The sequence below is a fragment of the Acipenser ruthenus genome, chromosome 9 (assembly GCF_902713425.1).
Source record: "Acipenser ruthenus chromosome 9, fAciRut3.2 maternal haplotype, whole genome shotgun sequence".
NCBI classification, from domain to species: Eukaryota; Metazoa; Chordata; class Actinopteri; order Acipenseriformes; family Acipenseridae; genus Acipenser; species Acipenser ruthenus.
This window is the reverse complement of record NC_081197.1, coordinates 20,249,102-20,321,190: the sequence shown is the minus strand read 5'-3', so window position 1 is coordinate 20,321,190 and position 72,089 is coordinate 20,249,102.

Sequence of the window (72,089 nt, the reverse complement as noted above, 5' to 3'; positions counted from 1 at the left end):
GTCCGCAGTGTGTAAAAAAGTGGTCGGCTTACGGCACACGCTTCGGAGGACAGTGTCTGTTCGTCTTCGCCCTCCCGAGTCAGCGCAGGGGTGGTAGTGGTGAGCTGAGCTTAAAAAATAATTGACCATTCTAAATTTGGAGAAAATAATAAAAATAATTGGCAACGACCTAAATTTATAAAAAAAAAAAAAATGCTTTGAACTTTGAAATTATGTATTTTGCTTTTTGTTTTATTAAATAGTGGTTAAAGTTTACTAAATGCATGTCACTAATTTGTTACCCTGTGACTGTAGTTTTCCACATGTAGACCAATTTATGAAGCGATGAAAAATAATTTTAAGTCTTGCCCAGGCCAAAAATTGCGTTTCAAAGAATGCATGATGGAACTAAGAGAAGGAGGACCTTGTGGTGTCCCAAGTGGAACTCTTGGTTCAAAGCTGTCATACAAAAAGTTTGCACAAGAACAGACTGAATTACGAGCCGAGTAACGTGTAGAAACAAGTATTCATAATGAGTATGGACATATTTCTGAGTACAAGTAAACAAGTAATTTTGCTAATACTCGTTATTCGGAGGAAAAAATATGTTAAAAAGTGCATTGAATCAACTCCTGGCTGCAACAGGGCAGTGATGACGGTCAATCTCAAGTCTAGATATACAGAACCAATCCAGGGGGGAAGGAGGGGGTACCATCGCAGTCCGACAGTCGAATAAAGTGGCATGCTGTGTTGCATGATTGAGGTTTAGCAAGAAGGAATGTTTGGCTCAGAATTAAACTCTTTTCAGAGAGATGTTACTTTTAACTTGAAAAAGAAATGTCCTAACTGATATAATGTATTAAACTCTACTCATGACCCATGTACGCTTATGTAATAAAACATGATGCTTGAAATGTTCACATGTTTTTGTGAAACAATACTACAGACAACAGAGAGGTCACTTTTGTTAGAGTTCATGATATTTTACTTTTGTTTGAGAAAAATGATCTTGTTAGATAGAACATGTTTCATTCACACAGTGCACAGGGGGAGTAAAGAATTTAAAAGGCAATGGAGAGTCAACAGGCTCAGCTAATTGTTCTAGGTGTTCTGTGTATGTTTAAAACTTTCCATGGGCCATTCAAGTTCCTTTCTGATAATGTGTTAACAATAAAACATGATAGTGTATCTCATGGGCAATAATGTTAATGGTAAATATTATACATTACCAGTGACCATGAAATTAAAATACTGTTGTTCGGTGTCGGAAAATTGTGTTTTTATTTGTTATACTGGATTACAATACTACTCAGTTTCATTGCTAAATCATATTAGAAAACTCTACATATTTTGTGTGTATTTTTTGTAGTTGAAAAAATATAACCTCTAGTACTAACAAGCTAATTCCTACATCCATCATCCAGTTTGGATATACTTTCCCAAAACACAGATTATTGTAAAAAAAAGTTTTTCATATTAGGTTTATTTGGGTATTTTAGCCTTTTTTCAAGGTTATTCATTGTGTCCATGTGCACATATTCGTGAAACTAAATTTATTTTAAAAAAGCAATTAGCATATACGTTTTGAATCCCTTTGCAGACTCCATGGGCTGTGTTCGATTCCCCTAGTGGTAATTGGGTAGCCGCTATCAGCCATGTTCGATTTTGCGTTATACAACTGGCATTCCATCATTAAACTACACCAAATTCCATACACAGACAGTCAGGTCCTTTGCAAACCTGCCAGACTTGTCTCTGTTTACTTACACAGCTTGATTGATAGGCTCTTTGCTTTGAAGAAAGTGGCTTTGAGTGGTGTGCAGATGTCACTTTCTCACAGACCCACATTCCTGTTTTTTTGTTTGTTTGTTTTTCTGGCCCAACACAAACTTTCTATTTGTAGGACAACACAAATATCTAATACATGTAAGTAATGGATTTTGTGATATTCTAAACTTTGGAAATATGTTTATTTGGAAGAGTATGCATGTATAAACTGTACCATCCCATGTACAGTAAACTCTGTATTTTACTGAATCTATTTATTCTTTCTATTTGTTTTAAATTCTATATAATCTGTGAAAATAATAGTAACAGTATTTGATTTATACTGTGAATTTTATTTTGCTGGTGCAGTGGTGACATATACATGTAAAACAGAATGTAATGTAAGTAGGAGAAGACGCTGTGAATCATTCATATTTCTTTGTACTTCTAAATCTGTATTTTGTACGGACATATAATGTAATAATCAAATGTAGAAAGTAGGGGTTGACGTTGTTTATTTGCATGTTTGATTCCTTTATACAGTTAGATCTGTAAATGTGTTTGCTGAATGGCTATTTTTGTATATAAGCTAATTTATATACTGTATATCTGTGTATTGTTATGCAACCTGTTTAAATGTTCATTGCACTATTTTGCATTGCAAAAGGAAACAGTGCTAGTCATGTATAGTTTTGGAAATACTGAATTCACATTTTGTGTTTGTTGTTCCCATGAAGGATTTCAAAATCCAATATGAACTCCCTTCAGTCAACTGGTTATTCATTGCAGCCAGTGTTAAGGTTTTTGTAATGTTAGTTTAAACAGGGGTGGGAGCAGAGCAAAGTAGCCAAGATGGAAAATGTATGGTGCCGAGTGCAGCAAGGTGAACATTTTTTGCAGTTTATATTTTAACAGTAGTTGCACGTAGCCTACACACTACAAATACAAAGCAAACATGCTTATACAACCTACAGAGACAAACACTGTGCACAATAATTGCACAAACCGTTTCATTTTACAAAACAAAGTGCAAACAGAAACTAAAAAAAAAAAAAGCTGTATTGCTTGTTTCTTAGCTTACTGTTACCTCTAAGTCGCTGTGCATAAGGGCGTCTGTCAAGCAAATACAAAAAAAACAAAAACAAACACATGCTATGCTCCTGCAGCCTTCAAACCAAAACTAAAAGCTTATTACTGTGCTGAGAATACCTTGTTTCCAGCTAAACATGGCTGCTCGTTTTCACTGCATTTTCTCAGGTACAGCTAACCAAAGATATTCTATTTATTTCTATTCTATTAAATAGAATATCTTTGAGCTAACCTTGGAAGTATTTGCACTACGTCAAAGGTCAAACGGCATTCAAACTTTGAAACTCGAGTCGCTATTGAAACAATCTTTAAAAATGTATCTATAAATATGTTGGCTGCAAAAAAACGTTTTTAAACATTCTTGAGTGACAAATTCAGCGACATTTTCAAGTTTTGTAAACCTTTTAAAATTATGTTGACATACTATTGAAAAGGAACGTGCAATTTCCATATTTTGCTGCCTTTAAATCCATAAATCGTATAAACGGCAAACCTTAAATGTCAAAGTTTTTGTATTTTTCTTTACATTCTAATACTACATAGAAATAATTATGAAGTTTTAAAACCACAGATACCCTCATATTATTAGTAAATTGTAACATCATCTATGCCACTGACTCACTAGGTCAATGTACAAACTACTATTAGTATAACAAACACCAAACATGAAGTCGGTATTTGTTTGACCCCGTTGCCATAGTAATCAAATGCATCGCTCTGATAAAAGTATGATTTTATAGTGTAACATTGTAAGGGAAATACCATGCATATTTTTCACGGTAAATTGCAAGAAGCTGAAAACGACTTTTAGTTTTTGCTTATGAGATCAGCTCTCGGCTCACCAACGCCTGCCATTGCTACAGTACACATTCCAAACACAAACTAATTTTTCATAGTTCCCAAAATATTTTTAATAAGATGGAAAATCGTCTACAGACGGAACACTCCCATCCCTGTTTAAAGTCTTTTGGTTGTGTAATGTCACAGTTTTTTTTAGTAGTCTGACTAAATTGAGTTCAGGTTTTGCGTGTAGCTTTCTCTATTCTATTTGAATAGAGTGCATCCCAGTTCCAGGTTCTGTATATGGTATATTTGTGTAAGCGGAGACAAAGTGAATGTGTTATTTTGCTGTGTCTCAATCACATTATTGATGTAGTTTAATAATCTGTTCATATTAAAGTGAGAATAACCTTTATAATTTCCTTTTTATATTCCTTTAAAGTTAGAATATCTGGGTGAATAAAAGCATTTGTTTTTAACTAGTGCCTATGAGCCAAATCCTGATCATGTTAATCTGTTGTATTATGCTTTAGTAAATAAGGCTTCCATCCTTACTTTTTATACATTTTTTTATTAATGGATTTGATTTGTTCATTCAATAACTGGATCAGTGTTCCCAACTGTATCACACAGGTCTAGAAACACACACACAATCTGGCTAGTATTTTGTTTTGTCACAAGATTTATTTGGGATGGTAGTTAGGGAACCAATTTTATTTTGTCATTTATTTGGACAAGAAAATAATCCACAGAACAGCAGGTCTGACTGTGACAGGATGAACGTAGTGTGGTGTAAAATAACAGACCCCAGTCCAGTTTTCCAATTAAGCGCCTGGTTTTATTTCCTTCACACAGGTAACCGAAACGCACTCAAAAATAATAGGGACAATAAACAATAGGGAAGCCGGGGTACACAACAATGTGTAACCCGACAAAAATAAAAGAGAAACGGGGGGTTGCAGTCCCAAATAAACAAACAACAAAACAGTCCGTCTTCCTCTTGTAATCCGGGAACGGGAAACACGTGAGGTAATAAAACCAGCACTTCCGGGTTGTCGCTCCTCCGGCGTAATCCCGGAGCGTCCCGTTAGTGCTCTAAAACACAAAAAATAGATTCCCTTCCTCTGTTTCCCTGTTTCCCTGAAGGAACTGAACCCTGGGTCACGTCCCCTTTTGTACGCTCCGTCCCGTCCCCATTGGTCAGCGAGGGCAACCGCCGTCAACCAATACGTGATTGCCACCGCGCTTCCCGACCTGGTCAATGACGTTGCGCACCGCGGCTCCACCACCTTTCCAGGTGGCCGACTTCCACCTCCCCTAGGGTTGTCTGCTCCTCCTCCATAGCGTCCTCACCGGTCGGGAGGGAGATCTAAAACAAGAGTTCATTCTCTCTTTGTCACAGTAACACATCAAGCAGTTAGACAAAATTCAATTTCCTCTATCATATGGTAAAATTGCCATCAGCCCCTTAGTAGTGTAGACTGCATAAGTTTACAACACAGTTGTAAAGCTTTTAAAAGGGCTGCTGTGGCACGGTTGCTCCACTGTTTGCAGGTGCACACATTTGGCCAGCTATTTAAAACAGTAGGCAATCTCTACACGGTACACACAGGCACAGGCCTGGTTTTTGTTATCTTTTCACCAGTGCAGAAATTGCCTTCATTCTTTTGACAATGTTAAAAAACTAACAAGAGATCAATTGAAATTTCTCACTAGTATACTAACATTGAAAAGTTTTTTTTTCTCTCCTTTTCAAAAACAATGTAAACAGAATGAAAATGGGGCCAATGTGGCCAGTAGACACAAAGGTGGCTCCACAGGTGTACACTCCCTGAGAAATCATATTTACTACTGCTGTCGCCAGTGAGATGATGCTGTGTATGCATTGCCCTGAAATGGTCATGTAGGCATTTTGGCAGTGCAGTGGATTAATTTCTTTGTTCTTTCTGCATAAAAAAAACACATTCACAAATACACTCATCTCTGGCTAAGAGAACACCCCTTTGGAAGCAAGCAAAGTGTTCTTTATAACGAAGTTGACCACCAGACACAATACGAATTAATAAATAAATATATTAAATTAATAGAATTAGTAAGAGAAAAGCAATAGGCAAGTGTATAATAATAAAATAGCTAAACTAAATTGTCAGTTAAAGTAAATTAACACAGCACCCCAACACACGTTAATAAATGCAGCAGCAACTCAGATTAATCATGAAAACACGTGCATGATTGTTGTGATTGTCTGACTTGAGATTTTTTTCAAGAGCTCGAACAATTTCCAGCTTTGTGTAGCAAGAGAAACAGCGCTGCGTTTCGTCGTTTGTTTACATGCCATTTTGTAGCGATGAGGTGCACTTATGGAAATCAGAATACAAAACGAGCCAATGATAAATGATGGTGGTTCTGTAAAGATTGAATAAACCAATCAACGTTTCTCAAGTCTCTCAATGAATTTAAGTTTGATGATGATGAGATATTAGGTTACAAAACAGGACTGTATCAGTTGTGAACGAATCGCTGTCGGTGCCAAAAAGACGGTCTTTTAAGCAAAGTTCCTGTTCCTTTAGGTGGATCATTTACAATGGTAAAAATCCATTTCACCACAAGGTAGTTCTCTTAGCCAAAGTGTTCTTTTAGGAGGTGTTCCTATACGCAGTGATTACTGTAGTTTGAACAATTCAACTTTTACGAAACCTATGCTTTAAGTTATGCTTTAACAGTAGTTAAATTCTGATATTCAATATGCAGTGAAATTTGGAAGGTTTAAATCAGGGATGCACAGCAAGTAGAAGAAAAAACTGTTCATGATTTCCACCATCAATAAACTGTTCTTTGCGCAGTTTGTGGTGAGTGGGTCATCTGTCAGCCATTTCCAGCTTTGTTATAGGGAGTGTGGGTTATCTGCTGACAGACAGGCAGGGAGACATTCAGGTTGCAGTTGACACACCTCTCATGAGTGCGCAAGATTTATTAATGAAACCCCACAGGACGCTGCTAGGAACGGTGGCACATGGGGGACATACAACAAAATGCAAAAGGACAAATAAAACACTGAAAAAACAAACTATTAAACAAAATGTCACCATCAATGTCACCACCCCTTCTAATACAGGAGGCAGTGCTTAATTTGAGCCGGATCCTGCCGGAACAGGATCCGACACCTCTCAGATTTGACTTTTTTCGTTCCAGCACCTAATTTGCCCAGATCCAGTACCTCTCGCAGCATGATTTATTATTTTTTCCACTGTTTGCACTGTAAACATTCTAATAAAAGCGATCAGAGTTAAAGTTGCCTCTGCCTCCTCATTATTTCTGCAGCCCCCCAGAAAAATCATCACGTAAAAGCGCATCCTATCCTGCCACACCGATTCCAGACCTGCTTTCTTATTTGTACATAGAGGTTATGGGGCAGGCTGGCAAGTTAAGTAGGGCAGCAGTGTGGAGTAGTGGTTAGGGCTCTGGACTCTTGACCATAGGGTTGTGGGTTCAATCCCCAGTGGGGGACACTGCTGTTGTACCCTTGAGCAAGGTACTTTACCTAGATTGCTCCAGTAAAAACCCACCTGTATAAAAGGGTAATTGTATGTAAAAAAAAAAATGTGTAAAAAAATTAAAAAAAAAAAAAAAAAAAAAAAAAAAAATGTAATTGTAATTGTATGTAAAAACAATGTGATATCTTGTAACGACTGTAAGTCGCCCTGGATAAGGGCGTCTGCTAAGAAATAAAAAAAAATGCGTATGGCGGGTGTTGTGCAGTGACATCTAAATGCTTTGAATTAATCAGCACCTTGGAGAGTGCTGTCCATTTCAGCACCGTAGTTAGTAGGCGGCTACTTGGCTGTTTACTCTGTCTGCTGCGCTGCTACATTGTGTTTGTCACTTTTTTCTCATGCGTTCCGGTACCTCAGAGCCCCCCGGAACACCCCCCTCTTGCACTCACTATGTGTTCCAGGACCTCCCGATTTACAAATTAAGCACTGACAGGAGGTCCTGTTTACACAACTCGCTTCCTATACTTAAAATCCCCAAACTAATCCTTGTCCTATTCCTTCACACAATATGTATAACTTGGACCGATACTCTCTATTTCTGGATCAATTTCCCAAGAATGGTGTGGTGCAGGTTGGAACACATACATTCCAAAATAGGTTGTATTTATTAAGAAATTTGGATTCAGTACGACATTCAATTTTATCAGTATCATTATAGAAGAAATAGTTAGCTATTGTGGTAGAAACAATACTTGCCATCTGAATCATGTAGAACTTTAGTATAGCCAGGATGGACACGGTCAAGCATGTAGACATATGTGGTCCGAATTATTATTAGGTAAAGATATCCCACGTACTTCAGTACTTGCAGTCAACTCCTCACAGCTGCAGATATACCCAAAACCCAGCGACTGACAGTAACTGAGATCAGGTGCCTGCCATGTGGAGTTATTATTTTGCCTTACCAGAAGCATGGATGTCCTTATGCTTTTTTTTCTGAACTGACCCCTCCAATTGTAGCGCATATTTTGGAAGATATAATATTTAACATTAATACTTCAATATCCTAGGCAACACCCCCACAATGTTGGTAATATACAAACATTACTTAATATACAGGAGGGCGCCTCCATTATGTGATTAATATTTAAATATGAATATAGGGTTTTAGTCTTTAACAAATGTCATATTTCTTATAAAATTATATTCACCATTCCATTATTTTATATCCTCAAATATATCAAAAGAATTATGAACATAATAGAAAATAAATATGCTTTTCAGTTTCAATATTAGGTTAACCAGTCAAATAACTCAGTGTTTCCCAACTGGTGTGCCGTCAGGCAAGAACAGGTGTGCCGTGGAATTTTTTGAAAAACTACATGTGAGAAAAAAAATAAACTAAAAAAACCTTCCCTTGTATTTGAATTAGTGTCAGAACCGGATTGCATTCTGTAGTGCTGCTCTCCGGGTGTACATGACTGACACAACATTATGCTCCTATAAACTTGCCATTACGGGAGTCACGTTCTGGTCAGTGTGGTTTTTAAATCTTACAAATCTCAGAAGTTACAGCAGTGACCCAAAAATTGACAAATATTTGAAGAAAGGGGACTTTTGTGCTGCCACATCTACTTGTAGTGATGAAACTGAACATGAAACTAAGAAAGTGAAAGTGGTGAACCAACACTTCTGTGAGAGCTATCTGCAATAAGGATTTTCGTTTACAGGGGAACCATCTTGCCCTCTTCCACAATGTCTTGTGTGTGGGGAGAAACTCTCAAACCATGTCATGGTGCCAAGTAAGTTAAAACCACACCTTACAAGCAAACATTCATCCCTTGCCAAGAAGGACATACATTTTTGCAAGCATTTGAGATATCAGAATGAAAAGCAAGCGTGGTTGATGATAAAATGTGAAACTGTTTCTGACAAAGCGCTGAAAGCAAGCTAAGTGGTCGCTGAGCTTGTAGCAAAGACAAAAAAGCCACATACAATCACAGAGACATTAATTTAACCAGCATGCAATGAAATCATGAGAGTAATTTTAGGTGCACACACAGTCAAGGAAATTGAAAAGGTTCCCCTTTCAGATAAAGCAATAAGTCAGCGCATTGACAACATGTCAGGTAATATTGAGATGGTGCTCTGAGGAGAAAAATTGAAATCAAGTGGAAAATGTGCATTGCAGCTTGATGAATCGACAGGTATCAGTGGCCATGCTCAACTCTTGGCTAATGTAAGGTATGTTGATGGAGATAAAACAATAAAGTTAATAATGTTAGAGGAATGGCAAGGGTGGTAAACAGCTTAAACAAAGGCAATTAGAGTGCGAGTTAATTTGCAGACAATATGGTGGTGTGCCTCAAAAAAATAATTAAAGGTATCAAGGTGTGCCACGGCAGAGCAAAGGTTGGGAACCATTGAAATAACTAAGTCAATAAACATTAAAAGTTCAAATATATACATTATATAGGTTTAAGAGGAGTTTACATTGGTTATCCAATCTATTCCTGGTAAAACAGGAAGTTAATCCCTGACCAAAATCAGTCCTTTCATTGGTTTACAGAGTTTGAATGCCACTTCCTTTTACAGAAGCAATTTTTGTCATCAACACAAGCAGCCTCTCTCCTCCATGGATAGAGATAATAAAAAACAGTAACCTTTATAGAACAAAACTTCATTTTGATATAACTTGAGTTATATTGATCATAGAAGGATACAAATTTCTGATTTAATTGTCCTTACTAAATTACCGTTACATGATAAACAGGTTATACAGTAATTAAAGTAAAAACATTTAAGAATTATTTTCACTTTAAACTTCATTAAAACACAATAAATATTTCAATTTTATTGAGAAAACATACTTGGGTCCGCAAGATTGGGTATTAAAATGATATTAAAACAATTTAATCACTTAAGTTGTTACTCATTCGTCAAACTGCATTTGAAATCATAGTTTCAGTCATTTCACGGGGGACAGTCATGACACCTCTATGCACCAGGTGTCACCCTTTTTAAACCTTGGTTTTCAGACAGACGTTCTTAATTACAATATAAGAATCATCTTTGTTTGTTTCAGCAGGTAATCTAAACCATTCCCTAATTTAAATCATTATGACCCTGTTACTAATATCTAGTTCTTTGAAGTAGATCAATCAAGAATGTTTTGGGTGGAAGGAAGGTTGGGGGAAGTCAAACTTAATTAGCATCACAGCATCTCAGGTATCATAGTAAAAATAATTGAAATGTCATTTTAACAAGTATATTCAATAATAACTACACATTTCTTCCACACAATACTCCTAGGCTTTGTACTCATTCAGTAATGGAGAGTTAAAGAAGTGAAATGCATTTGATTGACAGCACATTACTGTTGGTTATTACCACAGTATAATTTGTCTTCCTTACTTTGCTTATTTGTATTGTTCATTTCCTGCATCCATCTCCAGCATTGTAAAGATATAAAATCATTTTTCTTGAAGATACATTCCTTTCTACAGACAGTTTAGGGTATAGGCAAAATACTTGGATCCCTTGTCAGGCTAATATTTGCACATTGTGGTTTATATTACTTTATTTGTTTTACAAATTCAGACCATATATTGCACACCAGGTTTCATTACTAGTTTTTTGTTAAAATACAATACCCACAATATGCATTAACTGAACAGTTATGATTTCCTCCTGCACTAATTGTTCACTAATTCCATATCTGAAATAACCAATTTAGTAAATATAAAATGTATTCAAACTATCCCAGTTATCAAACAATTTTTCAATATCTCTAAATCCACAAACTCCTGTAGTTTATGTCCACTCTTAAACAGTTTGTCTGTTTGGGGGCTCCCGAGTGGCGCATCCAGTAAAGGCACTCCGCGTGGCGTGCAGGATGCGCCCTATAGTGTGGCGATTGCAGGTTCGAATCCAGGCTATGTCATTGCTGACTGTGACCGGGGGTTCCCAGGAGGCGGTGCGCAATTGGCCGAGGGAGGGTAGGGAGGGCTTAGCCTCAGTTTCCCGAGTTGCCGGGGGGGTTGCAACAGTGAACCGGGATTAATAATCACACAATTGGCGATTCCAAATTGGGGAGAAAACTGGGGTAAAAATCATTGGCAACGACTAAATTAATAAAGAAAAAACTGTTTGTCGGTGTAAGTCCAGAAACTTGTGGGCCATGAGATTCTCAAAGGCCAGGGCCGCAATCATAGTATTTCAGTTTCGAGATTTCTTTGGAGACCATTGTGACATATTTGGCAGGACCGGGATATGTAGGTATTTCTTTATGGGTATGTGTGGCAGAGGACCCCTGCACATGAAAATGTGTTTGTTTGTGTGTTTTTGTAATTGTTTAATTAAATAATTATTTGCTTGCTGTCTGCTGTTGGTGCTGCAGGTGTCGCTGCTGCTGTTTCCTTCTCATTTTTTTTTTTTTACTACAGTCCTGCTCTGAGTCTCTAGGGGGCGCTATCCCACTACTGACACTTGCATGGGTATGCCTATCAGTGAGTGGAGAGACTTGCCGGATTGGTGTGTTTGTCACACCCACAGGCGCGCAGGATTTATTAACACTTAAGAGAAAGAAAGTAAACAAACAGGTCATGTGATGTTACCAACGATGGTAACACACAGAGGACACATACAGCAACCTGTACAAAGGTAAAATAAAACACAGTACAAAAACTAAAAATAAAAGGTGCCGTAAAAACAGCTAGCGCTACTCCCCTAAACAGGAGGTTCCGCTGGAATACACCTCTCTATACTGCAGGCTTTTGTTGCCTGAAACCAAGCTCTGTTCCTACCCCACCCCAGTATACACACGACCGCCGGCGGGTACAGTTTTTCTTGCGTGAATGCTGGAACCCTGACCCTGGGTTCCCCTGCCACAGTATGCTTAAATTGCTTTTCCACAGTTTTAGAAAAATGTAACAGCATTTAGAGTCAATAATATTGTGTATTGTGCTTGCATTTTCTGTTTTTCGCGATGTCCTTTGTGAAGTTTACGGTCACTGATGACAAGAACTGGAGTTATTTAACATTGTTGGGTTTCCGAGTGGCGCATCTGGTAAAGGCACTCCACCCTATAGCTTGGAGATCACCAGTTCAAATCCAAGCTATGCCACTGCCGACCGTGGACGGGAGTTCCCTGGGGGTAGCGCACAATTGGCCATGCTGGTTGGGCGGGGTGGGGGTTAGTTCAGTTGGGGAGTCCTTGGCTCACCGCACACCAGCGAACTGCATGGTCCTCCGACGCTGTAAATTCTGAATATGGCTGCATGGCAGGCTTGTAGAGCGAAAAAAAATCTGAGTGTGTTTTTCTTACAGTTTGGCAAGCTGGCGTGGAGAGGATTTTTCTGGACTGGAAAGGGAGCGTGGTAAGTATCAGTATTTTTGTAACTTTTCTAATGCCTGTTAGACAAAGGGACAGCAGAGGGGAGGTACCCCGCATTAAGCTCGACTGCACATGCTCCACCCCTAGGTCTTGGTGGAGAAGGGACAGTTCAGGGAATCTCCCTCTTGCAAACCCATTCTTTTGTTTTCAAGGTATAAATAGTTTTTGTGTAAAACTGACCATTTTATATAGGAGCTGTAGTAATATAAATATAGGATTGTATGTCCCCACTACATCAGGGCACAGAAGGTTGCAGTAGTGTATCGGCAGTTGTCAGACGAGCACACAAATAAGTCTTGGGTAGGACTTCTCAAATGAGTATAGAAGACTGTTTTGGGTACGGCAGAGAGTAAATGACAATTGTTTGAACAGGCTATTAGCATGGAGGAATTTATTGAGACATGTTGTTAAATGTGTTCCAAAGGACAGTGTCTATGAGGGATTACACAATACAATGCTGACCTGTGTGGTTGGGTGAAATTACATTTTGAAGGGGATTGTCCAAAAACTACAAAGGCTAAACTGGCGGTGATATTGTTGGGTTTGCAGACAAGCAATTCAGTATATCAAACGAAAGCTGAACTGGTCCAGGGCAACGCTCGAAAACATAAGGCGGTAGTTAAAAAACTGGAAGAGACAATAAAGGAGTTGTCTGAAGGGCTAAATACAAGCAGGTCCGACGCTGCACTCAGCACTGACGTACAGCTTAGTCACAGGAAAGAAAACGCAGCACAGAAAGAGCAAATTATAGAGGTACAGAGGACAAGCAAGAACATGTCTGAACAACTGTAGAACATTCAGGGCGCATATGATTGCTTGGTCAGAAAGTGGGGAAAGAATACAACCAGGAGTTGTGAAGTAAGAGATGACCAGGGTATGATATCTCAGCTGAAAAAAAAAGCTAGAGGCATGTGGCTGCAGTGGGGCTAGATAAACCATTTGTATTGGATTCAGATTCAGAGGCAGATAGAATAAGTGAAAAAAAAGCGGCACCGCAATTATTTATTTATGCAAACCAGTAATAGTCCAACTTAATTCTGTTAAAGATAGAAAAACTACATTACAAGGGGAACCTTTCAGGGTGTAATGGAGGGAATGAGATATTGTCGAGACACACAATTTATTTAAATTTTAAATACTGGTAAAGTTGATGATTTTAAAACCAAAGATATAGTCAAACATGGACCTAAAGAAGATGTTCTTGTGGGTATCAAATTTAATTTGAGAACGATCCTAGCATACCAACAGCAAAAAAAGGGAAGGTAGCTACCGCACTGCTGGGCATGTGAGTAAGTCACAAAGTGCAGATAAAAAAAGTAAACTTTATGTCAAAACAGTGCGCACAAGCTTAAATAACAAAAGAATCTCTGACGCAGCATTAAATGCTGACACTCAATTGGCATTTAAAAAAAGGTGGCGTAAGAAATGTGCAAACATTTCAATTTGGATTGAGTTGGAAAAAAAGTTTAAGGGCAGGAGAAATATTTGTCTGTGTTGAGAGTAGCAGTAACTACTGAAGCGTCTTGTGGTTTTGATAACAAACTGACTGAACAAGAGAATGCTGAAATTAAAAGACAGATAGCTCAGCTGAAGGAAAAATGTACTGTTGATAACAAAGAACAAATGTATCACACACAGTGCAAGGCAAAAATAGCAGAGCCTGCACTTTTCAAATCAGAGGAGGAATGGGATTACAATCTGCCCATGTCCGAGTGTGGTGCTTGTGTGGTGCTTTGGCGGGATGAGTGGACCTGACCGGTTGTCAGTGCTGCAATAGGAGATTGTGACAAGCTGGCTTTAGTGGTGATGTCAGACCAGAAATGGACACACAGCACTGCGAGTGAAATAGTGAATGAAAGCGCTGCTGCACGGTTTATTAATTACAGATAAAATAAAATGTTTGAACAAACACAAAAACACTTTGTAAAATAAAACGGCACAGTAGCCAAAACGAACAGACAATAAACAGACAGACAAATGAGTGAAACCAGACACAAACAAGTACTGTGCTGGTTCTCCAGCACGTGGTAGCAATTGTTATTTTAAATATCTCCTTCTCTCACCCGTTCTCCGCTCACGAACACACAACCCGAGTGAATGAGACGCGCATATATATATATACAATTGTGCTGGGATTCAATTACCAATTAATTATTCACTTGAATCCCAGCACGTGAACTAATCTGTGAAACCCCGTGCTCACATATTATTAAGTACTTTAAATGCATGTGAAGTGCAATCCCCGTGCCTAAATACAATTATACATTTTAAATAACTCGTGCTACACACACCCATTTATATCCCGTGCAGCAATATCTATACACCAACATTAACACACCACACGCAACATATAACACACAAATGCACACAGGGGTGGAGCACATTGCCACAGAAATCAACAATGATATTGATGCTTCTGTCTCCATCCTACACATACCACAACCTTGCAGCTGTCCTTTGTCAACTGATAGAGCTGCTACGCTTTCTGCTTTTCAAGGCTCTAATGCTGTTGCTTTTATTTCTAAACCTGTTTCTCTCACTTTTGGTTCTCTCTTTCTCTTGATTATGTGCTTACTGGACTCTATTTCTATAATATTACTTGTATTGTATTACTTGTATTGTAACGCTTGAAATGTTTTTGCTTACGATTGTAAGTCGCCCTGGATAAGGGCGTCTGCTAAGAAATAAATAATAATAATAATAATAATAGGTCCTGACTTTTTGAGCCTATACGGTATTGTAGTTGACATGCTGTGGGTAATTACAAGCCAGGGTAGTACTTTTATTTTTGTGTGCACTATTGAGAAACATCGGCATCCTGAACTTTTTCCCCCTGTCTAATGTATGTCACTCAGGCCATGCGTCAAACTGTGTTTAATGGCTATTAGAGCAACACCCCATTCCTATATGAAACAGTGACATGTAGAATGTGCACGTAGTAGACAAGGCTAGTCCCTCAATATACTTGATTAACAAGGTTAGCCGCATAATGCAGGTGGTACCACATTAATCAGCTAAAATGGATTGCTTCTGTACAGCAATTTGGAGTATGAACTGTATGAAAAAGGGATAATACATTACTATTTTTTGTTTTAAACTCTTAGTTTTTCTTTTTTGCTTTCTGGGCATCTTGCCAAAAGAGAGATATAGCAAGTTTGTTATTGTAAGCAATAAGAAAAAGAAAATGTCAAGGTTGAGAATGAGCCTGCTGGTTGCAGGTGAGTTTGTTGATCAAGAAAAAAAAAGAGAAGCCTGTGTTTGTTTCGGTACAATACTAACTGAACTTACTAACTTATTTGTTTCCTTTTTGTTTTAGATGCATCCTATCTGTGCTAGGTAAGAGGTACCAGCACAGCACTCCACAGTAGAGGTTTTGTGAATTTCATAAACCTGTATAAAGGTGAAACAAACCACTGACGAGAAGATGTCTGACTTTTTTTTCCTGTCAACAGAAAAAGGAACGCTACAGGGTTGCAAACTGATATTCTATAATAGAAAGTTCACAACCAAGGGGGGCATCTACTGAAAAAAATAAAACATGATAGGATTAAAAATGAAACAAAGAGGGGCTCCCGAGTGGCGCATCCGGTACAGGCGCTCCACGTGGAGTGCAGTATGCGCCCTATAGCCTGGAAGTTGCCGGTTAGAGTCCAGGCTATTCCATTGCTGACCGTGGACGGGAGCTCCCAGGGGGCAGAGTACAATTGGCCAAGTGTGCTGAGTTTATAAATGTGAATACTGTTCTTTCCCTTTCAAGGTGGGACTGTAACATTTTTATATACTTTTAATAATCCTGTTAATTGCCTAACTTTTTCTTGCTGAGAACTGAACTTTTCTGTGGCTGCAATGTTTTTTGCCAACAAACTCAAGAGTTAAGTAAGGAGTTGACTATCTGCCAAGTCAAGATAGACCAGAACATATTCAAGGTCTATATTGGAGACAGGCAAGATAATAGCTGAACACATGTGAAAAATGATTTCTTTACATTTTTCTTTATTTCTTTATTATTGTTGCAATTGTTTCGGGTGTGAACAAGTGAATCCTAACTCAGTAAAAAAAGAAAGGTAAAATTAGTCCTGTCTGCCTGGCAGAGGGCCTAAGGGTCTAAGAAGGGGATGATGTTAATAAAGTATGAATACTACACTTGTTTTACAGGAGATGATGCCATCATTGGGAGGTGGTCGTGGGAGTACTGCTTATCGTGGAAGTGAGGACTGGCCATGCAGGCAGGTGCCAGAAACATCACAATAGGACTCATTGCCTACACGCACGGAGAGGCAATGTCAAGTGTCATCCCCCAGGAACCTGTGAAAGAGACATTTCATGCCAATGTTCTCAAGGATACACCAGTGATGGGATATTGGTTTGCAGCGATGACGACAAATGCAGTGCAGGACACAGACATGATTGTGGTGCAAACACAATGGGCTTGATTCTGATGAAACGCAGACACAGTGGTTAAATTCAAACGTGTCTGCCCTGTAGGGCGTGGCTTCTCCAAAAGTGCGATTCTGATCAAAATATAAAAACCCAGCGCAAGCACGTTTAGTGGCGCAGTGACAGCACCCAGCCAATCGATGCTGAGTAGGTTTGGGGAATCTTCTATTCAATCAGGTTCAGGCAACAACCTTTTAAGAGACAGAATGCGCTTGTGTAACCGCAAGGCTCCTTTTTGAATGTAGAAGTGGTGCTCATGTTGAGTGGCAGTAGAGCAAGAAAAAACAGCGCAAGTCAGAACACAGTAGGTCACTCGCCGAGAAAATACGTAAACCATGCTTCACGACACAGGAGATTGCTGTATTAACAGAAGCGGTAGCAGGAGTGTGCTGACAAATTAGTACTAATAACACTGTATTTATTTCCATTTCATATTTAGTGCCATACTTACAATAAACTGCGGCAATAATAAGTAACCATTTTCCTTATGGTGATATAGTTTAAAACTCTGCTCTATATCTTATCCATGTTCAAAAGTCATTCATGCTTGTCATCCACTTTTGATAGAAAAAAATAATTTTAAGTACAAATATATGTGTTATTTTTTGACATGTGGATTGCTATATATATTTTTTGTTAAACAAACCATGGACTGCATATGTGCTTACAATCTTTGTTACAAGGAAAGCAGATAGATATTGTCAATTAAATGAATTTCAAGGGCCAGCAAAAATAGACTTGTTAGGAATTTGTAAATACACCAAATACTGTACATTGAGAAGGTCCTGTACATTGATACTAATGCATGTTATACTAAATCAGATTCTATTACATAAACAGTAGAGGTACTGTATGTTAAAATAAATAACGTTTTATTTAAAATAGTAATACTTTCAAAACAGTTGGAAAAACATAAAGCCCATGCAACATCAGGGAATTTTTATACAACCTTTCAAGTAATTTGCTGTATGGGAATTATTTGGGTAATTTCACCAGTTATTTGAAGGGAAAAAAACATGTTTGTGTCATCCAGAAATTATATAATTGATAGAATTGCCTTGCACTTTGCCAGAATTTGCGTAAAAGTTCTAAATTAGCAAGTGGAAAAATAGCTCTGTCTGTGTCACAAGTGACCAAATTGAGTACTGCACTTTTTAATTGATTGATTGATCTGCACTGTTTGTTATAATTTTGCTGTGATTAAATAATGCATTTTCAGTACAGTACACATGAAGATTTAAAATATTTTTATCAGGCGCTGCAAGAGACAACAATACAGATCGGGGGCCTCAGGCACAGGGCAGAGCTTAGAACTCCGCAAGAAGAGAGAGGAGGTTACGGGGGTGTGAATATGTTACTTGACAGTCAAAATGAGTGCCCCAAAAAACGACTTGATCAAAAGTTTGTGGGTACAGTTCAAAATTTAAACCAGACTGGACAAATTCATGGCCATTCATTGTCCCGGTAGCAGGCAAGCCTTATTTTTTTAAATGTACATTGGGTGTTCTTTTGGCCATCAAGTAGAAAAATATGTCACTCGTCATCTGGAAAGTGAAATACAAATAGCAAGGCAGTGTCTTCACAGCCACACATTCCTTTTGTACCTGCGTTGAATCCCCTCACTGATAAAGTAAGTTGAATATGTTTAGTAATTATGATTACTGTTGTCATTAAAGTATTATTATAAAGTATTAACCCTATTCAGGGCATCTGGGTTCCCCAGCAGTAATTTATTTGCTGATTTTTTAAAAAAAAAATTGGGTAGTACAGTAATTTATCTTTTAAATTTTATGAATTCTTTTTTTATTGGGTTCAAGATTTTCTGTTTTCTGTTCAGTTTTCTGTACAGTTAAATATTAATTAATTAGTTTAGCTGATGCCTTTTTCCAAGACAAAATGATTATTAAAATACAGTATGTTACAAATAAAAAGTTACACAGATAGAAACTTGTAATCCTTGTAATCCTTATATCACCTCACAAATCAACTCACTATTTCACATTGTCTATTAATTTCACATTTTTATATTTAATTTTGATCAAATATTTTTTTTGTTTGTTTTTACATATTACACCTTGTTTATGTACACAATATAAATGTTTTTTTCCCCCCAGGTGACAACTCAAGTTACAACTCTGCTTGCACAGCACAATGTTCCTCTTGTGACTGCAGACCACCTGAGCCCCCTGTTTTAAGATATCTTCCCTGACAGCCAGATTGCACAAAATTATGCATCTGCAAGAACCAAGTCAACATGTATCCTGAATGGTGCCATTGCTCCCTATTTCCAAGAGTGTCTTGTGAGGCAAATGAAGATTGAAGCCTTTTCTCTTTCTGTTGATGACTCTTATGACACAGGCTTAGAAAAAATGAATCCACTGACAGTGAGGGTTTTTGATATTCAGAAACAACACAGTTACTTGACTTATGCCTCACTACTGGCATTCATGCAGCCACTGCACAATACATCTTTTCAAAAATTGATGAGAGAATGACATTACATGAGATACCATGGGATAACTGTGTTGGGTGTTCTGTAGACAATGCCAGTGTAAACATGGGTAAAAATAATTCAATTAAGACACGGGTTCAAAGTAAGAATGCATGTGTGCATTTCATGGGATGTCCATGTCACATCATCCACAATACTGCTGCTGCTGGTGCTTCACAGCTTTCTAAAGTGTCAGGATTTGATATTGAAGATTTATGTATTGATTGCTACTATTACTTCGATAAAAACACAAAACGAAAGTCATTTTTGGAGGAGTTCTGTAGTTTCTGTGATTGTGAGTACAGACAGATTCTAAAGCATGTTCATACTAGATGGCTTGGCCTGAAAGTAGCTATTAACAGATTGTTGCAGCAGTATGCAGCTCTCAAAAGCTACTTTTTGTCTGTTTATGACAGCTGTACAAGGTTCAAGAGGCTAAGCTCTGCTTTCATTGATCCTTTGACAGAAGTGTCTCTGTTGTTCTACCAGGCTGACCTCACAGTGTTTAACACCACTAACACGTTTCTGCAGAGGGAAGATCCTTTATTTACATGGTAGATGATGTGCTTTCTACTTGTGTGAGAAACCTGCTAGGAAAGTTTACTCAAGTGCAAGTGATCAAAAATGCTGCCTCAATTACAGATGTAGACTTTGCTAATTCTGACAATCAGCTTCCAGACACATCTGTTTGTAGGTTTGGTCCCAAAACAGGTTGTACAGAAGCTGGAAAAGCAAGGGGATATTAGTCCTTTTGCAAAACAGAAGTTATTTTGTGCAGCATTCTATACTAGTGTAGCCAAGTGTGCTTGTGAGAAACTACCATTGAATGATGAAGTGTTAACAATGGCAGCATTTGTGAACTTTGATATTAGGGAAAACTGCACTTTTGACCAGGTTGAATACTGTGGTGGCAGATACCAGCACATGTTCAGTCTCTTTCCACCTGAGATACAGAAACTACAAGAGGAGTTTGTTGATTACCAGAACCTCAGACTGCTGATTTCTAAATGCTGTGCACTGTTAGAAATAAACGTGACACCTGTTAATCTCCAGGAAAAGTGGCTGTATATTTCTGACAGCAGCGAATAAAAATGACAAATGACATGCATTTTACATCCTGTCTTGAAATATTCCAGAAACGATTTAATCATTCAGAAGTTTTACAATCTGTTGTAAATGTAAGTAATTGGATGACTAAGGCAGTGTGCTAGTCAATCAAGAGAAACAGAGAACCTTCTCAGCCCCACACAGCAGGTGGTGTCACTTGTCTTGGTGATGAGGTGATTGGTTACTCTCAAGAGTCTGTGGGAAATTAACGCAGCTCCTTAGCTGCCATCTACACAGCTGGCTACTGCTCAGCAGCCGACATTGGATACCGTCAAGTCTATGGCTTCTTTAACCTGAGTGCTCCCAACAGGAGGTGACTGAAAAATGGGCATAAAATGCACATTTTAATGTTTGAATCTGACATTGACGAACAAATTCTGTTAAATTTTGGGGGATTTTTCACTTTAGCTTAAGTAATTTACTTTGTGTCACTATTTTGTTTGCAGATGCTAGTTGTCATTTTTAAGGTCGCTGCTAGTTATGATAGACAGGTTAAAAAAAAGAAAAGAAATGCTTCTAATGGTAAATGACAGTGCAAAACTACTTTGGCATCATGCAATGTTTTTATCTTGCCTTTGTCTCCTATTCTGTCTAACTTTCTGTGAAAAATAACTGTCAATGCCCCAACCTTTACGCTTTATTGTATATATTCTTTCAAAATATGATTGCAATTGCTTTGCTATTTTTATTAACCTATCTCATGGTCATTAATCAGTTTTGACTAGTTCTTTTTATTTCACATCAGTTATGCTTCGGGTCTTCCTTTCAAAAGATCTGCTGAATTCATAACATTGGCTCCCAAAGTTCATCATTTTGATTGGTTCATCTGTCCTCTCACCAGGTCAGGTTCAGAGTTGCAAGAGCAGGTTTATGAATATGCAAGACAAGCCCCATGTAATGACAATAAATAAATAAATACATAATTTTGCTGGGGTAATAAAACCTTAAGCAAGAACTCTGCACGCTAAGAAACACAACAGCCTTTAGACGGGCTGCAGATTTCACTCCCTAGGTTATCAAGTGTTCTGTGTGACAATGTCTTATGCACATTTTGAGTACAAACATAAATATTGATATGGCTGGAGGTACAACCCCTGTATATCTTGCATCTTCGCTCTTACCAGGCAGGAGACTGTAAAGAGGATGTTATGATAAAAAATTGCAATCACGTTAAAAATATATTTCAAGAATACATACAACAAAGCAGAAAGATAGGGAAAGTGTTGTGTTTTAAACCCCACAGCCTGTTCAGTAACATTAAGATTTATAAAGAAGAACAGTACACACAGTTACAGAGGACATGTTATAAAATATATTCTTCAATTTGTTTTTTCTCTTGAAATAATTAACTTAAATGGCTGTAAGCAGTAGGTTGATAAATCATTAGTGCATTGGTAAATGCATAGACGTACAATTAATTTGCATGTCTTATAGATAAATAGCTATTTGCTTATTACAATTAAAACTGAGCAAGGATGTATTACTATAGAGGATGAAGAAACTGCCACATTGAGCTGCCTCTCTCTCCTCTGTCCTAATTCTCCTCGACCTCTCTGCTGCCTTTGACACTGTTGATCACTCTATTCTACTATCATCTCTTGCTGACCTGGGGATCTCTGGCACTGCTCTGGCCTGGTTCTCCTCCTACCTCTCCAACCGCACTTACCAGGTAACCTGGCGTGGAGCAACCTCCACACCTCACCCTCTCTTAACTGGAGTCCCCCAAGGGTCAGTCTTGGGTCCTCTCCTGTTCTCTCTCCACACCCGCTCCCTGGGCCCCCTCATCGCATCCTATGGTTTCTCATACCATTTCTATGCTGATGATGTTCAGATTTTCCTCTCCTTCCCCACCTCTGACTCCACCATCTCCTCCCGTATCTCTACCTGTCTGTCTGCTATTTCCTCCTGGATGCACTCGCATCACCTCAAACTCAACCTCTCTAAATCTGACCTCCTTTTCTTTCCCTCCTCCTCCCCCTCCTCTGATCTCTCTATCTCTGTTCCTCTGGAATCTACCACACTCTCTCCCTCTTCCTCAGCTAAGAACCTTGGAGTCACCCTGGACCCCTGCCTCTCTTATTCCCAGCACATCTCCACTCTGGCACGCACTTGCAGATTCTTCCTGAGCAACATCCGAAGAATCCGACCCTTCCTCACCAACTATGCTACCCAGCTCCTGGTCCAGGCCCTGGTACTCTCCCGCCTAGACTACTGCAACTCCCTCCTGGCTGGCCTCCCTGCGTCCGCCACCCGTCCGCTCCAGCTCATCCAGAACTCTGCTGCTCGCCTGGTGTTCTCTCTACCTCGCTTCGCCCACGCTACTCCACTACTCCGCTCGCTCCACTGGCTCCCGATCACCGCTCGCATCCAGTTCAAGACTCTTGTACTAGCCTACAGATGCCTTGATCAGACTGCACCCAGCTACCTCCAGACCCTCATCTCTCCCTACACCCCCACTCGACCTCTCCGCTCCGCCTGCACTAGAAGACTGGCTCTACCTCCGCTACGCTCCCCTGCCTCCCGAGCCTGCTCCTTCTCCACCCTTGCTCCGCAGTGGTGGAACGACCTTCCTACAGATGTCAGGACTGCCCAGTCCCTGACCACATTCCGGCGCCTCCTTAAGACTCACCTCTTCAAACAGCACCTGTAGAACTCCTCTGTTGTATCCTGGGACACTATCACCCTTCATTTAAATATGCTTTATTTTGCTCTTATCTGCCCCTATTTTACTGCATTTAATCCTGTACCTCAGAATATTGTAATCTGCCAAGTGTTTAATCTGTAGTATTTTGTACTTAATCATATCCTGATGTAACTATCACTATTTAATCATATCCTGATGTAACTTTCACTATTATCTGCTGTATTATTGAACTGTGGTTTGTCACACTTGAGAATTATTGTATTTCTTGTTCTTATTGTATGACTTATATTGTAACACTTGAATGTATTTGTATTTGCTTGCGATTGTAAGTCGCCCTGGATAAGGGCGTCTGCTAAGAAATAAATAATAATAATAATAATTGAAGACCAGATTTACTATTTATTTAGCTTCTTAAAATAATGCACTGCTTCACATTGCAAGACAGTAGCTTAAAGAGAAAGCAGCGGGGTTCTGAAAAATATAGCATTACGTGTTGCTACAACTGTTTAAATAACGTACCTGGGGTTTGAGATCTGGCCTCTAAATCACTGCAGGAAGGGCGTTAAAAAAAATAAAAACATAACAAGTGCTCTGTCTGGATCGTTATTGCTGTGTTACCTGTTTGACAATGTGGGCAATAATCCTTACATTATCAGTACACTAGAGCAGACATTTTGAAAGGAGCTTTGAAACAGACCTTTTAAAGTTATGTGTAAAAAGTTGTCAGGATGTTCACAATGAAAAGACAAATGACAGGTACGCTACTTAAACAGTTGTAGCAACAGATGGTGACGTGTAACGCCCTATTTTTCAGAACCCCGCTACTAACTCTTTAAAACCATGGAAGAGGTGGATTACCTCAGACATTTATATATTAGGGCAGCAGTGTGGAGTAGTGGTTAGGGCTCTGGACTCTTGACTGGAGGGTTGTTGGTTCAATCCCAGATGGGGGACACTGCTGCTGTACCCTTGAGCAAGGTACTTTACCTAGATTGCTCCAGTAAAAACCCAACTGTATAAATGGGTAATTGTATGTAAAAATAATGTGTAAAAAATAATGTAATTGTATGTAAAAATAATGTGATATCTTATAACAATTGTAAGTCGCCCTGGATAAGGGTGTCTGCTAATAAATAAATAAATAATAATATATCCCCATCGAACCGCATGGAACTGTTTGGAATCACACCAGTTTATTGGTTTTAACTTCAACTCTAATTTGAGTGTTTTTACTTGATCAGCCCCCTGAGATTGTATGCTAGGAATTGTATCATTTAGACAACATATTGTTAAATTCGATATTAAACACATTTACACTAATAAAGAAGGACATGCAGAATAAACTGTTTCAAAGCAAATAAGCATTTGTTACTGCACATTTCTAAAAAGGTTTGCATCTCCCATTGTTTTTTTTTTTTTCAACAGCATCAGTTAGAAAAGAAACTGCCGGAGCACTCTATACAGGACCAAACTTTCTACTAAATCTGGAGTGTCACCAAAACTGTACTATATAATGTAAAGGCATGTGACAGAGAGCGAAGGAATTTGAACTGTAAATCCCGACCAGAAAGGGCACTGTGTAAGGTTGGTGGTATGCTTCCTCCTAGATGGGCAGCCTCGGCAGAAAGCGGAAGGTGACCATATTAGTGGGACCATGTAGCTGCACGTACACGAAAGGACTCCCTTGCAATCAGCTACGGGGCAGACAGCGATTGGAGAAACCATAGTGCTGGGTTGATTGCAGGGAGGAGTTTTGTGGTACAAAGGGGAAGCAGCTACATCAGTACCAGGCCTTGCGCTGAAAACGTAAACACGGCCGGAGCGTTGTTTTGTTGTTGTCACATGTTATCTGTTTGCGTGTTACAGAGGAGGAGTGAGGAACCCAGGAGCTGCCGCCACAGAGCCAGCACTAAACCCTGAGCACTATCTTCACTGCACAGCACAGCACGGACACAAGCACCACTTTCCCCGGGATCTAAGGAGCATAGTTTCGTGCACAGAGGATTGTGGTTTAGGAGTGTGTTTTGTTTGGGACTGCTACCCACCGTGTTCACTTCCTCTATACCATTGTTGGTATGATTTCCTTGTTCAAGGTCTCAGCCTGGAACAAAAGGGCGAACTGCGGCATGGATTCCAGGGAACTTTCGCAGCACGACCAGAAAATGTGACAAATAATAAAATGGTTTAAACTTCTCTCCTGCGCTCTTTGGGTGTTGCTTCTGTGCTCTTTCTTTCACTGCAGCTTGTCTCTCCATCTCAGCAGCAGCAGCCCGTTACTTACGCCGCTGGTGCACCAGCCACCAATCCCAAGCAGACAGGGCTTCCCACTCTCGATCCCCTCGATCAATTGGTGTGCGGATCACTTGGAAAACATTGATTTGTGTTTGTTTGAATTAAAATTTCTTAACATAATAGGCTCTCTGTATTTCTTTTTTGTTTTATGAATGAGTACGTAATCGCCTTGGTGCCCTTGGGTTGGATTTATGTTTTGCCTTTTTCCCCCTAGAACTGCCTTGGTGCCCCTGAATCTTCACGCCCAACGAAGGCAACATTGCCTTGTCCTTCATAACCTTAACTTCATGCCTTGTATAATATATACAATATATATATAGCAGGGAGAGGGTCTGATTACTCCCTGCATAAAACATGTGCATATGCAAATTTTGTTTAATTGTTTAATTATTTTGTTAATTGTTTTATTAGTGATTATCCCCTGCACCTGGTGATCATTGTAAATTAGAGCCAGGTGCAGGGTATTTAAAGAAAGCAGCCAGTCTGTTTGGGGCTGCTGGTGTGTATAGGAGCCCGCTTGATAGGGTGCTCAAGCTTAAGGTAGTGAAAAACCCTTTTTGTTTTGGTGTTAAACTGGTGTGGTTTGTGTTGTTTAAGTGTCTTTGTTTAATTGGCAGGTAAACAGCTTAGCTGTCCTGCAAGATAGTTTAGGTTCCTGTTCTGTGTTTTAGTTAATGCTCAAAAAACAGCTAGGTGTTCATTTTGGTTTTTGTTAATATTAAAAAACAGCCGAAGAGCGCTTTAAAAAAACCTCCATTTCTGTGTCCTGGGTCTATTTTTAAAGGGGCAAAGAACCTGAAGGGTGAAGTTTTGTTACTATATATATATAAATATATATATATATATATATAGAGAGAGAGAGAGAGAGAGAGAGAGAGAGAGAGAGAGAACTGGAGAGGGCTATACTGGAAAATCATCGATTACATCGGAGTTCACTCCCAAAGCCTTGAACACGTCGCGCAGAACCATGGCAATCACCTGCATACATGGTGACACCAAGGCTTACCTTACAGCACACGTGGAAATCACCACCCAAGAAGGAAGGTTCGCAGGAACAGTGGAACAACTACCATATTATTATTATCATTATTATTATTATTATTATTATTATTATTATTATTATTATTTATTTCTTAGCAGACGCCCTTATCCAGGGCGACTTACAATTGTTACAAGATATCGCATTATTTTTACATACAATTACATTCTTTTTTAAACATTATTTTTACATACAATTACCCATTTATACAGTTAGGTTTTTACTGGAGCAATCTAGGTAAAGTACCTTGCTCAAGGGTACAGCAGCAGTATCACCTACCAGGGATTGAACCCACAACCCTCCGGTCAAGAGTCCAGAGCCCTAACCACTACTCCACACTGCTGCCCCCATATACATTATTATTATTTATTTCACTGATTGGACGTGATTTCCCCTTCTTCCAGAAATTGTGAACAAGTCCCAAAGATACCAGGGAGTGTTATTATTCACCCCCCAGAACCTAGATAAAAAAATAATTAAAAAAAGGTGTTCCTGGGTGAAGAGGAAGTAGGAGAGATGCCGGCTCTTGAAGGAGATGAACTCCTGAGATTAGCTTGCTGGAGGAAGAAATCCTAAATATGGAGTTAAATAGACAAACCGAGGTCGACGGAAGAATTCCAAACCCTCCCCTGATTCAATACAGGGGGCGTTTTGGAGCAGCACAATTAGAGGATTTTACACTTCAACACGCCAGAAGTAAAGTACAAGTAGTAGATGGACGCCTACTCAACACAGACAGACGGCTTACCTAACCCCATTCCGCCCTCAAACAGGACTTGTTGTATCAAGTAAGCAAATCAGAGACAGAAGTAATCGAACAACTTGTACCCCAGCCTTTCCGAAGAACGGCGCTAAACCTCGCACACAGCAACTTGCTAGGTGGATAAAACAAAAGAGAGATTGTTCAAACGTTTTTTTTTTGGCCTGGAGTACATGCTGATGTAGAGAACTATTGTCGGTCATGCCCTGAATGTCAGCAACATGGTCCTCTTCCTTCCTTCAGGAACCCATTGATTCTGCTGCCCATCATCGATACACCTTACGAACATATCAGCAAAAGGGTACCAGTACGTATTAGTAGTGATTGACTATGGCACCCAATATCCAGAAGCCTTGCCTCTAAGCACCATCGCCATAAAAGTGATTGCTAAGGAGCTACTCCAGATGTTTTCATGGGTGGGCATACCCAGAGAGATTCTGACCGACCAGGGCACGCCATTCATATCACATATGAGAGACCTGTCGGCTGCTGCAGGTCCAACTTATTATTATTATTATTTATTTCTTAGCAGACGCCCTTCTCCAGGGCGACTTACAATTGTTACAAGATATCACTTTATTTTTACATACAATTACCCATTTATACAGTTGGGTTTTTACTGGAGCAATCTAGGTAAAGTACCTTGCTCAAGGGTACAGCAGCAGTGTCCCCCACTGGGGATTGAACCCACGACCCTCCGGTCAAGAGTCCAGAGCCCTAACCACTACTCCACACTGCCAACAACTGAAGACTTCAGTTTACCATCCACAGACAGATCAATTAGTGGAGAGATTTAATAAAACATTAAAAAGCATGCTTAAGAAAACAATGGAAAAGGACCAACTGCTGCCATTTTTGCTGTTCGCCTTTCGGGAGGTACCACAGGCATCGACAGGATTTTCACCTTTCAAGCTGTTATATTCTTATGTACCCAGGGGACTGTTAGATATAATAAAGGAACCATGGGAAAAGCAGCCGTGCCTCCACCAGACCGTCACTGAACATGTGGAAACAATGCGCGAGCACATAAACACAGTGATGCCCATTGTACAAGAACACCTGCAACAAGGCCAAGAAGCACAAAGAAGGGCGTACAACCGCCCTGTTCCCCCTAGAGAATTCCTGCCTGGCGATAGAGTATTAGTATTAGTACCTACCTCTGAGTGCAAGTTTTTGGCAACCTGGAGGGGTCCTTACGAGGTGATCGAAAAACAGGTCCAGTTAATTATAAAGTGCGCCAGCCTGGGAGGCGAAAACCAGAGCAGATCTACCATGCCAACCTCCTGAAAAAGTGGATAGATAGAGGTGTGTTATGGAGCCACATCTACCCCATGCCTGAAGAAGAAAACCCCCAAGATGCAAAAACCATTGGAAACCTTGCTCCAGAATAGAAACAGGAAATGACAGAATTCCTGGAACAGAACAAGGACGTATACTCAGCTCTGCCAGGGAGGACGCGTCTCATCGAACATGACATCGTGACCCAACCTGGGCAACAGGTACACATGAAACCATACCGAGTGTCAGAAGCTCAAAGAGTAGCTATCAGAGAAGAAGTAAAAAAAAAAGATAGAATTAGGAATAATAGAAGAATCACATAGTGCCTGGTCTAGTCCGATAGTATTGGTAACAAAGCCTGATGGAAGCATCCACTTTTGTAATGATTTTAGAAAACTCAATGATGTGTCTAACTCCCGCCACCTTTCAACGTCTGATGGATCAGATTCTGCGACCTCACCAGGAGTACGCTGCTGCATATCTCGACGACGTTATTATTCATAGCCACACCTGGGAAGAACACATGACAAGACTGTGGGCCATAACAGAGGCACTGAGACAGGCAGGATTAACTGCCAGCCCGAAGAAATGTACCATGAGAGGGAGAGGGCACATTAAACCACAAGAAAAAAAGATAGCGGCTATAAAATAATGGCCAAGGCCTAGAAATAAGAAACAAGTTTGTGCTTTCTTAGGTATTACAAGTTACTACTGCCGGTTCATCCAGGACTTCGCCACTACTGCTGCCCCTCTGAGCAAGCTGACCCGAAACAGCCAGCCCGACACAGTCATCTGGAGACCTGAAACAGAACATGCCATCACAAGCCTGAAGATGGCACTGTGCTCCATCCCAGTGCTTAACTCACCAGCCTTCAGTAAACCCATGTTCGTACAAACAGATGCGTCAGAAACAGGACTGGGAGCTGCGCTATTGCAAGAGATCGAAGGTGAGGAACACCCAATACTGTTTTTGAGCCACAAATTTCTGCATAGAGAGACAAAGTATGCAACTATTGAAAAGGAATGCCTTGTCATTAAGTGGGCTCTAGACTCCCTAAAATATTATTTACTAGGAAGAAAGTTTACATTAGTGACTGATCACACGCTGCTTATCTGGATGAGGCAGCATAGTGACACTAATGCACAAATAACCCAGTGGTTCTTAAGTCTACAGCCCTACAACTTTCAAATCGAGCACCACTCAGGGACCAAACATGGGAACGCTGATGCCCTATCACGGATCCGCTCCTTCTTCTCATCTGCCGCTCAGCCCGAGGGGGCTCAGTTGAGGGGGGAGGTATGTAATATGGCACGGGGTAGGGTAATTGATGGCTGCTATGTATCTTTACCTTTCTTGTAATTTGTTATTCAGCACTAACAAGCTCAACAAGAGACAGGTGCCATGGATCACTGAGTGTAGTGGTGGAGAAAAGGACTTGGAGGACGACAGGCATACAGAGAGCCAGCCAGCGAGAAGCCAGCCGGCAAACAAAGGATTCTTGGCTACGACTTTGGATCTAAATTGGACCTCGAGTAGTGGATTGGAATTTTGGACTGGATGGGTACCCAAACCCGGTAAACAACCCTTTTCTGAACCTGAATCATGAGACTGCCTATTATTGTTTGTTTGTGTTTATTTTCATTTCGTTTTATTATATTTGTTTTGTTTTATTGTTTTTGTTTAAGAAGAAATGCAATCTGCTGCCTTATTGGAAGGGTAAAAGTCGTTCAAACCATATTACAATCTCTCCGTGTCTGGTGTTTTGCATCTTACCACCTGTCTATTACAATCTATAATTACCCCAACCCGCACCAGATTACTATATATATATAATTTGTTAGTTTTCTTTATGTTTGTCCTGCCCTGGATGCATCAGCCGCAATGGGGCGAATCAACAGACGAAAACATAAGGCTATGGCAATAGCTACAATTTTGGCCAGAAGGTGACGTGATCGTGAAAACCGCATATGACTGGAGACATGCATGTATTCTCTCTCTAGTAAATATATATGTAAGGTATAAACCAGCACGGGCCCTGCGGTTCCCATGATATTTTCCACGCCTGGGGTGGTGATAAGGCCGAGGTGTAACCCATGGGCCTTTAACCACCCCAGAAGTGGTATATACCATCGGAAGCGCAAAGCCCGAAGTGGTTTATAACGCTTATAACATGGCTACCTGTCATTTGGGGGAAGAAAAATAATTAAAATTTAAATTAAGACAAAAACAGAAACTTTTATTGTGTATACATCCAAAGTGTAATATAGTCCCAAATGTAATTTAATGTATTGTTCTCTTATTAAAAATAAATTGCATATGTCTGTTTATTGTGAATTTCTGCATCGAAAGTGGCATCTCACTAGAAACTAGAGGACTGAGCACAAGCTGAGTTTCAAATGACACTGAGGAAGGCAGGAGCAGATGAGAGGGTTGAAGCCAGATTTTGAGGTGAGTTTGTGTCTTCGTTATATGCAAGGCACACATATTCAAGTCCATTTTCATCCTTTTGGATCTCAAAAGATGTTTTTATTAGTTGTTGGACACCCTCACGTTCAAGTCATGCCAGATTAAGTTGAAGATCGAACCAGACTTTATGCACCAATCCAACCGCGGTGTCAGGGGTGTAGCGGATGTTTACTTAAATGGTACAGGTAGTGGACAAAAAAATGGAAACATCTGGGTAAATGAGGGACACCAAGTATATTGAAAGCAAGGGCTTCCACACAGGTGTGGCTCATGCGTTAATTAAGCAAATAACATCCCAGCATGCTTGAGGTCATGTATAAAAATGCAGGACAGGCTTGGTTGCCTATAATTATGGCTAGCATGGCTGCAAGAGGAGACCTCAGTGACTTTGAAAGAGGTGTGATTGTTGGGGCACGTTTGGCAAGAGCTTCAGTGACCAAGACAGCTCAACTTGCTGATGTTTCACGAGCAACGGTGTCTAAGGTGATATCGGCATGGAACTCCAAGGGAAAGACATCATCAGCAAAGGGCAACAATGGGCGGAAGCACATACTCCAGGATCGTGATATCCGTGCATTAAATCGAAGTGCAAGGCAAAACAGGCGAGCAACTGCAGATCAATTGACTGCAAATTTTAACCTGGGGCGAAAGCAGCCAGTTTAATCAAAACGGTCCACTGAGAACTCCACAGAGCAGGATACCATAGTGGCCCAACACCCTATTAAGTGACTACATTGGTGTTTTCATTTTTGTCCACTACCTGTATATAAGGACCTTTTTATTTTATTGTGTTACATGTTCCCATGTGTTGCTACAACTGTTTAATTAAGCTGTGTATAGGGTTTAAAATATTTTGACCACTTTTTTCACTTTTAAATTGCAGTGCTTTCTGACTGTTTCTATTATAGCTCCAAGATGACCTCTCATGTATTTCTCAGAACTACATTTCCCATTATCCTCCTGCTCACTGGTAAATCCATCTCAGTTACATATGTGAGCAGGAGAATGATGGGAAATGTAGTTTGAGTGGTCCATGCAAGTCCATGTGAAGCCATCTTGGAGGCAGTAGAATGCAATTTAAAAGTTTAAAAAAGTGGTCAAAATGTAAAAAAATAAAAATAAAAATAACAATACCCACACTTTAAACAGTTGTAGCAACACATGGGAACATGTAACACAATAAAATAAAAAGGTCCTTATATACCCTTAATTTAGTTATCTAGGGAATGAATCCCAACTAATAATTTTGTTTTAATTATTTATCATGTGTGCAGAAAATATCTATTGATTTCAATATATGACAATCAGCATTCATAGGAATGGAATTACTGTAATCTAACCTTAATAGATTCACTTCTACTAATTCACTTACAAATCCTTATGACAAACAATACACAGCAATACAGACCACATCTATCACATTTTCTTAACATGACAGATTTATACAAAAGATTTACTTCCTGTGTTAGACACAGTGCACATACCAATATTTGTCACTTCTTTACCTAGTCATGAAACATCAGTGAGCCATTCTTATATAACGGTGAGAGTTACATTCTTAAAAATTTCAGTTAACTTTAAAAACAATATTTCATTGATTATAGACTTCTTAGTCAACAACAATATACTAGTTATTTATTTCAAGTTTCCTAATTTTAGTATGGCATATTTGAACCCAGAGAACTGAATCACTAACATTGTAGTTGCACTAATTATTGGAATTATTTTCCTATTCTAGAGATATTAAAATCACCAAAATTATAGCTGCAGGTTTCTTCTTATTGTAGTTTACAGTTTTAAACAATTATTAGGCTTACTAATTTAATAGGAGAATATTACCTCAACTAGTTAATATGAACATTCTTGAAAACTGCATTTTAGAAGCACTTATCAAGCTTAATTTGATAAACTATAAAATAATTACAGATTTTTTTTTTCTTTTGCTCACTGCTTTCTAAATGTGTAGCATGAAAGTGTAGGTTTATTGAGTATGTACTTTCAAGTGTGTTACATATGAAAAAGGTAGACATTGAATTCATCAAATTTACACCTCCTCCCCCCTAACAATATAATATAGTTAAGGTTATTTTTCTACCAGACATTATTTTAAAGGGATGTAATTTTAGTAAAAGCATTTGGAATAACTAATAGCCATTAGTATCACAAGTTCCTCTGTATAACAATAGTTACAACTTATTCAGCACACTATTTACTGTGCTCTGTCACAGGTAAAAGTTACTTATTACATATACACAAATACAATACTTTGTTATTTTCATTTTAGACTGGGTCTGATTCACCCCACTGGGTCTGATTCAGCCCACTTTAAAGTAGACTTGCATACATTGACCCACCAACCTCGGTGCATTCGGTGTCAGAAAAATAAATAAATAAATAAATAAATAAATAAATAAATAAATAAATGCGTTGGGTGGCAGAAAAGAAAAAAAAATGAGGAGGTTGTCTGGTCCAGTGGTTAAAGAAAAGGGCTTGTAACCAGGAGGTCCCCGGTTCAAATCCCACCTCAGCCACTGACTCATTGTGTGACCCTGAGCAAGTCACTTAACCTCCTTGTGCTCCGTCTTTCGGGTGAGCCGTATTTGTAAGTGACTCTGCAGCTGATGCATAGTTCACACACCCTAGTCTCTGTAAGTTGCCTTGGATAAATAAACAAATAATAATAATAAAATAAATAAATCTCTCTCTTTTTCTTTCTTTCTCGGTATACTGTCTTCAGGCAGTGCTCCACACCGCTGCAAGCTACGCGCTGCCTTGGTTATGTGACTGCACGCGGTCCAGACTAGACACCTGGCCCAGTAACCTCGGTGCCTCGGCGCCCTTGGTGCTTGATGCTTGGCACCCTTTGTGCCTCGGTGCTTCGGTGCCTCCGGTGCCACAGAGCCTCGGTGCTTCAGCCCCCTTGGTGCCCCAGAGCCTCGACTCCTCTGTGCTTCTGCGTCTTCAGTACTCAAACATCCATACACTCGGTGCCCTTGGTGCTTCAGAGCCTCAGAGCCTCGGAACCTCGGTGCCCCAGAGTATCGACGCCCTGGTTGTAAAAGGGCTTGTAACCAGGAGGTCACTGGTTCAGATCCTGGCTCACTCACTGACTCATTGTGTGACCCTGAGCAAGTCACTTAAAGGTGATAGGCAAAGGAATTTTCACAGTTGTTACTTTACATAGTGATATTTGTGGGTAAAGTTACCTTTCTTAAAAACAAATAAAAAACTGTCTGTTTTTATACTTGAGAATCGGAAACACCCGAAGTTCAGAAGAAAGCCTCCAATTCACCCTCAGGCGTGAGGACAAGACTTGTGACGTCAACTTTGCCATTGTGATTTAGAAACCTCAATGTCTTCTGAAGAAATTGATAGTTTGAGTATTTCTTGCCTAAACAAAATGTATGCCCCTTACGAGGCGGAACCTAGAATACTAAACAAAAACCTGTTAACATGGAGTGTGAGATGGAGTCTGTGTCTGAGGACGAGAGAGAAGCTTGTTCTTCTGGTGGTAGGCCGACTATTACAGATTGATGGTAAGCATATTTTTTAAGTATTGCTTTTGATGAGAGAAAGTTTTGTGCATGTGGTAAATGTATTAAAATTCACCGAAGCAGAGTTGTGTGAAATCAATAGTAGACCCAAAATATAATGATTTTAACATTAACGCTAACTCAGATTGAATCACCAACAAACAAACAAACAAACAAACAAAACAAAAAACGGTAGCCTGCTATAGTATAGTAGAAAGGTTAGGGTCCGATCGAGGAAATCCTGTGCAGTGCATCACACGGCACCAGGGGTTCTGTGATAACTGCTTGAGTTCGTATGTACTTGAAGCTTGTGCCTATGGTTATGTGCTACATGAAGGCTGCTTGGGTGACGAGGAGCCCCCACTTATTTGCATAATATTAATATGCAACTCATATTTCAATATTCACATATGCACCAACTACATAAGAACACGATCCAAAAGCAGGATATTAAAATTAAATACTGTACTATATTATATAATAAGGTTTGTACTTACTCCATCACCATTTTCTTCTCTCGTATAATCCTCATATAGCTCTATTTTCTTTCCATGTAATGCAGTTATCTTGTACTATTAAACCAAGCACTTTTTTTGTGGATGAAACGCAAGTGGATTGTTTTTTCCAGACAAAAATAAATATGTAAGGTAACTAATGCATAAATTAAAAAATAAAGGTAACCAGTTTTGATCTAATTTCCTCACAAGGTGTACTTCACGCTTCACACTCAGATTTGACCCTCTTAAAACAAGAGTGGGTCAGCTCAACAAAGCCTGATTGGCTAGTACTAGAATGTCAATGATTATACAAAGAAACTGAGCGGTGGGGATGTCTGTCAATCAACCCATTATAACTTTTTTTTTTTTTTTTTAAATGAGGTTGGAGTGTCAACTAAACTGATTGGACTGCGAATGTCAGTGATGGATCATGAAAGCAATTGGAAGTAATTTAGAAATAGAAATGTATGCATTAAACCGACTCAAGAAACTAAAATGTTAGTGATAAATATACAATATTTGGATGTATAAACATATTAGTCCATTTTTTTAAGCAATAAGATAAGCAACATTGTCAATAACTGTTTGGGAATGCGAATTTAAAAATGTATTTTTGATCCTATAAAATAAGAGAAAAAACTGTGTTCAATTTTAATTCATTTTTTTCCTCAGATTTCTCAGATACCTTGCTTATCGCAGGTTTGTACAGTGGGAGTTTGGCATCATGGGCAGACATAATCGTGTGATTTTGCCTGCATGTGTGATGACGAAGATTAGGAACACTTTCACATCTGAGACTCATGTAGGGTTTAAATATTCTGTATATTAACTCGGAAGGAGAGAGCATATCACTCCAGGGCTGGCATTTTGCATTGGCGACCTATTAGTTTTATAATAGGTGTTGTGTTCCTGTTAACATATAAGACTTTAATTCAAGAATGGCCAAATCTGGTCCTGTAGAGCCTCAACCTCTCAATCTTGCAGCTTGTTTTGTAGGTATCAAGTCAATTAACTCATAAAGAGGCTCGGTTTGAGGGAGGGTAAAATAAAAACCAGGAGACCCTGAGGCTCTCCAGGTCCAGGGTTTGCCACCCCTACTTTAAATGGTCTTGCTCATCTTTTGAAACTTTATGTCCCTAGTCACCCGCTATGATCACTGGCTGCTGGGTTACTTTTAGTTATATGACACCCAAAAATTATAGAACAACTTACCCATCACAATTAGAGAAGCTCCTTCTGTCAATGCCTGGTGGCATTTTCATCCCAATGAGCTGATATTCTCTTTCTGCCATATTGTTCCTAATGGTTTTATTTTAACTAGATCAAGATCACATTTTTATAATATAGCTTAGGCCTGTATATTTTGTTTTTATTCTGTTATTTTTTAATGCTTAACTGTTGTTCAGTAATATGTATTGTTTTTATCCTTGTAAGGCGCTTTGTAGTGACCTGTTGTGAAAGGCTCTATATAAAAAATAAAATTGAGCATTACTGCCCGTCGATGATGACTTTAACTTATTATAAATGACCATAAAAGATTAAAAAATATATTTGGTATATTTAATATTTTGAATTAAAATATTTAAAAAAAACTAAGCAAATATAATTAAAAACCAATACACAAGCATTTGTTTCTTTAACAAATGTATTAAATTCAAACGAATCGATTGTATTGTTGAGCAACCAGCTCACTCTTCTCAGCTAGATCAAACTGTGCTGTTAATGGTTCGAGAACGGCAGTACTGACTTCCAGTGAGGCCTGTGCATATGTGGGATATATGGCACTCAGACGCAGCATTTCTTCCCAGAGTGTGGCAACATAGTCTGCAAGAGTGAAAATGTATCACTGATACAAAAGTCTAAACGTTCATAACTGGTAAACAAACCAGGGTAACAATGGAGAGCAGCACTCCCCACATGGTTTAATTTACTATTTACTATTATTTACTATTACTATTCTATTTATTATGAACTGGTTTAAGACTTCCATTTACTATTTTGTATTGGACCATGTAGGAGTAGAGTACATTTTACTTAGAGAAACACTGTCTACTACGTCACGCCTTGTTGCAATTTTGCAACACAGGAGTATGTCTTCAATAAATTATACTTATGAACTCAAAAAAAGTCAGCTATTACTTATTTTTTTCTTCTACAGAGCAGAGTGCACAGTTTACTGTAAATTACTATAATTACTTGTGTACACCTTGCTTCCTACTGCTTTAGTTAGATTTAAAATATATTTCCACATTTATTTTAATTAAATTCCTAAGTGCTACATGGAATTAAAATAATTGGTATATAATACCATATTTGATGGGGTCTTTCACTTGTTTCACAACTCCTTGTCCTCCTTTGTACTTCGGATAGGAAATTGACCACTGCTGGTTCCCTTGTTTTGTCACACGTTGCACTCGTCCACTATTCTCATTAAACTGTAATGCAGCCAGATAACATCTGAAAATAAAAAATCCAAATTGATAAAAAGCTGTTAACTGAAATGCTTCTCAACTCAATTTCCCCCCACTCCCACAAGAACAAGTCACAAAAACTAGAATTAACTATGAACTGCTGTTTTGTCTCTTGATATATATCCACAATTAAATATATGCTTAGGATTATTAAAATTGCAATTGCAGTATTTCATCCTAGTAAAAGTTTGGCATTGTGAAGTATACTTGGCCTGCATCTGTGGGTAAAAAGAAATGTGTTGACTTGGGTGCAAAGAAGCAGATCATTTTGTGGAATGACTCCAGAGCGGGTGTCTGGTCATTTGGTGACAATTTGGCTATGTCATTACACAACCTTGTATCCCAAACTATGTCATGCACTGCTTTGTGAGCTCTTCTACCTAGGAAAATGGGAAAAGGGTGGAAATGTGAAAATTTTCAACATTTGATAAACTATTTCAAATGATGTTATCCAAACGTTTTCTGATCCAATTCCTGTCATCCAGTTCCCCATGCTGAAACTGGAGAAACAGGTCACTCTCATGGAAATGGATGTCTGACACATGGATAGCCACTGACCTAATTTTTCAATGACCATGTTAGAATTGCCATCACTTGTTGTCGTACACCAATACAGATGGCTGATAATGGATGGGATCCAGTCTTTAACAGTCTGGTACTCCTTTCGGCCAGATATAGCCAGAAGCTTCTTTGTAATACCTTAACCACCACAAAAATATAAATACATAATTATACAAACTTATATAATGTGTGTGCTCAATTCAGTTTAACCTTAATTTAAACTACAACCTTTGGAAATATGCCAGCAGTCAAAAAAGTGGTTGATAGTAGGTCACTTGGTTCTCATAAACTTTCTAACGCTGACATGTCGGTCTGTCACTAGTTTTTTTACTTCTAGATGGTATTGATTAAGCTTTGCCATGCATCTTTTCAGTCCTTCAAGTTCCATAGCATTGGTGCTTGATGTTTCATTTGACTGAAATAAATGAAACAGTCTGTTTAATTAATTAGAATTTGCATCTGTTGCAGCACGATGCCTTGTTTTAAATGCTAAATGAGCACCCCATTTTCAGTTACCTTTTACATTCTAAGGTTTGAACTTTGCCTTATTTCCAATGATTAAAATAAGTAGCAAAAAATTATAAAATTATTGAGGTGCTAAACAATATCTTATTTCATATTAATATTAGCTGAAATTAAAAGTAGCACTGTATACGTTCTTGTAAATGTTATTAAATATCTGTACCTGAACTAGCTGCAGTTCTAGAACCTTATTCTTTTGCCTATCCATCAGAGTGTAGGTCCCATAACTTACACTGTGACCAGGGGAATCACAGCGACCATCTCCTCCCAAATGCAATGGTTCTCTATTTGCTCTTATCTCATCTACCAATTTACTACGCAGCTTTGTCCAGGTATTATTAACTGCTGGAACCAAATAGCTGTGCTGCACAAGGTTATACATCCTCAAAGAAATACTAGGAACCTAAGATGTAGTAATAGAATCAGAATATAAAAAAAACAATTACTGTCTATCTATTACAGATACAGTATATAACAAATACTGCATCACTATTAAAGCGAGCTTCCTCTATTAAAGCTGTTTTTTTAGTGTATCATTACACGTACAATAACCATCATTAAAATCCCTTACTACGGACATAATAAAGGATGTTGATATCTTCTAGAAACATTAATTTCAAATAATGTTTAATTTATTAGTCTACCTTAGCATGGTGCAAGAAGTTCAGTGCTTTTGCTGGGCTACGACCTGAGAACAAACAAGCCGCAGCAATTCTAAGATTGCCCTCAGGCTTGCTGCCCAAGAACGATTGTGACCACCAGCAGTATTTTTCTTTGCATTGTTCACATAATCTTTCCATAAGTACTGCAGTCCCTCTTCTTGCCCTAAGCAAAACTCTGCAGGAAGACCCACAAAAGCACATGAGGAAAGAAGCGACATCAAACATGATGCAGACACAATGAACATTCTTTTATCGGCATGAAAGTCATCTCTGCAATAAAATTATAACCTGATATCAGTTTTTTTTTATTTTGCAATCCACAATTATAATAAAACAGCAATATTTAAATGTGAAATGTGTGTGTTTTTTTAGGAAAAGGAATTAACTATGATTAACAAAAAGGTAGACTGACCTTTGATCCATGTATTCAATCTCATTATCCGTAGTCTCATCATCACCAGGAACATACTCTGTGTCGTTATTCCTCCTCAATCTCAAGTTCCTTTTAACTGGAAAGCATCATATTTGTCAGTAGTTGACAAGAAACACCTGCATCACCAGTAACTGGCTTTGCAGTAACACTTCTGTTTGTAACTGATGAGGTAATATTAGCCTGACAATGTTTTACCCTGGTATCCGGTTTGAACTGTAGGGAACACTGCATTCCAACATCTGAAACCTGAAATTATATGCAGTCTTTCAGGTGATTTTGTTGAAATGCTATTGAATATTGAGTTGCCAGCTACTGTTTGGCATGCTTTTGATGATTTAGCAAAGCTGTAAATGTTTACTATACCAACCTCATATTGCAATTCTGTTTGAACTCCAAAACTACAATTTCTGGAGACCTCTGTCAAAGCGACCAATGACTCAGCTGCATCAAGCTCATTGATGCTATGGTGCTTGTCTGGCTCATTAGCCACCTGATCCTCGGACGTGTGATTGTCTACCACATAATTGTGCAGAGTGTTCAGAAACTTTATGCCAGGGTACACAAAAAAAATTGTATTACACAGTTGGTCAAATCCATGAGAACATTGTATTTATTTTTTATTTTGTTTTTAACCTAATTATTCTAATAATAACTTATTCTATTTGTTCATGAATATGAGCAGTGTGAACTTCTCTAAAACTCTATTTGCCCTTCGGGCAGGCTAGTATTGTAGACATTTGGTTGTCGTCCCCCCCAACCCCCCAAAAAAATTCAAGTTGCCCATAATTGACCACCCCATTCCAAACATAAAATAAGTACTCACAGAATAATGCCAAACCTTATTATTTTATAAAATGCAATTCTAATTACTAAAATCTTGTATTGTATTATATATTTTCTCTGTCTCTGTATATAAGGATCCTCATGTGAAATTCAGCTACTGTTTTTTTTTTTTTAGGGCTCAATTAACTGTCGCCAAACAGAATATCTTGCTTTTCTTCCTTTAATCAGAATTCGGGATAGAGCATTATGACTTGTTCAATTATTATTATTATTTTTATTGCATTCAAATTTGTTAGTGTTGCAAATTCAATTAAATACTGTATTGTTTTGTCTGGATCTGTTGCGACGCTGCAGCTTTCCTGCCTGAAGCACCTTTTTCACATCATGTTTGTGTACTCAAGCACTCAAGCATTACCAATGAAAAACACTGACCCCTGTGACTTAGTTTACTGCATGTAAACTAGCATAATGTTTCCTTGTTTACTGCTGTTGATTCTGTGGGTTTAGACTACTGACTTGCCTCATTAAAAAACAACAGAGAAACTGCAAGTCTGACATAGAACAAGGTAAGTTGTTGTTAGATTTCTGTACCCATTTGTCCTGTTTTTTTTCAAAAACCTCTGTACGTGAACGTTTGGTGTTTCTGAACAGTATTTACATGTAACAAAATTTTAAAAAATTTCATCTAATCTTTTTATGTTCATAAAATTATATGATTACTTCCGCGACTCGGTTTTTTAAATTCCATTGTGAATATGTTTACATTCCATGACGGGCTCAACGACGTCCAGCCTGGGTTTTGCCAAGGCTATGTGGTAAAATAAAATTATATCAGCCGTCGTTGGAAGTACTTACCGGTTAAAGTATCCAGGGGGGCAGCGGTGACACGGACTTGTCTAGGCTACGAGAGAGAGGTGAAGACACGCAGGGGTCAAAGACAGGCCAAAGGGAAGTAAAACAGCTGGGCTGTACTAGAGCGATTGTGATTTACTTATACAAACACAAACACTTGTACCACTTGGTAAACTGTAATGAAAATGTATTTAAGAAGTGAACTCCAAGTTGTGTCGCTTTACGACTGCCAAACTCCTCCGTTTTCTTTATATTTGAGGACCGGTCTCCCCCCCGAACTATTCCGAAGTGAAAGATTTCTGTTGACGGTTACCGCAAAGCTCGGAAAAAACTCAATATCTCTGTTTGTTTATAATGACTTAATTTTTGCACAGACCTTATTAGTAACATATGTCAGTAACATTTCTGAATTGTTTGCCTATCACCTTTAATCTCCATGTGCTCCATCTTTTGGGTGAGATGTTGTTGTAAGTGACTCTGCAGCTGATGCATAGTTCACACACCCTAGTCTCTGTAATTCGCCTTGGGTAAAGGTGTCTTCTAAATAAACAAATAATAATAAAATATAGAATGGCTTTCTAGTATTAAGTTTCATTAAACTCAATTCCCAATTAAATACACAGCTCCAAAATATCATTACTGGGGACAGTGCCTCAGTTTCCCACAGACACTTCAAATCCAGGCCAGTAGTTCAGGGGGTGGTGTCTGGCCTGAGTTTTAATGAGTGATAGGAATACATTATTGATGGTTTTCAACTCACTGTCAGCAGAGATGTTAAAACTTCTACTGTTAAAATATCTGTTTAGTCTAGCTCAACTGTAAAACTGGAGACTGTTATAAAGCTGGAGACTGAATACAGGTTGGCCCCCAGTTGAATTCTTGTACTGGCATAAAATTCCCTTAATGTTGAGATTTTTTGGACTTATTTCCATAAAATGAATGTCCATATTTTTTTCTTTAGCCAGTCTTCAAGTACATTAACAGCTCATGTTGTAGTTTTTTTTAGTGTTTTTTCCATCTTTTTTTCTTCTATTTCATTTAGATGTTCCTCATCTACAGTTATGTGACTACTCTTGACAGATGCTGGTGCACTTATTTATTTATTTATTTTTTTTCAGGTGGACTGCTGTCTTCAAAAAGTTGGTGTTGTACATTATCTGTAGTTTCATTCCCCAACTATATTAAAGGAAATAGGTGGAATGTCACTCATTTTTGGCAGTGGTTTCATAACTAATAACAAATACAATGGCAGTTTGTCATGGAATTTAGAATGTAGTGGTGCATAGTGATTTATTCAGTGTGAAGTGGCTCATTAGTATGCAAGCTATGGTATACGCTTTATATACACACGGTCATGTTGTGGCAGTAGCCACACTATATGAAGCAGTAAACGCTTCATCCGCTTTTTTTCGAAAGACGGCTGAATTGGAAAGTCAAATATATCTGTGTTTACGCGCCACACTATTTTCTCCCAATAAAACCGTGATGTAGTCAGGCTTGTTGTTTGACTTCGTTACTGTGATGTACTCAGGCTTATTGTTTTACTTAGTTTGAGGCACGAAAGCATCCCATTATATTTATTTTTAGCAATTCTATATATTGTTTTTGACGTGAACTTCTGTATCGGAAATGTAAACTAATCAATGAGGTATCGCTGCCCAGAAAGACTTCGATAATATTTAATAAGCAATGAATAGAGGTTAGACCAAGTAAAACAAAACACAAATACTGGGCAGCGTGTCTTTTTTATTTATTTTACTCTTCTGTTTGGTTAAAGCTCTCTTTATCCTGCAGTGTAGGCTGCAAATAAATCTTTGGCTGCGTTCACATTACTCCTAAAAAGTCTGCGTTGCAGTCGGGAGTCATATGTTTTTTGTACGGACTGTCCTGTGAGGTTTGTGTTGAGTTGTATTAAACACTGGAGTCCCCCAATATTCTACATGGGTGGGGGTACAGTATTCCATAGCTATTGAGAAGACATAGAATTTTGTATCCCCTCACAATGTAATCAAAACACCAGTTTAATGGATCGTGTCATATGTTTTTTGTACAGACTGTCCTGTGAGGTAGGTGTTCAGTTGTATTAAACACTGGGGTCCCCCAATATTCTACATGGGTGGGGGTACAGTATTCCATAGCTATTGAGTACAGTCTGTACAGTCTCCAGCACAGGCAGAGGCCCACATGGAACTTGTCACCGGCCACCTTGAACGGTTGGGCCTTACGATGAATCATGCGAAGAGCCAGCTCACACCCTCTGACAGCCTCCTATATAGAAGTGTGCTTGGATTCCAGGTCCATGCTGTCAGCTCTGTCGGAGAGCAGTGCAGAGAATAGCCGTCTGTTTAGAGCTTTTACAGCTCAACAGAGCACTAATTGTAGTGATGTTCCAGAGACTTCTGGGCTTGATGGCAGCAGCTTCCCAGACCCTTCCATTGGGTCTCCTGTACATGCACCCTCTGCAGGCTTGGTTCAACAGCAGGGTTTTCAGCCAGCGTTGAACCGCAACCGCCTATTGTCAGTGCCTTGTCTCTGTCTGAAGGCACTCTCTTGGTGGAATCTACCCAGAGTGACAAACTGCAGTGGACCTCCTATCAAGAGGAGTTCCCAGCGTGTCAGAGTGGAGGCTTCACCCCGAGGTGGTAAGCCTCATTTGGGAGAGGTTCAGGAGATCTTTGCCTCCCAGGAATCAACCCACTGTCCCCTCTGGTTCCCCATAATAGGAGGCAGGGACCCACTGGCAGTAGATGCCTTGGCATACCAGTTGCCGATGCAACTGTTATATGCCTTCCCACCGCTCGCCCTGCTCCTGCTGTGTCTGGAGAAAATCAGGCAGGACCGGGCCAAGGTGCTCCTAGTAGCCCCTTATTGGCCCAGGAGATTGGTTTTCAACCCTGATACAGCTCGGGAGCGGCTAGCCGTGGAGACTGCCCAAGTGCCGTGACCTACTTAGTCAGGCACGGGGGACCTTATGACTTATCGACCCATCAAGCCTTTAGCTCTGGGTCTGGTCCCTGATCAGCTGCATTTAAGCCATCTGGGCCTGTCCAATAGGGTTATTGACACCTTACAAAATGCCAGAGCAGCGTCCACAAGTGGAGTGGAGTGTCTTTTAGACGTGGTCTGCCTCGTGGGTTCGACCCTTTGACTTGTCCCATGGCAGTAATACTGCAATTTCTGCAGGACCTGTTTGACGAGGGGAAATCCCCTACATTAAAGGTATATCTGGCAGCCATTTGGCTTGCCATGTCAAAATTGACTCTGTCTCCCCAGGAACTAAGCTTCCTGGCGGAGAAATTTTTGAAAAGGGTTATGAAGGACATTGTTCCTCGCAGGAGGTTAAACTTGGTGCTCAATGCACTCTTGAAGCCTCAATTTGAGACCATGCATTCAGCTGAGCTGAAATATTTATCGTTCAAGTAACTGTTGGCTTGCTCTCATCTTCGCAAAGTGGGTGACCGAGATGCAGACATTCTCCATAGCGAAAGCATAATTCATTTTTACAGAGGCCAGGACAAAGGTTACGCTCTGTACCAATCCTGCCTTCTGCCAAAGACAATCTAGGCATTCCATGTCAACCAGTCTGTGGAAATGGAAGCTTCCTTCCACCTCCTTTTCAGTCTGACAGCTGCAGCTCCATATGCTCTGCCCAGTGCTGGCCCTGGCGTACTACGTTGGCAGGCCAAAAAGTTGGAGGCAGTCTGAACAGATAGCAGACACCAGTCAGGACTGCCTATGAGCTGGCCAACTTGTCCCCTCCAGAAAGCTCACTGCTCATTCCTCCAGGGGCATGACAACTTTGTGGGCTTTATTCCAGGATGCATCTGACAAGGACATTTGCAATGCGGCTGTGTGGGCTACACCTCATACCTTTACTAGGTTCTATGGACGTAGGTCGTGGCTCTTCAAAACCCTGGTTTTAGAAATAGGAGTGTTAAGAGCGACTTCTGAGTCAAACTTTACAACACAGGAATAGAGGCGAGTTTCTCCCTCAATTTTTTAGCCCTAGCTACTTGTTACTGGGGTTTCTAATGGTAACGCACAAGGCAGTCTCAGCTTATCATAACCCTGGTTCCCTGAAATATAAATTTAACCATTAACCTTCAAGGTCGCTGCGTCCATGATTGCAGCAGGCTTGAAGGAAAAATGACGCTGAGGCCTGTGAGCACTGTCATTTTATGCCCTCGGGGTGGGCCATGACTGCGTCACAGGCTCGGCTGAGCAGCATTGGTATAGAATGTTAAAGTTTTGGGTCTTTAGGAGATAAACACCCATTAGGTATGGTTACATTTCTATTTCAGAGAACCAGGGTTATGATAATAACCTAAGGTTAGTCTCTATGCTTCTGCATAACACTGCTTTCTAAATTTGTTAGATAAATTATGACTACAACTATAATTTGTTGAAAAAAAGATTGCATATTTATTTGAATGTAACAACTGAAGGCCTAATTGCATAATTTCCATAGTTAGCGAATTCTCACATTTTCAGGCCTTAACTTTGAATACTAGCTATCTAATACGCAGCATTTGGTAAAACATTGCTCAAGAAACTTATTATAAACCCTTACTATCAAACAATACACTGCATGTTTTACAAATTAATATTAATTAAGCACTGTGTTTTCTTGGTAGTAGTACAGAATACTAAACTTAACTTTTATATGCTTGTGTACTTGAAGTGTGTCACATGGCTGACTGAGTGGTGACGTCAGAACCAGAAAATGAATAACACAGACCGGACAGATGAGATGAAATGATGAAGGTGCTTGTTTGCGCCAGTTTATTATAAATAAAAAGGTTTTAACAAAACACAGGACACTGCACTTTAGCCAAAATAAACAGACAAACAAAACGAACAGACACTAACACACAGGGACGAACACTAAACAAACAAGTACCGTGCTGGTCCTCCAGCACGACGTAGCAATTGGTTATTTACTTTTTTACTTTACTCTCCTCACTCTCTCCCGTTCTTTCGCCCTGAGCACACAACGTGCATCTATATATACTGTTGTGCCGGGATTCAATTACTAATTAATTATTCACTTGAATCCCAGCACGTGAATTAATTATGTGCAACCTCGTGCTCACATATTAAATACTTTAAATGCACGTGAAGTGAAGTGCAATCCTCGTGCCTAAATACAATTATACATTTTAAATAACTCGTGCTGCACACACCCATTTATATCCCGTGCAGCCATATCTATACACCAACATTAACACACCACACGCAACATATAACACAGAAATGCACACAGGGGCGGGACACATTGCCACAAAGTGTTTCAATTGTTATTTAAAATGGTGCAAATGTGAATTTGTACCTTTTTTTCTTGCAGAACCATATGATTGAAAGAATTTGGCCAGAAGTGAACAATAGGGTAAACTACGCAATTAAGGGGCCTCTCATACAGTTGTTGGATCAAGAGCAACTGGACATGGATGACAACATTATTAGATACTGCGTATCTAATCTTACCTGTCCCATATGCCACCTTGGTCTAAACAGTTTTGTACAATCACGGAATGCACATAGGATCCCAGGTTAGCTACCAGTGTCTAACACAATAAAAGCACTTGTTTTCAACATTGTAAATACATTTTCATTTCATACAAAACAATATATATTCAACAAATAAAAAGTTGTGAAAACATCAGACTTTTCTTTCACCCATTTCTTCTTGACATCCTGTGACAGGATGAATGATGCAGTGCAATAGATGTGGAATGTCCAGACTGTTGTCTCCCAAAGAATAATCCTTTTAATGGTAAACAGAAATATCACAAAATAATCCAAATGAAAAATAATAATATACCCGCTACCAGCGATGGTATTGGGGTAAAGCAGCAACGAGTCCCGACTCAAAAAAGGTAAACAAAAGACACTCCTTAAACCACAATCCTCCGTGCACGAAACTGTGCTCTTCTCCTTCGGGGATCGTGGTGCGTGCGCTGTGCTGTGTTGTGCTGTGTGGTGAGGGACGTGCTCTTGGGTTCGTGCTGGCTCTGTGGCTACAGCCTACCGTCCTCCTGCACCTCTACGAAAAACACAAACAAACACGTAATAAAATACAAAACAAAACACCAGCTCCGGTCGGTTGTCTTTTAGTTTCTCAGCGCAAGGAGAGGTACTGACGTAGCTGCTTCCCCTTTGTACCCAGAAAACTCTTCCCTGCAATCAACGCGTCGCCATGGTTTCTCCAATAGAGGGCAGCCCTGCAGCTGACTGCAATGGAGTCATCCTGAATACTTGCAACTACGCGCCCCTCCTAATATGGTTACCTTCCGGTTTCCCCCTACCATCAAGGTGGCACATCTAGGTGGCAGCATACCTTCCCCCTTACACAACGCCCTTTCTGGTTGGGAGGGAGATTTACAGCATTGACCCTTTCTCTCTCTATCACACATCCTAAAATAATTTGTTGTCCAATTAATTTGTTGTCAACTCGCTTTTAACTGTGTTCCAGGTAAAGGGATACCAGATTCATTATCACTAAATGGGTGTGCAAAGAAAATTCCAGAGGACTAGTTGCCACTTGCACCTGCAGCTGCAGACGCTTACCAGCACAAAGTAGTATCCTCGCTGACCAGGGTGTCAATTTGCTACAGACCCTTTTCCTTTAGATGAAGCCAAAGCAAATGCAGAAAGAGAATGTGTTGCCCATTATCCAGAAATCTCTGTTTTACTAGAGAGTGCTGTTATTCACCATTATTGGCCATTTCACGCTGCCTTGGAACATCTAATCAATGTAACATGTAGGAATGTCCAGTAAAGATTGTGAGTGCATCAAAATAAACCATTATTTTGCCTCAGCCACACTTATTTCTGAATGTTCAACACTGAATTAAATAAACTTTTCACTTTCTTGACTCTAATGTGTTTGCTGGGTGTTTTTATTGGAAAACAGGCAATACTGGAACAACCAACAATTATAATCGTGTATAAATAAACTGTTAATCAATTATCAGAATAATATGTAATAACTTCAAGAAATTACAAAATATTCTCTCAATGCTGACTGCAACTGAACAAGCAGCCTTTCTCAATACATTCAACAATCACTTAACAGATAATCCAGTTCACAATATCAAAAATGTACAATTTCATGCAGTATGCAAAATAGAAATTATGGTAGTCTTTGAAGTAATTATTATTATTTTTTTTTTTACAAAACTACAAAGAGTCTAAATTCCAACACATTAACGGGGTACTTCAACAGGTTATCTGAACCAGGACCAGTTTTACTCTTTTTATTTAGCAACACCTCCCTACATTATGAAGTGTAAAAGAAAATCCTCAATTAACTTTAATGCAAGTACTAAAGGGTAAACTGTACCGTAACTGGTTGTATTTTGATTAGTAAAACCTGAAGTCCAGTCCATTTTTTATATCATAAGCATTAACATTAAAATAAACATATTAAGCAGGCCCAATGTAACGTGGAATGACCAGAAACAAAAGGACTATTGAAGACTGTCATATCACTCTACTATTATGAGTGATTTAAGCACCGACAGTGCACCACACAGACCCTTGACCTCGTGTATTGCTCCTGCTATCCTCTCCCCGACATTTGAGGCAGATGATAGAGTTCTCCAGCCACTCTTCCACACAGACCTTGCAGTCAATCAGGCTTTTGCAGCACACTGAAAACATCGGTTCAACCATGGGTCCTGCAAGTGAAATAATACATTTCATTGAGATGTGTAAAGGAACCAAATGAAATGTCTACAACTTCTATTAAAACCTATACAATATGTTTAATATTGATACTATCAAGAAACTGCTGTGGCTTCTAGTAATGCTAAATATGAGTAGAGATGCACACTGCATAAAAATAACTAGATAAACATATATGAGGTTCATGTATTTGCACAATACTGAAAATGTTACTGATGACACAGAATAAAAACTTGCAAAAAGATTAATGTCAATTACTGATGTGTCAGTATTTTTTGGCACACAAACATTCATGGGACGGACAGAAATTGTACTGGTGGTCTTCAGCTGGCTTCTACAAGTCACAAACCTTTGCAAGCTAAACAGGTAAATGTATCCTAAACCGAGTAGATTGAGAGGCTGTCATTATAAGGGTTGTTTGGGAGGTGGCAAGCCGTGTCAGTTCTTTGATGGAGAATGCAACACATTGCAGATCTCGAGCTGCCAATACCACCTCATCAATCTTTTCTATTACATCCTGCAGGCCTGTAGTGTCAACATCATCTTTGCGGCTACATAGAGAGAGAGGGAGACGCATTAAAGGTGAAATCAAAGTTGACATATTTTAAATATAAAATGCTATTGTTCTGTAATATATTTTTGCTGTATTTCTTTTGCTAATACAGGTAATTTAATACTACATACTAAACCCTCACATTTTAACTGACTGTTTTAGCACTATTTGGCTTCATACAATGTTGCAAAATAAAACAAAATTATACAAAATAAAAACATAAACAAAATTATACAAAATAAAAACATAAAAAAAAATTATACTTGTGTTATACGCTGGTGATGGTATTTGACTTTATTTACCCATATAAATCAACATATGTATGTTTAAGTTAAGAAGCATATCAAGACAGGTTGCCATACAAACATACCTTGTTCTCCTTTTCTTGTTGGAAGGTGTAAACTCCTGCAAATCTGATTCCAATACAGCACACAAGTTATGTTTCCAGTACACTGAACCTTTAGGGAAAAACACACATTTAATATCAACAAAGGGTTAGCTAAGTCACATTTACTGGTTATTGTGTTTTTGGGTATTGTGTTTATTAAAAAAAAAAATTACGTTTTTATTATCTTGAAATATATGAATGCAAATGTCAAAGGAAAACATTTTATTATCGTGGGATGGTGGTAGTGGAGGCTTTACGGAAGAATTTGTCCTGGAGGTGGGATGAAAACTGACCACCTTCTCGCACCTCCTCAAGACATACCTGTTCAGGTATAATATTTTTACTATAAGTTTAACTGCTCTTAGTCGAAATCACTCTCAAATGTAATTATTTGCTGTATTTATTTTCTCTTGTTTGATTTTGCTCTAACTACTCACTTATAAAAGTTTACCATAGTAAAAGCATAGCAAAGTGTAATAAAGCATAGTGAAAGCATGGTAAAGCACAGGAAAGCAATGTAAAGAACAGTGAGGTATGGTAAAGCATATTAATAAATGTGATAAACCAGGGTAAATTGTGGTTAATACATGGTATTACCATGAAAAACGAGTGGTAAAAATGCTGTGCAAAAACACCATGGTAAACTTGCATAAGGGCTGACTTAATTGTATTTTATAACTGCTCTTATCTGTAATGTGATCTTTTGTAACAACTGTAAGTCCCCCAGGATAAGGGCGTCTGCTAATAAATAAATAAATAAATAAATAAATAAATAAATAATTGCAGACTATCCTGGGTTAATTTTCTGGTTATGCTTTAATAAGCGTATACAGACGTGCTCAAATTTATTGGTACCCCTCCACAAAAAACAAAGAATGCACAATTTTCTGTGAAATAACTTGAAACTGACAAAAGTAATTGGCATCCACCATTGTTTATTCCATATTTAATAGAAATCAGACTTTGCTTTTGATTTTTTATTCAACATAATATTGTAAATAATAAAACAAATGAAAATGGCATGGACAAAAATGATGGGACCGCTAACCTAATATTTTGTTGCACAACCTTTAGAGGCAATCACTGCAATCAAACGTTTTCTGTAGCTCTCAATGAGACTTCTGCACCTGTTAACAGGTAGTTTGGCCCACTCTTCCTGAGCAAACTGCTCCAGCTGTCTCAGGTTTGATGGGTGCCTTCTCCAGACTGCAAGTTTCAGCTCTTTCCATAGATGTTCGATAGGATTCAGATCAGGACTCATAGAAGGCCACTTCAGAATAGTCCAATGTTTTGTTCTTATCCATTCTTGGGTGCTTTTAGCTGTGTGTTTTGGGTCATTATCCTGTTGGAGGACCCATGACCTGCGACTGAGACAGAGCTTTTTGACACTGGGCAGTACGTTTCGCTCCAGAATGCCTTGATAGTCTTGAGATTTCATTGTGCCCTGCACAGATTCAAGGCACCCTGTGCCAGGTGCAGCAAAGCAGCCCCAAAACATAACCGAGCCTCCTCCATGTTTCACTGTAGGTATGGTGTTCTTTTCTTTGAAAGCTTCATTTTTTCGTCTGTGAACATAGAGCTGATGTGACTTGCCAAAAAGCTCCAGTTTTGACTCATCTGTCCAAAGGACATTCTCCCAGAAGGATTGTGGCTTGTCAATATGCATTTTAGCAAATTCCAGTCTGGCTTTTTTATGGTTTTCTTTCAAAAGTGGAGTCCTCCTGGGTCTTCTTCCATGGAGCCCACTTTCGCTCAAAAAGCGAAACTGACGTACCTTCACCTTGGAGTTCAGCTTGTATCTCTTTGGCAGTTATCCTTGGTTCTTTTTCTACCATTCGCACTATCCTTCTGTTCAATCTGGGGTCGATTTTCCTCTTGCGGCCGCGCCCAGGGAGGTTGGCTACAGTTCCATGGACCTTAAACTTCTTAATAATATTTGCAACTGTTGTCACAGGAACATCAAGCTGCTTGGAGATGGTCTTGTAGCCTTTACCTTTACCATGCTTGTCTATTATTTTCTTTCTGATCTCCTCAGACAACTCTCTCCTTTGCTTTCTCTGGTCCATGTTCAGTGTGGTGCACACAATGATACCAAACAGCACAGTGACTACTTTTCTCCATTTAAATAGGCTGAATGACTGATTACAAGATTGGAGACATGTGTGATACTAATTAAAGAAACTAATTAGTTTGAAATATCACTATAATCCAATTATTTATTATCTTTTCTAAGGGGTACCAACAAATGTGTCCAGGCCATTTTAGAATACCTTTGTAGAACAAGCAATAATTCATCTCTTTTCACAGCTTTATTCTATGACATACCAAAGGCATGCAAGTATACATGATAAAATAGCTTTTAATTTCATCACTTTTCAGGAGGAATGAAGCATTATTTCAATGAGCTGTAAGGGTACCAACAAATTTGAGCACGTCTGTAAATGGTCAGAATGCTGAGTAAGTTATTCCTTATACAATAAATGATTACATTTACAGGAACATCACTGGATAGCGGAATTAGAGATAATGGAAATGAACCATACAATTTGTGATGACTTAATAAATAATTACATTTAGTTTTTTGACATCATAAACATGGCTGATACATCACATGCTAATAAGTGATTTAAAAGAGTACCTCTTGTCCCCTCCGAATCAAGTATTCCATTCCCTTGTAAGAACAAGTGGCTCTTCACTGCTATGGGCTTCTTTCACCTTTGTTGCTATTCCCATCACTGTAGCTTCAAACTCCATAAAGCAAATCACCACCATTCTGCTAGGCTTCAGCTTTCCACCCACTGACTCAGCAATCACTGGATTGATAAATAAATAAATACACACATTTTTAAAAAATGCAAATTGTACTTATCAACAAATAATGAACAAGTTTAATAAAGTATTTGCTGCCCTAGCATTTTAACTCACTATGCAGAACATTCACTACAATGTATTTTCTCATAATGGTAAATGATTGTAGTATAGGACATGAAATAAAAATAATAAATAAAATAAAAAGTTAAAGAAAAGCATTACTATAAATAATAGAGTACAATTATTGATAATATAACCATAACAACAACACAAATAATACACAATAAATAACGGTAAATTTAGAAACAGGTGCAACACTTAACCCTAACATTTTGTGAAGGGAAAACACACACAGTAGCTTTTATGACTTACCTTTGAAAGGATCTGGTGGTGGTTGACATGCTTGCTCGTCGGGCAGGGGATGCAGCAGTACGTAAAGGCAAATCACAATGTTGACTGGCTGGGAGGGATGGGCTCTGCCAGGCTGTCCCCATTAACCTCATAGTGACCCAGATGCCTGAGGTCTGCAAGGCTAAAGCATCCATTTGCACCTGGGAATACTGCAATGTTGGCATTGTCTGTGACATATAAAGTATGAGGGTCAACCTATGAAAAGCTAGTTTACATGTAATTAATGCAAAAATAAGACTGATTTTCATAAACTCATCATAAGGTGAAAATCTTAGATAGATGTCAGGGTCAGGATGACACTAGGTGGGAGACTTCACTGAAATGCTTTCATACCACTTGCGTGGCTAAAATCCTATAGCTTTATATTTCCTTTATAACCCACAAATGTTATTACTTATATCGACATAATAAAGGTTAAGGATGAAAAATATGGCAGAAATGTGTGTTTATATGTGTGTGAGTTAAAGCTCTTTAGGGTCCACCCAATGTTAAACATCCTGCCGGTGACCTGGCCCTTTAACTCTATTTACTCAGGCACTGTGAGAGACAGCCCTGCTTCAGGTAGATGACCATATTAGGAGATAGCCTTCAATGCGAGTGTTTTGCAATGTTACTGTTGCGCTGTAAGACAGACCTACTACACTGAAGGCACAAGGACCTATTTTCCGATTAAATATATATATATTTGATTTTCGTGTTTGTGGATCAGATGTATGAGACCAGGGCTGTTTAGGGTTATGTTGCCATGGTCGCCACCTTGCTGGCCATTCAAGCCACAGTGAACAAATCCCAAATATTGTCTCTTTCTTGGCAAATGCACATTTTCACAAGTTAGCTGTCAGCTGGGCTGCCCTTAGAGACTGAAGGACGGCTGTGATCCTAGCCAAATGCTCTCGCCAGGTGGAGCTTTAAATAACCATATCGTCGATGTACGCTGCCGCATATTCACGATGTGGATGTAAAACCTGGTCCATCAGTCTGTGAAAGGCAGCGGGCACACCATGTAGCCCAAACTGCATAGTTGTGAAATGAAACAGCCCCTCTGGTGTTGAAACTGCGGTTTTCTCTCTAGAACTGCGAGTTTACGGGATCTGCAAGTATCCCTTCGTCAGATCCAGAGTGGAAATAAACCTTGTCGTCCCCAGTCTATCTAGAAGCTCGTCAACCCGAGGCATGGGATATACATCAAACTTGGCAATAGCGTTTACTTTACGGAAATCAACGCAGAAATGGTTGGTGCCATCCTTTTTGGCCACTATCACAATTGGACTGCACCACTTGCTCCTGGAAGGCTCAATCACCCCAAGTTTGAGCATGTCCCATACCTCTTTGCGAACGCCACCTAGTCGACTCTCTGGGATCTGATAAGGTCTCTCTCTCACTGTGACACCTGGGGGAGAGACAATGGCATATTCATCAAGGTTAGTTCTACCGGGCACGTCAGAAAAAACAGACTCAATTAAAAAACTCAATTAACATACTTTGACAACTCTGGCGCTGTTGGACAGAGTGTCAGTCTTATTCGGGACTTTTAGCCCCGTCCTCTAGTGTAAGAGAAGATGTCAATCGTAGTATTGTCGTTTAAACAGGTCGGTGCCTGTATCTTTATTCACAAAACTTTAACAAAACAGCAAACAAACAAAACAAAAGCCTAGCTCTGTCTTGGAGTTACTAACTAAACTGTGATGGTTCACTATCTAACAAACAGGCAGCTAAGCTGCTTACTGGCTTCTTCAAAAACAAAAAAACTCTTGTATGGATTCATTACATATAATGGTTACCTTATAGACATTTCCAGGAGGACCTTTCAACACCTCAGTTTCTGTCTAGCACCTAACGAGAGAGATCTGAACAGGGTTTTTAGACCTGCTTAAATATCAACCTTTTAATACAGGTGAAACCAATTACTCAACCCTGGGTATTTGCAGACTGGCCCATTCTAGTCCAGGTATTCTGGGAAATACAGCTGGTATTTCCAGGTTGTTCGGCTGGTCGGCTTAGACCATCAGGACTACATTTTACTTCCACAATTTTTTACATAGGATACAGGCTGTGCCTTAAACGCAGCCCTATATATCTTCCTTCAATGACAGTGCCATGCACTTTGTTACAATACGCAGCTCATGTTGCTGATCAGGAAGTAATTGTTCCCCCATCGTAATGTTCTTTGTGCTAGAGGTCTCTACATCGGAGCCCAAATCATCCTCTACATTGCCTGGGGCTATAAATAAGGCCTCCCTTGCCTGCCATGGCTTTAATAAATTTACATGATAAATTTATTTTTAGGCCGATCATAATTCACCTTTCCTATAGCCCGAATCACTTCATATGGCCCCTGCCATTTAGCACATAGTTTTGATTCTGATGAGGGAAGCAGCAACATTACCTTGTCTCCAGGTTGAAAGGTTTGAATTAATGCATTTTGATTGTAATGCTGCTGTTGTTTGATGCTGAGCCGATGTGAGATTGTCCTAGGCCAAACGACCGACCAAATCTAGGCGATCTCTAAGTAGGAGCACAAGGAACAGATCACTTATACTATGACCCCTATTTATACCCTCGCTCATGACCCTTAGATTAACAAGCGCATCCGCTCCTCCAATCCTCAGCTGCCACGCCGTTTCCCGGCCGAGTCTTTGAGTTTGGGTACCGTAGCTCCGCTCCCTTCCTAAATGACTGACTTCCACCTACCCTAAGGAATAAATTGTCATGCCATTTAGTTAAGGGTACTCTGTTCCTTTTACACAGCGCCCTCACAGGTCGGGAGGGAGATCTAACACCAAGAATCATTCGATCTCTAAAAGTGTCACTACATAACAGTAACCCATTAATAATTAGGGTACACTTATAATTTGCACCAACAACAGCATAACTCATGAAAAACTATAGTCTGTGGACTGTGTTTTTTTTTTATCATGGTAAGACGAAGAGATATCGAGATAGAAAAGTCATATAGGCCTATCGTGTTTTTATTTATTTATTTTTTTTATTAATTATAATCAATAAATCTTACGTGCCTGGAAAATGCATCCATATTTCACCCTGTCATGTCCTCTTCTCTTAAAGTTACCAGTTAATTTTCTTTAAAAATAACAAACTTATCCATTTCTAGCTAAGTGTTTGTAACCATTTCATTAAAACTATAATAAACCATGCTGAAAAATCAATTTCCGGGGCACTGCTAGCACATGGGAAACAGTATTGCTTTAGAACAGCCGTATTGAGGTATCGGAAATTTGTAAACTTAAAAAATGTACATTTAGCACCCTAACTAATTATAACAAAAAAAGCCAGAAAAAAGGACTGTAAATCAAATATTGATATTCAGAAAACAACCAAAAATAATGTGTAGAGCATGCCATTTAGAGCCCACTGATTGGCAAAGTCAAAAGAACCCGGGAACGGACAAGGGCCCTGACCATGGCTCTGCAGTCAAAAAGACACTCCCCAGCATCCTGGTCTTGTAAATGGCCAAAGACAGAAATTAGAAACAATAGCTTGTTATTTGTTTTCTAAGTGTGATTGCTACGAGCAATATGAGAAATGGAGAAGCAAGCTGAAATCCATTTTTGTATTTAATTCTTTAAAATCAGAAAATGGAAAACACTTTTTTTATGTTTTTTTTATTTTCTCTGCTCAAGAAACTAAAATGAAAAACGAGTTATTTTCTCGTTTTCCAATTTCCGTTTCAAAAAGGAAAAACAATGGACTAAATGTACATGGACCGTAAATCAGTGGCTGGCAGTATGGTGTGATAACAGAGATGGCCAAACTGTTACAAGAGAGACAGGCTGAATTTAAACCAGTACAGAAGGCATATTAGCAACCAATATTGAAAACTACTTAACCAGTTATTTAAACTCATGAGAAGGGTGGATAGGTATATAGATGGGGCTTGTCAAAGTTTAAAGGTAGAGCACATCAAGGTGGTATCACACTGACATGTTTTTGAGAAGCACAGGTCCAAATTTAAATAATCTTATAAATATTCCCACCAACGCTTTTTTCAACCTTTTTCAGCTGATTGTGTTCATTTACCCTTAGCTTTATTCATTATTAGGACATGATGAAATAAAGCTTCCTTAGTTAATGATTTTCTTCTTAACCAAAATCTGGCTCAGTGTTGATATTTATCTGGTTGAGGCTTCTCCTATTTTTGTGCAGATTGTACAGCTACAATTGTAAATAAGAAAGTGCTGACGAGTATTCGCCACCTGCCCAAATCCAACCAGTCTTTTCAGTCATGTCTGCTTTATCTGTTAAACACGACAGGATTCTTTTACTTAGAGATTTTAATGACATTGAATCTTATCCAAAGACTGGAGTTTTATAAGGGCTTTAAGATTCTCTTGATTATTGATTATTAGATTGTCATTTCTCGAGGCTTAGCTGTTCATAATTTGTTTTCATTTTTGCATTGCATTTTTGCCTTTACCCAATAAGAAGGTAGTGTGTACCACTAGAACATGCATAATAAATTCATACAGTGGCAACCAAAACCAGCTATAAAAATAGTGAAATATGGTGTGATACTCTCCACGATAAAACTAAAGTCAATGCGATATGCAGTTTAGTTAACCTGTCCTGCATCTTCTACACACTAGAGGGCGTAATCTGACTACTAACTGGTTTAGCACAGATTACTGCTGCAATACAGTGTATCACCAGCAGGTGTCACACACCGAAGCTTGTAAATACCAGCAGCACAAAGCTTAAATTGAATTAGTAATTATTGTACTGTACTGTACGATTGCGGTAACAACTTGACTATGTCAAAGCCTACAGTGTATTAAGATGTTAAGCAATGCTTTTGTTGAAGAGATGGGTTAATGCAACATGCTACAGTCCAACTAAGTTGAACAACAATTGATTTGGCTAAAACATTGCCTAATAGTTTATTTTTAATGTGTATGCACATCAACAGTAAGCAGAGCAAGTAAATAAATATCCTGCTTATCATCATTTATTTTCCTAGAATTAATGAATGGGTTTCTTGTCAACAACGCATTTCCCAAAGGGTGACAAAAGTTACAATATAGGACTACTGGTGAGTACAGTAATTATATTTAGGGCTTCTGTTTTTCGGGTTTTATTAATATGTATAGTAACTCGACAGCACTTGAACACTTAAGTTGTACCTTTCCTTTGCTGTCTTCCACAACGAAATCCCTATGGTCACGGGCACACTCTTCTGGGGTTTTGTGTGTAGGCATTTTTTTACATTTCGCTATAATTCTGTTTTAAATCCTCTGTATTTTAACTGTAATACAGCTTTAAATCCTGCTAGCACGCCTCCATCCTGATTGTAATATCGTTTTAAATCTTGCAAGCAGAATCTCCAATAGAAATGTAGGAATGTGCTGTCACTCAGTCGTTGGGGTGGTTTTAAAGTATTCAGAACGAATCAATCAGTACGTTTACATGATAAACTGAATCAGAAAACTGATTTTCTTAAAATGTCACTTTTATGTGTTTACATGATTATCGATAGAAAATCTAATTAAAATTCAACTGTATACATGGATTGAAGTTTTTGGAAAATGCAGGATATTTTCGCATGCAAAGTACATGGGCTAGTCGACGAAACACCGAGGATGGAAGGTGCCCACATGAAGACCCCAGAGATGTACCCTATTTAGCTCAATCCAGATGGTTGTCATGCTGATGCTCTGGGAGGCCGCACTGTGGTTGATCCCCGGAGCCAGCATCGCAGCCGTTGTGTGTGCTGATGCGCTAGGGAGGCAATAAGCTTATCCCTGGAGCCAGCATTACACTTCAGCCATCAACACCAGACAGATGGATATCTACATCATGATATGGAAGGAAACGCAAATGGATGGAGACACAGATGGATCACATTAGTTTACTGTAAAGCTACGTCTTAGTTGGTGCTTATCTTGGCGAGAGCCAAGTTCAAATCAGCGGTTTTAACATCTACTCTCATGTAATGGAAATCATAGTAGCCTAAGTACGATTTGAAGACCGGACATTTCTGCAATAGAATGGAGACCAATCCAATATAGTGCTTTATCGAAGTGTCAGGTCTTAAATTCAAAGATTACTATCCTATACCTCTATTCAGATTCCCCACAATGTGCAATCAGCCTTTCCAACAGCTCATCCTGTTCAATATTACCAGTTTCTTTTGCAGACATTATTTTAAATTATCACATCATTTTAAAGCTGGAAAACATTTGCTGCTTCAGTATGGGCTATTAACAAATACATACAGACTTTAACAAATGTATTACTTTATCCCTAACCAGACAAATGGATGCATGCAGACTGACTACAGATTATTATTATTTTCTCTGTTTTCTAAATCCACATGCAGGAATGAAGGTCAAAGTTTGCACATGTGCAGTACGCTGTCGGAATAAGTTTTCCGAAAAGTGTGTTTACATGATATACATTTTGTTAGTTTTTGGAATTTAATTGGAAAGTTCTAGGTGCTGTTTTCATGAATATTCCGATATTCCGATACATCTTCCAAAAACTGTGTTTACATGACTTTTGATATCAGAAATATCAGAATTCTTATGCTCATGTAAATGCACTGAATGACAGATACAAGTCAGGAAGGCGGGACATTGCCCAGCAGCACTGGGAAATGTATTTATTATTATTATTATTGTAGTAGGTTTTATTTTTTTAATGGGAAAAGGGTAAAGTCAACGTGAATAGATTAACCATTTCCACAGTTTTTCTGGTGTTTTCCGGTGTTTATTGGCTATAGCCCTATAACTGACTAAAACACCATGCTCCTCTTGCAACTTTTTAAATTAATTCAGGAGACCCTTTGGAGTAACTGGAAATCAGTATTCTCCTAATAACACAATCCTGCTTTCCAGTTGTCTTTTTAGGATGCCTTGCAAGTGGTGCAATGCGTACCGCACTGAACTTCTAGAAAGTTTTTCCTTTAATATTCTTTAGACTACTATTTTTCTTTCTGAAAAGCTGTTATTTAGGCTTTATTTTGACTTTCTTTGCTTTAGTGTTTGCTTTGGCATTTTTCAAAGTGCATTGGTAATCATCAGGCAAATGGTTGTAATCTTAATTTCTACTAGATACACAGGAGAAAAAATGTGATAGAATTATTATAAAATGATGAACAATATATTGCTTAACAACTCAAACATTGTTTTAAAGTACACCACTTTGACATTTAAACCCTAAATTGATTTCCCTGCCAATACCTTGATTGAATTTGATCAATTAATTTAACATTCTAAACAATCTTGGCAGTTTTGGTGGTGCGCTGTGTTGAAAATTTCAAGGTACAGATTTAAAAAGGTAAACAATGTAGTCATACTATAATAATTCAAAACTCATGAAGTTATTAAAAAAAATGGTCATGCCCTTATTCTCCAGTAACAAATATTTGCAGCATATTAATTACACAAAATATTAGCTTGGGAGTATGATTCTACAATTTGGAGGTTCAACCACATGTAAATGATCTGAAAATGAAACACATTTGCTTTGAATGACAATAAAATGACCCATAAGACAACAGAATCAACTAAATAAATTTCACAGTAAGTGACAAGATCATTGATCACAGAATACTTATTTCATCTCATAAGCTGCATGTTGTGGTGACTTTCAATATTTTTTATTTCTGTTCAAAGTATAAGATTGAAAACATGATTTTGTTCTTTTTTGATACTTTATTGCTTTTGCAGTAACAGTGTGCATTGACAGCAAACATTAAGTCAAGCATTCATTTCTGACAGTCAGGCATCACACAGCTATAGGAAGCTTAAAAATACATCGTCCAAAAAACTTTTATGTTTTAATTCACACACCTTACAGTACATGTTTTAATGATAGACCCAAGGGGGTTTCTTTTTTTACATATTTATATTAACTTCCTGCACACTTTTTGTGTTTCAATTTGTTCACGTTTCACAGAACTGTTACATTTTAAAATGAAAACAATAGGGTCTAATAATAGACATCAGCATTATTATATTGCATCATTCCAGTTTTTAGCAACATCTTTTATTGCATGTGGCCACTACTAAGAATACATGTTCTCCCTTTTAATCTGAAATTAGCACAGTCTTGAATGAATCAAACCAAAATGTAAAAGTGAAATAGAGTAATATTTTGTATTAAGCTTTTAAAAAGTGCCAGTACCACAAATAATTTTGGGTGTACTTGTACTTGTGAGTGTACAGTTCTTGTAAAACCTTGGTTTAAATTCCTATATCATCACACTTTCAATGCTGGTTTAGATGTAGGAAACATTCAAAGAAACTTTGACTTCCTCAATGAAAAGTATTACAAATGAACAGGTGAAGTGAGAGATTCACAGCAGGAACATGGCCTGGAGGACTAACAATGCGCAGGGGACCAGGACCTGCACTGTTGCAGGAGACTGCAAAGCAGATAAAAAATTGAAAAGAAACAAACCCTGAATGTTAGGAATGCCAGGGGGAGTTCAAGGTACTGATGTGTGCAGCTTTCTATGACATCTACTGCTCCTTGATACTGCACTTGAGACACTAAGGGCCCTTTTCATCAAACATTTTACACATGCCTTCAGTGCCTTACGGTTTCAGTAAATCAAGCAATTGAAATGCACATACATGTCATACCATACTAACATTCAGGCACTTGGTCTTGGCTTACATGAGTAAGAGAAATGTATTTTACTTCCACCACCAGTGGAAGCTTCATGATAACAACAGTACTGTCCAGTAATTGATTTGAAACAACTTCCTTGACCAGCATTTTTTAAAGGAAGTTTTAACATTTCACATGGAAATTAAAATTGATGATAAAAAGCATATCTGAAAAAATTTATAATATTAAGGTTAGTATATAGGACTTAGTCATATGAACCAATTGGGGGTAGATAAGTATAGATGCAGTGCAAACAGTTGTGGGTGCAAAATTCAAATTGCATTGCAGCCTGACAATTATTTTGCACTGTGTCCTATGTAAGCTTACTCAACATGCACACTTATGATAATGAGGGTCTCAATGAGCGCATCGGTCTATTTAGCGGCCTCAGAGCAGAGGCGCTGTATGACAGTTGTGGAGCACAAAAATGCAAACCAAAATAATGATATATATGTATATGTATTGGCCTGCCCTTTTTAGCATGACTTCCAGAAATTTGCCTAGCACTTTGGAAAAGGTGGATTGGGTTATCCTTCCAGACATTCCAACGGTGGTCTGAAAGCATCCAGAGGCTAAGTAGTGTAGAGAACACAGCACTCTCACATGTGCTGGGATAGCGGCCCCTAGATTGATGCCCGGGTCTAGCTCATCCTTCAATTCAGCTATTAGATCTAGGATGACCTGCAGAGTGATACGATAACGCTTTAGCACCATTCTGAAGCCAATGACAGGTCTATGCAATTCAATATAATTTTAAATGTAATGATGGCAAAGTGCAAATTTGATAGCGGGTGCAGAATGCCAGATGAGCACCATTCTTACATACATCACATTTTTAGTGGCCGTGTTATGGGTGTTTTGCACCTGCAAATCACTTTACACGTATCCTTACGTCTACCCCTTAATGTTTTATAAATAGCATGAAATATCTATTTTCATAATTTCAATGTATTTTAATTTCCTGCTATTTCATTCAAAAGAAAAAGAATGGGGGCTCCCGAGTGGCGCATCCAGTAAAAGCACTTGCGTAGAGTGCAGGATGCGTCCTATAGTCTGGACGTCGCGAGTTCGAGTCCAGGCTATTCCTTTGCCGACCGAGGATGAGAGCTCCCAGGGGGCGGTGCTCAATTGGCAGAGCGTCGCCTGGGAGGAAGGAGGGTTAGGTCGGCCAGGGTGTCCTCGGCTCACCGCGCACAAGCGACCCCTGTAATCTAGCCGGGTGCCTGCGGGCTTGCCTGTAAGCTGCCCGAGAACTGCGTTGTCCTCCAACGCTGTAGCTCTTGGGTGGCTGCATGGTGAGTCCGCAGTGTGAAAAAAAGCGGTCGGCTGACGGCACACGCTTCGGAGGACAGTGTGTGTTCATCTTCGCCCTCCCGAGTCAGCGCAAGGGTGGTAGCGGTGAGCTGAGCATAATAAAATAATTGGCCATTCCAAATTGGGAGAAAATAATAAAAATAATTGGCAACGACTAAATTTATATAAAAAGAAAAAAAAAAACAGAAAAAGAATGCGCAACAGAAATTAATATGCCACTGAAAACCCTTAGAGGGCCTCTTTTATGTAACAAAAGCGTGCCTCACTTTATTACGCCACCCAGTGTTGCCAACTTAGTGAATTTTGACTATAAGGGTTGTCTTGGCAACAATTTTTGTCACAAGCAACTAGCTACAAATCTAGTGATTTCCAGGACAGTCATCTGAGAATTTCAGATATAAATCGCCAAAATATTTTGATTATCCTGTATTACTATCAGGGGCAGCAGTGTGGAGTAGTGGTTAGGGCTCTGGACTCTTGACCGGAGGGTCGTGGGTTCAATCCAGTAAAAACCCAACTGTATAAATGGGTAATTGTATGTAAAAATAATGTGATATCTTGTAACAATTGTAAGTCGCCCTGGATAAGGGCATCTGCTAAGAAATAAATAATAATAATAATAATAATAATAATAATAATAATAATAAAATAAATATCATACTTTTAGTATCATTATCATTCATTTTAAAATCATTGTCAGGGTAATTTAAATGAAATCCAATAATGCCCCGCTCCATCTGAATACGCAAGGAAAGTCAATGTGTTTAACAACTATGAACCTGGTTCTAAACAAACAAGCAACATGGTGTTGCCAGTTTTAAAGTTGGTATGAAGTTGGTATGAAGTTCAATATTCATTTGATATTCGCAACCATAGTCCAGTGGTTCTCAACCTTTCCAGACTACTGTTTCAATCATCTGATTTGTCTTGTGTACCCCCAATATTATCTTACCAATAAAGTACTTATTTTTAAAATCAGCCATAACATTACAAAAATGATACAACCCACTTTACTGAAACATGACTTGCTTTTAAAGTTTTACCATACAATTACAAAATAGAAATCTTAGAAAATAAAGTCATAATTAATGTTAGAAATACTGTACTTACATTTCAGTGTGATATTTGAGCCTGTTTTTCACTTGCAAGTCTTGACATTCTGGGAGGCAGTGAAGAGACAGCAACAATTAAGTCTTGCTCCACATTGAGTTGGTTCCTGGCCTTTGACTTGGTGGCAGTCATAGCAGAAAATGAAACTTCACAAAGATATGTTGACCTAAATGACAATAGGACATCCAAAGCTTGGTTATCATGGTCTGTGTATTCCTTTTGAACTGCGTTAGAGTACAGTCATTAAAATTCATTTCCAGACCACGCTCTGAGGACAGCTCAAGCAGACTTTTTTGTTGACTGGGAGAGAGGGGACAGCTGCTAACACCAGGCAGAACAAATGGGTTTCTTATCCAGTCATACTGTTTTGCCTGCTCTTGAATGTTAGGGAATTATGACTGGAACTGAAACGACAAGTGGGCCAAATGGTCTGTTATTATTGCCTGAATTTTATTCTGCTCAATTCCCCCTGGGCAGCCTTCACTGAGATACGTGTCAAACAGTGGAAAACAGGTAAAGTCTTTGTCTCCACATCTGGATTTTCAGAATTCTATTTTTTTTTTTTAATAAAAGCATTAACTTTGTCATAGAGATACAGAATATTAGTATCACGACCTTGCATGGACAAATTCAGATCATTCAGCTTGCTAAATATATCTGCGAGATAGGCAAGTTATGCTAACCACATGGTACTGTCAAACACAGAGGCAAGACTGGACGAATGATCAACAAGAAACATGTGAACCTCTGTGCATAGTTCAAACAGTCTCTTTAGGATTTTCCCTCTTGAAAACCAGCGTACATCCGTATGTAGCAACAGTTGATGGTGTTCCGCCCCCAGCCCTTCAGAAAGAATGCGAAACAGACGAGCATTGAGTGGCCTGGACTTGATTAAGTTGACAACTTTAACAGATTCATTTAAAACCTCATTCAGCTCACAACTCATCGTTTTTGAAGCAAGTGCCTCTCTGTGAATTATACAGCACACCCACTGCACCGAAGGATTTTCTTTCCCGATTCTAGCAACAAGGCCATTCACTCTCCCTGTCATTGCAGCAGCCCCGTCAGTGCACACACATATGCAAAAGTTCCAACTCAAATCATGTTCAGAAAAAAAACAATCAATTACTTTGAAAATTTCTTCCCCTGTTGTTTTAGTCTGCATACTTTTGCAAAACAGTATGTGCTCATTGATATTATCAAATTCAGGGTATCGAACAAAACCAGTTAGCTGAGCTTCCCGGTATTATCGGTGGATTCATCGAGTTGAAGCACATTTTTTCACCATCTTAAGTTTGTCAACAACTTGAGAGACTATATCCTCAGACATGTCTTCAATTCTGTGAGAAACTGTGTCATTTAATAATGGCACTTTCTTGATGGCATCGGCTGCTTTTTTATCGAGCATGGTTTCTAGAAGCACTATAGCCGCAGGCAGAATAAGATCTTCTGCAATTGTGTGCAGCTTCTTTGAAGAAGGGAGATTGCATATGACTGACTCACTGTGTGACCCTGAGCAAGTCACTTAACCTCCTTGCGCTCGATCCTGCGGATGAGATGTTAAATCAGTGCCCTTTTGTAAGTGACTCTGCATATAATGCACAGTTCATAGCCAACCTCTGTAAAGCGCTTTGTGATGGTGGTTCACTATGAAAGACGCTATATAAAAATAAAGATATTATTATATTATATGAGGCCTCCAGTGCTTTTTTTGAAACAGTTTTTTTCATTTTCTTACCAACATGCACAGAATGTTATTTTTTCAAGTGTTGGTGCAAATGAGCCGGCTTCATGCTGTTGTTTGATAATTTCTCTCCACAAAAAAAACACAAGGCCTGAGGGGGATCAGTACTCGTACATGTAAATCCAATAGCAATATAATCATCAGAGAACTGACGGTGCTTCTTTTCATTTTTTTGCTGTCACTGCTTTCACTAATGCCACTGCTACCGGTTCTTTCAGCACGACTTTTTAAAAATGTATCCATTCTTTTAGTTTGCACCACACCACTGAACCTTACTGATCACAAGCAGCAATAACTGATTAAAACGCATGCACAGTACAACAAATACTGCACTGGGCATGCGTTTTAATCAGTTATAACGTATACGTATGTTACGTTACCGTATACAATGATATAGAGCAGTATTAATAAAAATCTCACTCAAGTCCTTACAGGGAAAATTCATGATACCATTTCTGTTTTTTTTTTTTTAATTATTATTACTTATCTTAACAATTATCTAAATGCTTCATGTACCCCCTGGAAAGCCTCTGCGTACCCCCAGTTGAGAACCACTGACTTGGATTTTTCAAACCAACTTTAAATGTGAAGTTGAGCAGTTAACTTTTCCTTTAACTGTAAATCCTATAAATAATTTGTGAAAACCTTGCAATGTAATATTTTAAAGATGGTGTTTCCGTTATTGTTTTATTTTCTGTAAATATCAGGCTACCATTTTATTTTTTCATAATATCATTCTGTGTATGAAAGTAACAGAATTGAAATATAAAGAGGGGGATTTTAAGCCATTTTCTGTGTCTACTTGGTTTCTGGTCACAAACTCCCCACCTGACTGCAGAACAAATGGCTTATCTTCACGCTCGCTGAATGACTCCATTGGTGCCTCAACCCAGACAGTTCTGGGTGCTTTGACACCTAAGACAGGAACCAGTAAATTACAGAAATCCAGCCGACAGGGGGCGGAATAGCGGACCAATGGAGAACAAGGGGTTGCATCTGAACGAGAACAACCAATGAGAAACACTCCACGTGGACTCAGGCACCGACCAAAATAACCAAACTATCCAATCACAGGGGTAAAGAGAACTTACAAAAGTATGAGCGCAACACTCAAACAGGGCTCCCGACACGAAATCCAAGGTTCTGATACAAAAACCAGTCTTTGAACTGTGACAATCTGGAGATCCAGCCTGCGAGCAGCTTGAACAGAGATACCGTTTTCAGACACTCTACTACGAGATAACTATTCTAGTGTTGGTGTGGGAGTCTGCTGCGTCTAAAATCCTAAAAATACTTCATAAATAATCAAATCTCTACCTTAGTCCCCATTGATCACTGGAGAAAGAGTTGGATGAACATTTGAAGTCGACATAAATTGAAATATATTCAATTTATTGAGCTAGCAGTGCTGGAGTTTGCAGTGGAATATCCCAGACATAACTGGATGAAGAGTACATATATTGATGGAGGAATTGCTGTTTCAGTGGAATACCTAAATAGTTAATGACTCTTGTTCTTTGCAAAGACATTTCTTTCAAATGTCCGTTAAGTATTCAATGAGCAGTGTTTTAATCCTCTTATGAACTCGAGAATAAGCAGACCTTAAAGTAAAATTAATGTTTTAAGTGGAAAGTAAGAAAACATTTTTTCAATTCATGCTTTGAGTTAATGAGCACTATAATATTTGTTTGTATGTGATTTATACAAATTGATATGGGTTTTACAAGGCAATTGTCATTCTGCGTTAGAAGCTAGAATCCAAAGTTAGCTGTCTTGATAACAGATAATTCTCGATAGGTTGTCTGAACGCAAAGAGCGTCTTTATCTCACAAGAGTGAGAATTGCCTTCTGAAGCAAAGCATATATATGAGACTGATTTAACGGTGCTTTGATTATCAGATATTAATGAAAGTAAATATTTGTGTTACTAACGATACCCCTGTTAAGACTAACCTTCATCTTAAACTGCTGTCACCTTAAGGGAATCTCCCATAGATTGCATTGGATCGCTTATCAACCAGTGGGAGTGGGATGTCGTTGTTTTGGTTTCCTTTTCTGTACTGTTTAGTTTAGTTCATTCTTCCTTTCTGTATTGTTTTAGTTTAGTTGTTGCACCTTTATTTTTTCCTTTATTTAGTTTTATTTCTAATAAAACTATTCCTTTATATTCACTAGAAACATTGTCTAGTCTGATTATTTCGATAGAGGGCGGGTTCTACATGACTTGAATTCAAAACAAGGTATTTTATTATTACAATTTGAACTAGTTCAAATACAAATATACCTTGCACACTACACATGAGAGACATGAAATGACTTCTTGAGAAGGCTAAAAATAATGTTTGTTGTTGTTGTCGTTCATGTTAAGACTATATATATGCTTTAATATTTGGCATGGTTGTGATATTGCATGAACTTATCTGTGTTTCTGCTGTCAGCATTTTGTATTGTGACTCCTCAATACAGACATTTTTTACCGGCTAGAAATACTGAGTGTGAGGTTGTTTTCTTTTTAAGTTTTGTTTTCGCAGTTACAGATTTGACAAACTTTCCCATGTTCTTTGGGGTTTGCTAGTGCAGCCGTTTGCGTGACACTGGCACGCTGGCTCTCTATCAAATGTGTCTTTTTTTGCTGTGTCTGTTTGTATTCAGTGTTTTGCGGACCTTTCGACGATAGTAACAAATCTACACAGAGACGTCGCTGCAACCAGACGACAGAAACGGGGTGGTATCAGAGAAAGGGGTGGTGACATAGAAAAAAGTGCAGTGGCATCAAAAATGAGGCAGACGCGTCATTTAGGAAACAGGGTTCATTGTTTAGAAATCATCTGCCGGAAGTTCTCAATCTTGCAGTGTGCAGTGTAAGGATCTAAACAGGGATCCTGCAACACTGTGTTTCGTTTGTACATTACAGGGAGTTCTCCATGAAAAAAATAAATGTACATCTGGAATTCAGTATCTGAGACTACATCATAGATTTCAGGTGCCTTTTTCTTCTTCTTATATGCACAGCAGGATCTTGTTTTTCTTGCTCAAAGAAACTGACGATTTCTGGCAGTAGAGTAGAAATTCGTTCAACACACATGGCAAGTGACAACCATCTGATTTTGTGGTGCTGAATTAGTACAGTATACTCAGAGTTAGGTTCTATTAGTTAAATTAACTGTCTGAATTTGAATTTACTCACTGGGCTATTCAGTATTTAGTTGAGTACCTGTGTGATAGTAGCTTCCGTAGAGCCTGGGATGTTGTTCCAGTGCATGTTTTTCCAGCCCTTCATTGCATTCTCATCAAGGCAGTAACACTATTTTTGTTTACTAGCCATAACCTAGTAAACAAAATATTTTCTTTTTCCCTCATTGCTGCAAGTTGAAGGGAAGCCTCTGTCAGATTGTTTTTCTCTTCTTTTAAATACAGTTCTCTTATCTTTTGACCATTACTTCAATTCTTAGTGGTGTTTATCAAAATGATGTTGGAGAGAAAATGTCTTTACTGTGTTTATTATTTTTCCACAAGCATAGCATTTGGATTTGTCATATATCATTAAGTATTCCAACTCGCAATCGCTATTCCAAACCCTATGGCAAATCACCATGTTTTCTTTTTTTTTTTTTTGGCACTGCCCCACCTGAATCCTCATCATCTGTTCCCTGCGGTGTATGAGCAGTTGTCGGGGAGGGTAAAACTGACTGCCCTGAGCTAGTGGTGGCCTCTGCATCCCTGATAACTCTGGCTGGCCTACATGGTACAAAAAAGATACTCTCAAATACTGGCATAATATGAACCTAATATTTAAAATGTGTACTCTTACTTGTTTCAAAATAAACAATACATGTTTTATCTATATTTTGGTTACGGTACACTTAACTCACACACTCAAAATAGATTTTTTTTTTCTTGTTAAGCTTTAATGTGTTATTTTAAGAATAATAAGGTCAGAAAAATACAGAAATTATGCATTTATTAATGAAATATAGATAAAAATGTATTTACCTTTCACTCAGGTGGTGGACGTCAGATGTAGTAACAACTAGTGGCCGCTAGTAAACTGTAATAAACTGTATTGAAATAATACTAACAGAGTTAGGGATTAGGTTTAGGGGTTGGGTTATATGGATTAGCATGGATTGAAGTTGCACGTGGCTATATAAATGGTGTTGTCAGTAATTGTAATTTTGTGCTTGAGTGTTGCTTTGTACTCTCTAGCGGCCATAACATTTGAATATGCCATAATATTTGAACTTTTTTCATAAATAAATGCATCATTTCTGTATTTTCCTCAGCTTGTTATTGTTAAAATGACCTATTATAGCTTAATGAGAAATATGTATTTTTGAGTGTGTGAGTTAAGTGTACCCTACCCCTATATTTTAACCTCTACTACATGTTTTGGAAATCTTTTTGTATGACTTTATATTTGAATACTTGGCATTTATAGTGTATTTTACATTAAAAATGGTATTGTATTCAATATATAAATTAATACCTTTTTTTAAAAAAATTCTAGTACCTAGTCAGAATATTATCCTTTTATTTATATATATTTTTTTGCTCAAAAGAGCCAACTTCCCAAAATTATGAATCTATCATCCATCCATCTACCTTATGACAAATGTATCCATTTCAAAGAATATTTGCTGCGAAGTATTTTGAAACGATGGAGGTTGCGTGTTAAGGCCACCACACACTAGACCGACCCGATAAGACAACAACACGTTTTTGTTTGAAAACCCACCGACAAGCAAAATCCTTCCGCACACAAAACCGACGCGACACCGACACGACGAAATCGGATCTGTGTCTTTTCGGGTCGGTCTAGTGTGCGGTGGCCTTTACACAGAGATTGCTGCTGTGCCCGCTGCTCGCTGTTTCCTGTCTGACGTCACACGCAGCTTCAAGAGAAACGCGTCAGGTGACTAGAATGACCCAAATGCAGTTAAAAGTGACGGGTGGGGGGGCGTAGACGGACTTGTATGAAATATTTATTTTTGTATAACTTGTCTTATGCAATTATTTAGATAGTGATAAAATAAAATCAGTTATATATCCTAGCTGCATCTCAGGTGCTGTCAGTAATTGTAATTTCGTGCTTGAGTGTTGCTTTGTACTGTTTAGAAAAGCTTGTAAAGCGCTTTGCGATAGTGGTCCACTATGAAAGGAGCTACATAAAAATAAAGATTATTATTATTAGATTATTATAAGAGCCGCATGTGCCCCGGGAGCTGCAATTGATCACACTTGCATGGTATGGTAACTCAATATTTTTGTGTAAAACTGAAATAAATATAATTAGAAAATAAAAATAAACTTATGGTGTTAATACAAACAAGCTGATGATGCTCCATTGCACCAACCACAACAGCCAAATGCTCATCTTGCCAGTGAAGGCCATGACATTGGATACCGGACCTGTGATGGATTGTTAAACGTAATATAGAGTTAGGGACAATTAAAGAGAGGACTTGAGAGTTATTTTCTTTACAGTGGAAAACATTAAATATATTCACAACAATATGTTTTGTTTTTTTTGTTTGTTTTTTTTATCCAGAATCGGATCTCGGAATTGTGGGTTTAATGTTGACCTAAACAAACTGCAGCAATTATCAGCAGTACATAGAAATATCAGTCGGTGTGGGGATGTACTTCAACATTCAGGCTAGAGAAAACAGCCTGGATTTGCCACAGAATATTCACCAAGCACTTCACAAGTACATGAATTTAAAGGAATTATGTGGATTTAAAAAAAACAAAAGGCTTATTAGTCCGATCTAATGACAAATTGTTGTGTCACCCTTTCTCCAATAGACTGTATGAAAAGTTAAGTAAACAAAGATGTTTAAGCAAATGCAGTCTCATGTCACTGTAGTGAGCATAAGCAATATTAAAATACATACACCCACATACATTCTTTTGAATTAATAAACCTTTTATTTTGGCCCTGGTGCCTGTATTTGTTGTTTGTCCATGTGTTTTGTTATTAAACGTACGTAATAGTGCTTAAACTGTAGCTTCTGTCTCTGGTTCTGCTTCCTCACGGTAACACGCCTTGTCAGTGACGCTATCCTTTCACACCCATATACATTCTTTTGAATTAATATTCCATTGCAG